The 51,863-nt window shown below is 47.9% G+C and overlaps 1 protein-coding gene across 1 annotated transcript; it reads right to left on the bottom strand.

The window, feature by feature from the left end:
• Positions 1 to 9,276: 9,276 nt before the first annotated feature.
• AHCY (adenosylhomocysteinase) lies at positions 9,277 to 33,843 on the bottom strand. Its single transcript, XM_069033811.1, has 10 exons — positions 33,736 to 33,843; positions 31,895 to 32,085; positions 29,151 to 29,226; positions 27,228 to 27,380; positions 22,460 to 22,572; positions 19,585 to 19,792; positions 18,688 to 18,775; positions 17,660 to 17,777; positions 13,226 to 13,420; positions 9,277 to 10,266 (listed from the first exon to the last, which is right to left on the bottom strand). Exons 1-10 carry the CDS (start codon positions 33,761 to 33,763, stop codon positions 10,135 to 10,137), a joined length of 1,302 nt encoding a protein of 433 aa, XP_068889912.1. The 5' UTR covers positions 33,764 to 33,843; the 3' UTR covers positions 9,277 to 10,134.
• Positions 33,844 to 51,863: the final 18,020 nt, after the last annotated feature.

Below are 51,863 nucleotides of genomic sequence, written 5' to 3'. Positions count from 1 at the left end.
CATTCTATGGCCAGAAGTAGCTCTATAAACATGCTAAACAGACCAATTCAGCACTTGTCCACATCCAGTGACCTATTTAATTCCATGACACGGCTCTGAGTTGCACATTCAGGCCTGGAAAAGAAAATAATTAACAATGGATTCCCCTAATGAAAGCAGGAACAATTTTTTTCTGTCTATCCCCAAGCTCTAACCTGCTGCCCTCCGGGACAGTGCTTCCCTCACAGTGATCTCCAGAACCCAGCAGGAAACACATGGGATGGCCTGCTGTGGTTACTGCACTCCAAAATCCCAGTTACCCCTGTAATACCTGCAACAGATTTGCCACAGGCACCTCATTTCCAAAACCAAGAGTATCGCTATCCCGGGCTCTGCAGCTGCTGCGATCCCTCCAAAGCGTCTCCAGGATCAGCCGCGCAGCCCCACACGCGGGCGCGCACAAACGCGGGCAGCTTCAGCACACGGGCAAAGAGGCGACGAGGCAGGAAGGAGCTGGGCACAGATTGCCACAGGAGCAGCTCGTTGCTTCCACACCGTGAAGGATTCCAGGGGCAGAAGCCGGGAACAAGGGAGAGCCCAGGTTTAAGTGCGGGGCCGGGCGAGCACCGGGAGCCAGCGCTGGGAGGGCCCGGGGGCGGCGCGGGCGGGCCCGGGAATGGGAACCCATGGGGAGCTCTGGGGGAGCGGCGAGGGCAGAGGCCAAGGGGGGAACCTGGAGCGGAGAACTTCCCAGGACAGGACCCGTGTAAGGTAGCGAGGGGTGGAGCGGCCACAGCCAGCCCCGAACGCAGAGCTGGGGTAGATGACCGGGACAGAACAAAGCGTTCTGGGAGAGGCTTCTCTTGTCACCCTGACCCGACAAAGCCTCTGGTACTAGGGACTGTCCTACCGAGCACTCGCTCTGCCCCTTGTCCCACAGGCCAACTGGCCACCACACAAGAATGCACAGCAAGCAGCTGCTCATTGCCAATCTGAAATACAATCTTACTTTTTTGTAGTACATTTAATAGTTGGAAAGAAATAATTGCTTCCTGGGCCAGATGCAAACCACTTGAAGCACCATGTGCTTTTCTAACTGTGGGGATGAGAAAGCCACCACTCACTTTTGACAAACTCCGGCCAAAGGCAATGAGTGAAGCCCCCCAGCCTTATAAAGGCAACATTTGGCAGGTCACAATGCAGTCATAAAACCACAACTGGGGACATCACAGGTGGGCACACACACAGGCAGTGCTGAATCTTGGCACTCTGTGAACAATTCTTTCTCTATCTGTACAACCTCCCGTTTCAGCTTTCATTTTGCCGGTGTCCAGATTCCAACAGGTATTTTTCAAAGGCATCAGCAGCTCCTGGGATAGCACAAGAACAGGAATACAGACAACAGTGCCACAGTGCATTTCCCTGCTCTTAAAATCACAGAATGATTTGGGTTGGAAGGGACCTTAAAGCCCATCCCATCCACCCCCTGCCATGGGCAGGGACACCTCCCACTATCCCAGGCTGCTCCAAGCCCTGTCCAACCTGGCCTTGGACACGTCCAGGGATCCAGGGGCAGCCACAGCTTCTCTGGGCACTCTGTGCCAGGGCCTCCCCACCCTCAGCATAAAATCAAAAATCTTCTATCTAATTTAAATCTACATTCTTTGAGTTTACAACCACCACCCCTTCTCCTGCCACAACAGGCCCTGCTAAAAAGTCGGACCCCATCTTTCATATAGGCCTCCTTCAAGTATTAAAAGGCTACAATTAGGTCCCCCATGAGCCTTCTCTTCTCCAGGTGAACACCCCCAGCTCTCCCAGCCTGCCCTCAGAGCAGAGAGGCTCCTGCCCTTGGAGCATCTTTGTGGCCTCCTCTGGACTCTCTCCAGCAGTTCCATGTCCTTGTCCCGTTGTGGCCCCCAGAGCTGGAGGCAGCCCTGCAGGTGGGGTGTGCTGAGAGGGGAGGAGAGAGGCAGCGTCCCCTCACTGCCCTGCTGCCCACGCTGTGGGCTGAGCCTGGCACACAGGGGGTTTCTGGGCTGCCCAGTGCATGTGGCCACTCACAATGATAGCTCTTAGACCTGTAAGATGGAGTTTCACAGCTAGAAAGGGGTTTGATGGGATATTCTTCCCCTTCACCAGCAAATTACCCCTGATCTGGGGACAAAGACACCCCAATGTCAGTCTGGCATGATGGGCTAGTTTAAGTTTTTCTTGTCCTTCAGAATGAGAGTATTTTCTGCCTCTCGCACAGTCACCTCAAGGAGGGCTGGAAGAGGGAAATGAAATCCTGCCCCTTTCCCAACTTCCACAAGAGTCCCAGTGCCCAGTGCTGTCTCGCCACACCAGGAGCACCCATGCAAGGCTGGCAGATGTGACATGGGACCTGTAGGACACCATTCCCACCTGGAGGAGCAGCACCAGGCCAGGGACACGTGGGGCTGCCTGAAAGACAATCACCCACTCTCAAAGTGCCCCTCTGAAATCCGTGGGGCCTGCAGATTACCTTCTGAGGTAATACAAAGATTTTATTGTCAAACTTCTCATATGATATGCAGATGGCAAACATATGGTCAAGTCCCTCTCCCAGAAGAAGAAGGAGGCTTTAGTCATTTGTGAAAAAAAGGGTTTTTTCAGTGAAATGAGAAACTATTTCAATTGCTGCATGGCATATGCACACATCTTTCCATCCAGGAAACCCTTTGAGATTAAACCCTGCCTGAAATATGGGAGCCCTAAAATGACTCTAATATTAGTGTCATAGCACAATTCACATGTGGCTTTCATTTAATACAGATAAAGGCAGGAAAAGACTAAATTGCAGAGTCCCTAGTGATCCACTGCAGATCCCTCTGAATCTGTGGACACCATCCATTGACTTTAATATACTCTAATATGCTTTAATAACACCTTCATCACTCACTCTCTACATTTTAGCTGATCTATTAGATTTACCTAACAGTGTTCTTGTGGTACCCTTACTATTTTGGGCAGTTTCCTCAGCTAAAATGTCATTTGGGATCTCATATGGGCTCCCCTTCACCCACACAGCTGTCTCCAATAGATGAACAACAGTATTATGTGATTACAACAGTAACAGCCAGAAGTCAACCATGAGCATACACAGCCTCACTCTTCCTTGTGTTCCATAACAAATAAGAGTAGCACTTAAAAAAAACCAAAATATATATATATATACACACATAGATTCATTAAAAAATGGTCTTTCACTTGTTGGTGAAAGACATCAAATCTTAGAGTCTTCTAAATGGAAATAGGAGCATTCAAAGTAATTCTATGGCCAGGGATCCCTCCCACTCTGAAAAGACCTCAGAAATATCTGACAGAGCCAGACCACTTTAAACACAAAGGTTTTAGTATTTCAGAGATGTAGTTTCTATAAAGCTAGGATTCAATTCATACTAATTTCTCAATTTGGGAAGCAATATTTAGAGCACTAAATGAGCAGAGCAGATGGTTTTCTGCCCTGTATTCCCTTCAACATCTTCCATCACTGCTCCTTTCTTCTAAGTCTGGAGTGTGGTCAGAGACGCTGACATTTATCTCCAAAATGGCATCTGAGTGGCAGGTCAGACCCCCAAAAGGGTCAAAAGGATTCTGCAACCAGTTGTTAATAAAATACACATAGGAAATGAGTTTTGGAGAGGAGGAAGAACAGGACCACCAAGTGTTTGTTCTTAGCGGAAACAAGTCAATAAAAAAGCAGATACTGACGGTAAGCCCTGGCTCAACCCAACAACTTGTATTCAGTTATTAAGCATTTAAGGTGCCTGAACCTCTGCAGTTTGTTGAGTTTAAATCCAAACTGCTGCATCAGGGAGAAGGACCACATACCTGTGACTGTGGCCCTTTAAATATACCCTCACAGAAATGATTTTCCAGTTAATGAAACAAAAACCAGGGTACTACAGAAAAGTACCAGGTTTGCTGAAAAGTGTCTCTGGACTCCACAGATGCAACAAGTAGTGAAAACTTTACTACAAACTTTCTAAATATCCCAAAGAATTTGATCTTTCTGCTGTGCAGTTTCAGGGAAATAGACAAAAAGTTGGGATGTGCTCATCCCATAAAAAGGATGCTGCAGAACCTTAAACCCATTTATTTTATCCCACTCACTTCTGGAAGTATTTTTTCACAGGGTTGGATTCTTTTTTCTTATTATTCTGCCAGTCTTTTGTTTGTTTTTGCTTTCCCTAAGCTGGCGTGCAAACCACAGGCATGAAGGGTTAGAGATTTTTAAAAGAGAAGAAAAATAATTGTAATTGTTGCTTGCTACAGTGGTGCAAAGCTCCAGCGGCAAACAATGCTACTGCAAACCCTGCTGAGCCTTCACAGGCACATTTACTACATCTGATTTGTCTTAGCAAAAAGCCCCACGGGCTGAAAAACCCACATTTAGCTTCTGAGAAGCTTCATATCATCTGCAGGAAGAACTGCTGCTATGAAGACAAACTCAGTCGTGAATCACGGAGTCATCAGTGCAGCATCCGTTCCGCCATCCCTTGTTCTCCTCTGCACTGATGTGTATTTCCCACGGCAACCTGTGCAACCTCCATCAATCTCCATTTCACACAACTCCAGCCTTGCAAAAAAATAAAGAGCAGGGCCTAGGAAGACTGTATTGCAAGCTTAAAAATCCCGGAATCTGGCATTTCTGGTTGAGATAAAAGGAGAAAAAATGTACAGCCTCTCTTATTTCTTCTGACTCAACAGTGGAGGGAAAATGGGGGGCAGGAGGTGCCTTATTTAGAAGAGAAGAATATTTTCACTGGTAACAGTAAGGAAACCATTAACAGAACATTAATCTGAAAGACATTTGAGGAAATATTTTATTACTTTTGGCCAAATCAGAGCTGTCTGAACACCAGGAGTATAATCCTTCATTATTAATTTCATTTGATCACCAAGTGCCATCAATTTCCAGGGACGGATTTCCCAGGATGACAACCTGAAGCTGGACAAAGCATTAAATGAAAAACTTTCCCAGGGTGGAACCAGGCCTGGTTTAGCACTACTTTACTACCAAGGGTTTTTTCCTGATCAAGTAGAAAGAAACAGTAGGAAAAGATCTGCTAAATTAATAGCCAGGAACAGCTTAATTTAAGGAACAGCTGTTAATTACAGTGGGCTTACTATTTCCCAGTTCTCAGGCAGTGGTTGCTGGTATGGAGAAGATAAGGGATGGGAGGAAGCTGCAAACCTGAGCCAGTTCCTGTTGTATGAAAGAGAGCACACGCCAGCTCTCCTCATCCCTCACACACTGTTCTTGCTTTCCCAAACTGCACCTCCTTTGGGCACACATGGACATCTCACTTCTTGCATTTTTGCCCCTCAGAATGAGCCTGCAAACAAGGCTGGGGGAAGAGGCTGCTGAACTGGAGGCAAGGCTGCTTTAGGACTTTGTCCATTTGCTCAGCCTGGTTGGGACGGGGCCCTGAGGCTGCTCCGGGCGAGCCTCTCAGCGCACCTTCCACAGGGAACAAACGCATTGTTCTGAGCACCCACCCCCTGCTCACCCGGACACCAGACCTGCTGAGCAGCACAAATCTGAGACTACATCTCACCTTTGCTCCCCCTTCCCCCTGCCAGCCCTCCCTGTGCACTCTGTGCTCGCAGAGACCCAGCTCCCCCTCTCCAGGATCCCTTGTGCCAGATCCAAGGGGCCCGTGGCTCACATCTTGCCCCAGTGCTGGGACATCTTCTGTGCAGAAGTGAGAAAAGCTGGAAAAGCCTGTCACTGTCCTCTGACTCACCAGCCAGATGTGGGATGGCAGAGGAGCCCATTTGGGGGGTTCTGGTGCTGGGGAGGGGACACTCCCCAGCCTGGGTACCTACAGACACCAGGCTCTCCTCCGTGCTATTCTTCATTCATTGGCTGTTGGGCTTTTGATGGGACACCTTTCCTTCTCGGACCAGGGTAGAAGAGCAGAGGAGGCTGCTCTTCTGCTAAGTTCTTTATTTCATAGTCTTACAGCTTTCTTGAAGGCAGAGTTCAAGGGGGTTACATGATAAGGCCAAGCAGCAACAGCAAACAGCAGGCAGAAAACAGCTTCTTCTTCTAGTTTCTCTATATTTTTCTTACAGAAGTGTGGATTATATTTGTTAACTGACCAATAAGATTAACACACGATTCTAGTTTTCCTTTTCTTAACCTAGCCTGGTCTAACAGTTGTAAGCCTTACACAAGTGTTACATAGGTATTACACAAATTTGCATATACGGTTTCTATCAGCTCTTATTGTTTATGTAAACACTCCATCTAAAAAAAGTGAACAGTATAATTCTATCTATATTTTGTCTAAAGTAAAGAATTCTGTGAAAAGGTAACACTGGTGCAGCAAGAACTGTGTTTAAGGTCTCTGCTGCAGCTTTTCAATGTTTAAGGCACTTAGCATATATTTCTACTAAAAGTTTAAAAATCTATATTTCTATTTCACTTTGGTGTGGCTTCATGTACTTCAGCTTATCCAAAAGTTTTAATTCAACCCCTGTGCTTTGGCTTTCCTCTGGGCCTGAGTCCAGAGAATCTTTCACTCCAACAATTAGCTCCTGCTAAAGCCATTGTAAAGCAGCCACAATGGGGCTGGCAATCTGTGTTTAGGCAATCTAGATGCTCAGCCTCAGGCTAGAGTGAACTCTGAATTAATTGCATATGGATTAAAAACAAAGAGAAAAGAGCAAAAAATTAGTTGTGACTGATTTAGTGAAACAGAGTGACATCAGAAGTGCTCTTGCCAATAAAGAGCAAGCAAGCAATAAGGCTGAGTGACTTCAGTCTTACTAAGGTTGGAAAAGACCTTTAAGACCATTAGAATCCCACCGTTCCCCCAGAACCTCCAAGTTTAACACTAACCCATGTCCCCAAGAGCCACATCCACGCAGCTTTCCAATCCCTTGAGGGATGGGGACTCCACCACTGCCCTGCTCAGGCTGTGCCAATGCTTGGCCACCCTTTCCATGAAGAAATTTTCCCCAATATCCAATATGACCCTCCCCAGTACAACTTGAGGCCGTTCCCTCTCCTCCTGTCCCTGTTCCCTGGGAGCAGAGCCCGACCCCCCCGGCTGCCCCCTCCTGTCAGGGACTTGTGCAGAGCCACAAGGTCCCCCCTGAGCCTCCTTTTCTCCAGGCTGAGCCCCTTTCCCAGCTCCCTCAGCCGCTCCTGGGGCTCCAGCCCCTTCCCAGCTCCCTTCCCTTCCCTGGACATGCTCCAGCCCCTCAGTGTCTTTCTTGTGAGGGGCCCAACACTGCCCCCAGATTCGAGGTGGGGCCTCAGCAGTGCCCAGCACAAGGGGCAGTCACTGCCCTGGTCCTGCTGGACACACCAGTGCTGGGACAGCCCAGGTGCCCTTGGCCTCCTTGCCCACCTGGGCACACTTGTGCTGTGATGTGGATTGTGTACATGTTACGAAAGCGGCAGGGAGTAAAAATGTGATACGGCAACATGTATTTTTTAAAGGAAATCAGCTGCTACACCAAAGGTCAGGTTTCAAAGTCTTCTATTCATCCTGGAAAGCTTCTGAAATGGAAGAGAAGTCTGTGTATTTTACTGTAAAGACTATTCAAAATTGCCTTTGAGAAAGAGTTCAAAGAGCTCATACTACAGTGAGAACACAGTGAGTCTAAGATGACCCCACTGAGGCTGAACAGCTGTACCCAGAGAATGTGAAGTGCACAAAAAAAGGCTGAACAAAAAGATTCAGCATGCTCCTGTTGCAGTTCCAGTTCCCAAACCACTCTGCTGACAGGTACTGGGTACAGCACTGCTGCAGACCAAACCACAACTGCACTGGAGGGACTGGGAAGGAGGCACAGAAATTCTGCCAGTGGTTTTATTAGGGCCTGAGTTTGATCTAGTCCTCTTCAACAACAGCAAAAAATAAAGACCTAATAAATATATTCCAGATATAAATTCTGCATTTTATCAAATCAAACCATCAAAATCCCACATTGCTCACTTGTTCACACTAGGGGATTTTCAGCAGCAAATCAGATTTTCATTAGTTTAGTTAATGCAAATGCTGTGCTAGGAAGTCACTGGACAGTTCTTGTTATCACAGTGGTACTTTAGTGCCCTGGCCCAGGGCCTTGCAAAGCAGATGAGATGTTTCAGACCTGGTCATGCTGCTGGCATCTGGACACTTCCCTGATTTGTCTATGGAATCATGAATGTAGTGAAGATGGAACTAGCCCCTTCCAGAGGTGCAGAGAAATAAAAGGAAGCAGCCAGCACAGGCTGTAACACAGGAAATTCCAGTTAAATGTACAGAAAAATACTTCCACCAAAGAGTGGTCACATGCTGGGAGAGACGCCTAAGGAGGTGATGTGATCTGTCCCAAGACAACTGAAACTCTCCTGGGCAAGGTCATCTCAGCAGGGCCCTGGTATGAGAACAGGGATGAACCAGAGTCCTCCAGGTGGCCCCTCCTAACTGAATTCCAGGCACCCATGATCCAAGAGCAGAATTACAGCCCTGCACTTCAGCACCGCAGATTTCAGCTCTGAAATGGGTTGAGAAGCCAAAGCCCAAGTAGTGGAAACTAAGGAATAAGGACACCTTAATAATAAGTAGTCCTTATTTTCCTACTGCATTTGTTCTACCACAGATTTTCCACCATGGTTACTCCATGCCACAAGCACAAGGTGCCCATCCTCTACATTTAGATGTGTACTGCAGCTGCTGCATGTCTCTTTAAAGGATAATCACCATTACTGATTATGGAATCATTTATGGTGCCTCTGTGGGACCCAAATTCAGTTCAAATTGGTGCTTTTTAGAGGCCAATGCAAAACAAAACCATGAAAAAAGTTACACTCAGCAACACCTTCTTTACTCATCTCTTTTGTTTCCTCCTCCAACAGTTCACACTCCACACCATCTGTTCCAACCGCTCACAGAGATTTGGGCACAAATCTGAGAACTTCAAGCACTTTGTAACATCATTCCAAACCTTTCATCTTCTTACATCCAGAAACAAAGGTGGTCTCCAGTACAATGCTGGCTGAAGAGGACGGTGGCAAGAGAGACCATCCATGACACATGGAGATAATTCTGTATGGGCAGAGTGACTTTCCTGTATGATGCAGCCCCTTCAAGCATTTCCTGAGGAGCAGCTTTTCCCAGCCCCAGCACATGATGCAGAGTTGCCCCAGCACTGGCTTTTGCCTGGAGGACACCCCACATGGGTACATTAAGTATTTTCAGTAGCTTAAGGATCACACAAAGGTAAACAAACCCATGGTAAACCCCAAAACATCTCACTGCACAAAACAAATCAGGCCACAGTCAGATCTTTAATAAAAGCACTTGAAGTCATCAGTGACAAACATGATACAGCAGACATGACAACTCGGAGAAATCAAGTTGGGGGTAGCAGTGTGCTGCTGGTGTCTGCAAAGGATTGAACAAGGACCCTAAACCCAACCATCCCCTCACAGTGGCTCCTCAGCTGTTCACAACACATTTTCAGGCTGCTAAAAGTCTCTCTTGCCTCACCCCTCCTCAAGCTGGTACGGCACAAGCACAAAATGGTCTTTGTTCTGACCAAAACCAATGGAGTAAATTAACCTAGGAAAAAACTCCAGCTCTTATCTCTAGGTAGGAGGCTAAGTTGATTTTACAGCACAGAGACCAAGCAACCCACATCCCCCCTATTTCCTCCAGTTTCACAATATGCACTTTTACCAGGGCACTGTTGTGGAAAGGGGCCTGACACTGCCAGTCTCCTAATGGGATTCACCTGATTGGAGCAGGACATGGCAAAAGCATCTCCCTGCAGAAACCATTCCCCACCTCACTGGTGAGCCTGGTCAAAGCTGTCAGCCACTTGTATGGCAAGACTACACATTCTCATTTAGCCACCTTCTGTCCTGCTCCCCTTATTGGAGCATTAGAAACCAACAAAAGGTGCATGGGATCCTTTTCACTGTGACAATAGCTAAGTAACCAATTCTAATTCCAGGAGTCAGTGATCTTCTTCCACTGACAGGGCCCTGAAGGTTCCCTGGTAAGAGGAGGGGCTGTGCAGCACTGAGAGGAAAATGGCAAAAGGCTTGTCCTCAGAAGCCCAGCACACACAAGAGCTTTGGAAGGTTGTATCCCTGCACTTTGGTCTTTGGGTAGTGCCACCTGCTCAGTATCTGTAGTGGTCTGGCTTGAAGGGCCCATCTCTGGACAAACCCAGGTATTTGGCCTGTTTGTCACTCAGCTTCGTCAGCTTCACACTCAGCTTGTCCAGATGGGCAGCAGCCACAGCTTCATCCAGCTGGAAAACAAAACATTGAGACAAGAATATTAAGAGAACAGAGCCCTATTAGTTCAGGACATCACAGTCCAGAGGGAGAAATGAGTATGTGGAAACCAACAGCAGCCCCAAGGGGGACTTACACTGACACAGCTTTGCTCCTGCCAACATCCCTCACCTGTCTGAGCACAGACCTGCCCTCAGATGGAAGTGTTTTTGAGGAAGACAAGTTAAGTTTAAGTGAGACAAAATTTTATACAATCAAACCCATTTCCATCTCATTTACACATTCACATCCATCCAGCAAGCAAAGAACAGAGATCAAACTCTTCAGAGATAAGAACATCCAGTTTACTAGGATGATTAAGCCCCAGTTTCCCCTACAAAGACACCTGGACATATTGCACTGTCATCCTACAAGTCCTAACACTGGAAAAAAAATCCTGTCCTTTCCAGATATCCCATTTTAGGGGCACATGAATAATGAAATTTATTCCAGAATCTCCAATTCAGCAAGACTACTTGTATCTGCTGGCACTGTCTTCATGAAGAATAAAACCAAGGTGGGCTGTAGGACACAAGCTCAGAAAGGTTGATATAATGTCTCTATCCCAGAGGTGTCAGGCAGGTGTATACACTCAAGAAACTGGAGAATGTATAAAGTTAGAAGGCAGTTAAGTGCTCCAGGAGCTTGGTACAGGAGAGTCAGAAAACAAACAGGAGGATGGTGAACGAGCTGCTGTGTCAGAGGGGGATGTACAGGCACAGGGGATATTCAGAGGTAGAAAGGACAGCACAAGCAGGGATCAAGGACAAGTTTGACCATTTGTAATTCCTGCAAAAAACAGGCAATCATTGCTACAGAAACAAATACAAGGTAAGTCTAAATCCCAGCAACATAGCAAAGACTGGCAATATTTCTCTCACATTAGTTAAGTAGACATGAAAGGCTGCAATATAACTGAAGGGCAGTAAATCAACTAAACAATCAAGGGCCAAACCTGCAGCTTGTGGGAACCAGCAGGGCCTAAATGATTCAAAAACCAGTCCTGGATCTCCCCCTCCAAGGGACTGTGGTAACAAAGCCACTACTCTGAAGTAATCCCATGAACCAGGTAAAAAGCTCCATGTGCACAGACTGTAACTCACTGCAGCTCAGCCTGCTCACAGTAACCACTGCAGAACTGCCAGCATCTCTTGGGAACCAGCAGAGCCAAAGGTGACAAGAGAAAATTAGAAACCTAAGAGGAAATGGTTGAATAATGTGGAAGTGAACAATGAAATCCACCAAAGAGTCAGGTAAACCATGAAAGAAAGAAAACCTAAGGGAACACCTGTGTTTAGAAGGGAAACAAGTATTTAAGCCTAGTACATCCTGTCTGGATGCCATGAAACAAATAAAGGAGGGTCAGAAATTGGATTCATATCTTGTTGATTAGACTGACATACAAAGCTCTCATAGGTGTATTTCCAGTGAATTTAAGGCAGATTCCACCCACTTGAAAAGGAACTGAGTCCCTGACAAGGTTTTCAGACTGCAGCAGGGATCAGTTGTTTCACAGCTGCTTCAGCTTGGGGACTTCAAGACTCAGATAGAAGAGACACAAATTTAGATGAAGGTAAGCAGACATTCTCATCTTAAAACCGAAGCTGAGTGGGCAGGACAGATTTGGTGTCAAGAACACGGAGACAAGAGTTTTCCTAGATTTCCAGGAACACACACTGCAGAAATATGTGCTCATTTGTAATGGTTGAGCAAAGCAATATTCCTGCAGTCAAAGAAAGTTCTGTGTAAGGTACTTGGTAATTGTTAAGTTATACATTTGGACCTCAAAGCAATTGCACAGAACAAGGAAAGGCACTAGCCCAGAACATTATCAGAGAAAGTTCTTTGTTGGTTCTGAGAAGGAGACTGCTTTATTCTTTGAATCAAGCCCGCTGGGCGGCACAGAGTCAAGAGTGTTTTGTCACAGTGGATGAACCTGAGATCACTGCCATATGCTCCCCTAACAGGCAACTTCACGTTTAACTGCTCTGGGCATTACTTTTCATTTCCAGTTCAAGTATGCTTACTAAAAATTGTTATTCAGTGAGAGGCTGAAACCACATTTAATCAACAACACTGGGCTATCATTTTCCCAAGAACTGTCAACAAGACTGTTCCTTTGAAGACAATTATGTGGCAGTTTCCTGATCAACTCCTACACTGCATTTCTGGTATGCTTTGCGTGATCCTTAACTGATGAGTTTGGAAACTTAAGTCCTTCAGAAAACACCTCATTACATACACATTCTACTTCCTAAATGGAAAGTATTTTCACATTTGCTCTCACTCCTGGTTGTGTTCCAAAGGCAGTGTGATTTAACTCCAGCATCTTTTTCCATGAGGCATCTCAAATTCTCAGTCTTGTTTTGGAAAATTAAAACCAGGTTAGTTTTCTAAAAGGAATTTGCAAGCTGTGACACAATCCAGAGATTTCCAAGAACAAAGAATGCAGAGATAAATTTAAAGGGAAATCCAAGGAAATCTGTCATTTATACTTTGTGAAGTTACTAGAACCAGATTGTGATAACCCTCTCTCAGGTGCAAATGGGATCAGGACTCTTATCACCCACAGTAAAAGGGATTCAGTTTCACTCCAGCTTCAACTCTGCCCACTACGTTTTGCTGCTGGACAAGCTTGTGGAAGGAACAAGCTGATGGGGAGAAGCTTTCCAACTACCCTGAGGCAGCACAGGGCTTCCCAGCACCAAAGAGAAGTCAAAAAGTGCCTGGATGTCCTATCACAGGACAGGCAAGTCCCAGTTTTGCACACAAAAGAACAGCCCATTCATACCCAGCACATCCAAAGCCAAACATCCTCTGAAGGACAGAACCACTTTGCAACAAAAACCTTCATCAGGAAATGAGTTCAAGCCCAAACAAAGCCACACCCGAAGCTGGCTTCCTTACCAGCACCTTTGCGTGGCTGTCACTCACCTTCTTTGGCAGGAAGTGGACCCCCACAGCGTATTTGTCACTGTGGGTCCAGAGCTCGATCTGTGCCAGCACCTGGTTGGTGAAGGAGTTGCTCATGACGAAGCTGGGGTGGCCCATGGCACAGCCCAGGTTGACCAGGCGGCCCTCGGCCAGCAGGATGATGTGGCGGCCATTGCGCAGGGTGTAGCGATCCACCTGTGGGAGCAGCGGTGCCACAGCCACGTCAGGCACAAACCTGGGGGGCTTGGGGGCCTCCCTCCCTCTCAGCAATCCAGCACTGCAGCACTTTAATTGTACCAGAGACCCCTCCCTCAATCCCAGCCAGTGTTTGCAAAGCTTGCAGCAACCCTGTGCTTCACAGCACACCCATCTTGGCATCTGCTTCGTATTTAACCAGCTCCCCAATTTATTTAACCAGCTCCCCAGTTCTCCTGGCTTTTCCACGTGCGTGCAGTCCCAGCCAGCTGTGGTGGGAACATGCTGCTTGCAGTAAACCCCAGTTCATCTATGCTCAGTGGTCACAACTGGTGTGGGGAGACAGGGAAGAGGGAACAGCTCTGCATGCAGCAGTCCAGAGCCTTGGCATCTAACACAGCATAACAGCCAGAGCCCTCAGCCTGCTGAAGGTCCCCTGGAGTTGGTCCCACCTCTGCAAGGTCAATACATTCAATAAAAAGCTGTCCTGGCTCCTGGTGTACCCTCCTTTGCTCTTGGGGGACCACACATAAGATCCTCCCTGAGCTACCCCAAGGACAGCAGGACTTTGCACACAAAATCCAGGCTCAAATGGTCCTCAGCTCTGAGAGTCCCACACAGCTCAGGAGACAGATAATGTCACTGTCCCACATAGCTCAGGAGATAATGTCACTTAGCATGTGCCCCAACTGCCTGGGCCAAACTGGACTCCTGCAATGTAAAACTCAACCCTGCTTCTCCTTTCCACCTCTCACTAGCTCCTCTCTGCCCTGCCTTTACCTTGGAGGGGGTTACAATATTAAACCAATTAATGAAACACCAATATGGCCCACAAGTCACAAGAACATTCAGTATTAACTGGTATTTATTGCTCATGTCATACCAGGCATTTGGGAGTAGAGCAGTTTGGAAATACTTAAAACATAATCAGCAACACACTTTAACAAAACCTAATGCTTCAGACCATTTATCTTCTGCTAACACAGCACCTGTGACAGACCTAAAAGGGTCCCTCTCCACAGCTGTATTTAAACTTTAGAAGCCAGAAGTTATTTAATATTAAGTAAAATGCATCCTTTTCAATTTTGTTCTTAAAGTTTTGGCCTGTAAGTTAAAAGCCACATGGGATGAAGCTTTAAGTGTAACAATACCATCTTCTGAATAAACATCCTTGTGCAGGACTTTAGCAGAGATGTCAAGAGCAAACCCATCCAAACCATTTTTTTCTTTAACAGGTATTTTGCCTTCAGAGCAGGTCTGTGCCTCCACCTGCCTGCCTCAGCTATGCTTCAATCACAGCACCATTTTCTGCTTCTTGAGATCACATGACAGATTATTGTGATTTCAGCACAACACATGCAGGCAGTAACCACCTCAAAGGGCAGCCCTAAAGCAGTCAGTCTCACTTTCTCCTGCCCAAAAGCACTCAGCAGGTGGGGTGAGAACAATCCCCACTGAGCAGCTGCAGCTATCATTTTGGATGCAAATTCTCCATTGTGGACCACCAGTGACATGCTCCATCCACCCAAAAAAACACCATATGGGCCATCAGGAGATTATGGGAGGAAGCAACAAAACAAAGAAGGAACCAGATGGGAAGCAGAACATGAAAAATCCCGAGAAAAGCTACAATATTACTTACAACAAACATTACATTTACAGATTGAACTACTAAACGATAGCTGAGCAGTTAAAGTAGCATTTCAGTTTTGAAGTCTGAATTGGGCAGTTTAGGTGTCAAAATCTTATATCCTTATATAATAGCCACACAACTTGCCCCTGGACAGCTCCTGGCTTGTGCACAGAACCCCACACCTTCAGCAACCTGTGCTAACAGGGTCATTCAACACACAAGGGAACATAGAAAATGTAAAATTAATGCACAAAAATAAATACAAAGTAGTAGTGGTACCAGCAGAGGCTTAAGTCAGTACTGTGGAAACACATATACAGACAGATAAACAGGCTCATTCATAAGCTCAGGAAATTGCTCCAGAAGTAGAATTCAAAGTTACCCAAGCAATAAGCTCCTTTCCACACACACACAAATGCCTCCTCCTTTTTCCCATTGGAATTTACCTGGCTCTGGACTTTCTGGCTGCTTTGCACTTCCCTGCACACTATATGGGAATAATTTATTTATGAGCTGAAGTTCATTGACCTTGACCTTCCCTTCCCCTCTCAAGTTGAGTTTGTGCTGCAGGTCAGTCTCTGATACCCAAACACAGCTGAGCAGGGCTGCAGTGCAAACCCAGAGCAAAAACAACCTGCCAGCTTTTCAGTAATAAGCCTATTTCCTCCTTAACTGTCCTCTGAATGCATCACATGAGCCAGAATGGCACACTAAGATGTTTTTCTTATTGAAGTATTAAACATCTCTTACATCTGCCCAGCACTGGTACTGAAACTTCCATGCTGGACATGGTTTCAATTACTGTGTACCTCCAGCTGAATCCTCTCATCAAGAGACAGATGTCTTCATAGGAAGTCAGGGATTTTTGCTCTTGATACTATATTCCCCTCTCTGGTTCAGTACACAGAAAAGAAGCTGCCAGGTTTTAGTAAAAATTGGAATATTCAGAACATTAGATTTCTTCAGCATTAATCCATATGGACGACCCTGACCCCAATTCCATTCTTTTCAAAAGGTAATTTAATTTTTTTTTTTATACCAGAAACTTGTTACAGTTTTCACACCTGGGACTACACTGCACCTTACTGCACTCTCATCAATGCCAGACTGGCTCCTCAAAGCAAAGCATACAAAAAGGGATTTACTGCCTCTGTGCAGGTAGTTTGTGTGGTGCCAATTGAACATTCAACAGTGTTTACTCTTCAAGCAGTCCAAGGTTTAGTTTTAAAATGACCTGAGCTACCAGAAAGCAGGCAGGTACCTGGGGGCTCCTCTAGGACAAGAGCTGCTGAGCACAGGCAGCTCCACTACAGCCATGGGCAAAGTGAGAACTTGAGGGTATAACTTCAGACCTGGTTAAGGCCATGCAAAGTGCCCCAACATACCCCTCAAAACTGCCTAGTAAGACTTTGATGGGGGTGACCAATAAGCCACAGGGGAGTTATGAAAACTGGAAGGACAGATGGAGCTCTGAGAGTTATGTTTGGGTGTGGTGTTATTAAAAAGTACAAAACCTGTCCCAGAATTCTGCTATCAGCAAGAACACTCCCTCTTCAAAGATAGTCAGAAGTGCCACACCAAGTCAGGTAAAGTCTGGTTTGATTTATGTGATGTTCGCCTTCAATGCTGGTGCCACAAAACAGTTTTGATCTAGTTCAGTTTTGTTCCTCTGCTTTAAGACACACAGTTGAAAAGCTGCAGTTTTCAGATTCTGATTTTCCTTGTGTAGCCACAGACACAGCTTAAAGCAAATGCATGGTGGACATGCAATCTGAGCAAGGATAAAACCTGCCTGGTCTGCCCACACAGGTTTCTAAAATGAAGCCACCAAGTATGGAAGAGAAACTCAAGTTTGGCAGCGCTCCAGATAGGCTTTCCTGAGGTTTCAATCTCAGAGTAGACTACAACAACACACCACACTTTGAAAACAAAGAGGTGTGAATTTTTTCAAACCTTGGCAGAATCCCAAGAGACTTTCCATTGACATTCCCTCAGGACCACAACTATTCTGCTGCCGAGCAGTACATGAGCAAACAGCTTCACAAGAGGAAATTCAGATCAGGCACCAGGCAATCTATGGGCTCTGCTCTTAAGTTTTACGGGGTCTCTAATGGCCTGCTCTGTATTCCTCATCTAACTTGCTTTTTGCAGCTGAAATCTGGCATTGTTTTCAGCTGAGGGCTATCAAAGCAAGCACACTTGCATACCCTCTTGCCCATGCCCCAAACATCAAAGCTGACTTCCCATAAGGAATGGACTTGATGCAATTAATTGTCTACACAACCAGCACTAAGGGTAGGCTCCTATCTCTCAAGGAAGAGGGAACACATGGAGAAAAATGTATCCATACCAGGCACCGCTCCCCAGAGGTCACCCTGAGGGACTTGGGCACTGGCTGGAAACAACTGCTTTGATGCCAACCCAAGAATATCATGTGCAACTTGTTCCAGGTAAGCAGAATCTGCATTCTGATCAGAGCAACAGTGGCTTCCAACAAAGCCAGAAACACCAAAGAACCTGAAGAGAAATAATCTCCTTTCTAGAAATGGACACTGAGTAGCTACTGCTTTTTTCCAGCAGGAGAGCCTGTGCAAAGGCTGCCTCACCTGAGGTTTGACATTCACTGCCTCCACTGCATTGTCATTCAGCCACTTGGCATCAACTTCCACATCAAAATGGCCAATATTACACACTATGGCATCATCCTTCATCTGCTCAAAGTGCCTGCAAAAGAAAAAAAAGTTGTACCAAAAGTTAATCCACAGAGTTTTCTCCCTCAGCAGATGCTCCAATCCACAGCCCTGACAAGTGCCCAGCTCAGTAACTGCATTGACTCTCACAAGGTGTGAGGGGCTGGTAACCCCTCCAGGCATGAGAAGTCTACTGGAAAAAACTTTCAAGCTTCCAGGGAAGGACATTTCCCAAGGATATAAGAGCTTACTGGAGAGAAAGTATTTTCCCAATACAGAAAGTAATAAAATTTTGTTCGATTGGTCAAAACAAATACCTGCAGTTATTTTCCTTCTTACACAGAAGAAATCATTTTCTTCATGACTTTGAAGTTCCCAGCAGATTTACATCTCTAGACATTAATGGCCTGATCTCCTCCCACCTAATCTGATCTTCTATTACAACATGTACAGTCAATGGCAAAGAAAGGAAGGAGTTTGTGTGCAGCTGGGGCTATAAACTGAGATCTAAGCAGCAGTAACCAAACACCGCAGGGCAGCTCATTGAGAGCAGGCTGGTTTCAGCTGCTATATGCATCCACAGATGCAATCACTTTCAACCTCTACCTGCCTCCTCTTCTGTTCACATTTGTTTGGCCTAACACAGAAGTCAGCCCTGAAGCCCTCATTCTCCAAAAGTCAATTTATCCCTCTGCAGCTTTTGCTTCTCCATCATTACATTCCATAAGCCAGGAACAACTGCAATATGGCAACATCCAACAAAACTGAAAGACCAAAGGCTTAATTTCTCACTAGATTCATGCTAAATTCTGACGTCCAGAGATCACTGTGTGCTAACCCTCACCATACTGCTGACACGTTATGGTTGTATTTAAAAAAAGAAACCTGGCTGTACAGGTATGCTTTCACTAAAGCAACTGGCTGCTTTTTCACTAAAGCCATACCTGCCCTGCACAATGTCAGTGCAGCCAGTGGTGGTGACAAAGATGTTGCCCTCTTTGCAGGCCTCCTCCATGGTTGTAACTTCATAACCTAAAAAGAGAAAAGGTTACTTTTCTACACAACTACCAACATTTATTAACAAGTAGGACACAATACTATAAGTAGAAAAGTACAGAGAAAGAATGAGTCAAATGTTTTTGCTAACACCTGGCCTAGGGATGATGCAAGGTAGTGGATACTGGTCTTGCTGAACACCAACAAGGCACAAAACCCATTCATCCCTCACCCTTTCCAAATCTGTGGATCTGTGCATTCAATGTCCAGAGGTATAGTCTGGCACAGGACTCAGACTGGATTCAGGGGGTTGAATTTGCAAAAGTGCCCCCACCACACCTGCAGTTCTTGTCAGGTATGAACAGAAATGGAATAAACTGGTACCAAGAAGCACAGTTACATGAGGCACCCACATAAGAGAAGGAGCACAGCTCCAGAGCATGCCCTGAGCTCAGCTGGAAAAAGAGAGAGCATGGCATTGGCTCTCCAAAAAACAACCTCAAATGTAAGGCCTGGCATTTTTTAGTGTTTTAATTCCAGTGAAGTCTTATCCCATGCTGGAGGTTAGAACTGCACAACTTGAGGACACTCCCTCAGCCTTACCCCACACTATGGTTGGTCTCTGAATCCTTGACTCCAAATACATCTTCAAAGCCTCTAGTAACCAACTCCCTCCCTTACTGCAAGGAAAGAATTCCTACAGTTAAACTGGATTCAACTGTACCTCAGCAGGCACAGGACTGAAACCCACTGAACCTTTCTTGGCCAGATCTCACTTATTGCTCTACACTGACATGCAGAGACCCTGTCAGATGCCTGAATTCCTGCTCTGCTTCAGCTCCCACCTTCCATGGCTGCCTGGAGCGCGTTGATGGGATCGATTTCGGTGATGATGACTCTGGCTCCAAAGCTCCGCAGGGCCTGGGCGCAGCCCTTGCCCACGTCCCCATATCCTGCCACCACTGCCACCTTCCCAGCAATCATGACATCTGTGGCACGCTTGATGCCATCGATGAGGGACTCTCTGCAGCCATAAAGGTTATCAAACTTGCTCTGAGGAAGGAAAGGGAGCAGTTTCAGAACAGAGGAAAGCCACTCAAGTGAAATTTCCTTAGAGAAAGAAAATGGACTTATGTGCAAGTACTACGAGAGTCACCTAAATACTTTAACCACCATGAGGGACAGGAAGAAGAGAACCTGGTTTGCTATTTTTATTTATCCAGTTTCAATCTAGGGAGTTACATCAGACACAGGCTTCAACGTGGTGAGAAGCATTTCATAAATTTCATTGTGTCTACTGACCAGGGCTTGGACTTGTTAAAAACTTGTTAGCAGTAACCTAAATTTATCAAGTGTCTTTCACACCAATGCAGGTCTGAGTTTCTAAACTAAATGTTCACAAGTTCCCTGCTGCTGGTTATCAGACAATACCTGAACCAAGTGCCACAGGAAAGCAAAACACACCAGCAGCACATCATCTTATCTTTGCAAGACATGTCCAGCCTGCAGAGTAGCAAGCTGCCCACATCAACCAGGAGAAACTGGTTCTGGCAGACCCAGAAGATCAAAACTCCCCCATGGGAATTTCTTCCTCCATGAAGAGCTACCCTAACACTGTCAAGACCTCACTATTGCTCAGATTTGGAAAACTCCAGCAAGCAGCCACTCACAATAGTGGTCACTGCAACCAAGAATCCCTGGCTTTCATCTCCTAATGCCCCATCACACAACATCCTCCCACTGTAACGTTATCACGTGACATTAACAGCCAGATTCTCAAATCAAAACCCAGCTAAGTCAGACATTAAATATTACTTCAGCCCTTGAATACCTTCCTAAACTCAGAAACACACCTTGCTGTACTGGTTTTTCTAATATGCCTTCTTCTCCTTGGACCTTTTGTTTTGACCAGGAAGAGGGACAAACAGATTTGATTATTTGGGGAGTTACAGAGCCCAAGAATTTTTTTTAAGTCTGGCTACTAATGTTCTGCTGTGCTCCCCAAGGAGAAGAATCCACCATTCACAGCAAAATTCTGGTCTCAAAGCCTGTGCTGGCTTTCTACAGCCTTAGGGCAGCAACCCTTCTTGCTTTCACTTAACACAGCGCTGTCTGCTACTGGTAATCTTAAGATTAAATTCCCAGAGGCGGCAACCTGGTCTAGTGGAAGGTGCACCCACAACACCTGCAGTTCTTTTAAGTATGAATAGAAATGGGATAAATTGCCCATGGCAGAAATTTGCCAAAGTGTAACAAATTATAATTCAGATCCAGAAGTTCTGACTCAGTGCCTATAAACATTATCAGAGGCATATCTGCCATTAATATTTCAGAAAATTGTGTTACCAATCCTTCAAATTCTAAAGCTAGTGCCAGTTGGTATTCTTCTTTCCTAGTCCTGCAGATTTTCCTTGCAGCATGGAGGAAAGCAGCATCGTCAGATTTGATTCCCCATCACCAAATCCCCCAACTGCAATCAAAGCCTTCCAGGTGTCTGTGTATTCCCATGCAGGCAAGAGAGCAGAGTGCTGGATGCAGACATCTGTCCCACCCAAAATACACTCAAGTGGCAGAAGGGAAGAACAGAACTGGCTGCTGTACCTGCCTCCTCTCTCCAAATGTCAGCACAGGAACCTGGCACCAAGTGGAAATATCAGACTAGGAGAGCAGAATTTGTCAGCTCAGTTGCACATTTTCCCAGAGATCTGTAATTGTGGTTAGTGCAAATCTTGTACTGTATAAATACCAAACAGTACTTGAAAACAAGCACTTGTTTGGCACTAGGATCCCAAATCCCTTCAAGAGGCTTTGTTAGAAACATCTGAACTTCCAAATCTACTAAACAGTATTAATAATTATTATGCAAGAGGCACAAATCTGGGTGAAAAGGATGTAAAGGAACAAACTTCTTCCAACATTAACTGGATTCCAGCCCACTACCTATGAAGTAAATGTCAGGTGCATCTGAGTGAGCAAAAAGGAGACAGCAAACTGCAGAACAGGCAGACCAAACAGGAGAACTGCCAACCCAACAGGATTATGTTTGCATGGGAACTTGAAATAGATTCAGTAACTAGATTTAAAAAACATCAAGATATATAAACCTTTAGTACACCTTTAATTCCCACTAGAATTCATCTGCAGCCAAAAAGCACAAGCACCCTTTAAATATCATTTCACTTCATCCTCAATTCACCGGGGTTTATCTCGGCAGCAGTACCAAAGCTAAGCAAGGGATAAATATCTCCCTCCTGCCCTCTCCTTTGCAACTGCTGCTCACAGAGATCAACCACAGGCTGACCAACCAACCCTAACCAGCACAAGCTCATGCAAGTCACACTTGCTTTTCCAGCTGCTACCTGACACGTACTGGGGGGCTTTAAGCTGCTCAGAATGAGGACAGGCTCCTTGCCACAGGTACTGACTGTGCCCCCGGAGCCACGATCTCCAAAGAGTGTTTTCACCTTTATTATTAAATAGCAGAAGAATGTACATTCTTACATACAAAAAGCTCTCGATGTCCTGACAACGGGGTATTTACAATGGCATGTCCCATTAGAGACATCAAGGGCTCACTTTAAGGATATGGTGGAAATCTCTGTTCCAACCCAGATCAGGAGAAGCTCAGCAAGAGAAGGGATACTTTCATGGGAATGATAACATCCCAACACCAAGCTGGTCAGAGAGCAGAAAAATGCAGAAGGGCTCTGTCTGTATTACCTTGGTGACAGAGTCATTCACATTGATAGCTGGAACTTTCAGGGTCCCGTTGGCCTTCATCTTGTACAGGTTGTGAACCCCAGTGGTTGTCTCTTCTGAAATACCTCTAATTCCTGTGGGGAGAGTAAAAGGATTCACCTTAGCTGGAGTCAGTGCTGTGCAAACCAGGATGTCCAGGTGCTGGGAGCAACTCCTAGAGGCTTAAGTTAAACAAACCCTTGGCAGAGAGCAAGGAAGAGATAAAAACCCTCAAACAACTGCAGAAGCACCAGAGGATGCGCTTCAGAGCCACACACCTCTGCACCCTCCGGTGCTGTACGCCCGGACTCCCTAGCAGGCTGTCGCAGCCCAGCTCCTGGGGGAAGGTAGGCAGGTGCTTTGCCGCAGCCCCTCGGGGTTGGTTTGCCCGGCGGGGACAGGATCGGTGCCAGGATCGGTGCCAGGACCGGTGCCCGGGGCCGGAGCAGCCCCGGCACAAGCGGCGGCACCGCCCCCGGCCGCGCTCCGCGGCGCCGCAGCGCCCTCTGCTGACACCCCGGGGCAGCCCCTCAGCCCGGCCCCCACAGACCGTCCTGAGCCGGGAGGGACCCACAGGATCACCCAGCCCAGCTCCCGGCCCTGCACTGACACCCCAACAACCCCACCCTGGGCATCCCTGGCAGCGCTGTCCAAACGCTCCTGGAGCTCTGGCAGCCTCGGGGCCGTGCCCATTCCCTGGGGAGCCTGGGCAGTGCCCAGCACCCTCTGGGGGAAGAACCTTTCTTTCCCTGATATCCAGCCTGACCCTCCCCTGGCACAGCTCCAGCTGTTCCCTGAGTCCTGTCACTGGTCACAGAGCAGAGATCAGTGTCTTCCCCTTCTCTTCCCCTCACGAGGAAGTTGTAACTGCAATGAGCTCTCCCCTCAGTCTCCTCCAGCTGAACAGACCAAGTGCCCTCAAGCCACTCCTCATATGGCATCCCCTCAAGGCCCTTCATGATCCTCATGATCTCCTTTGGACACTCTCTAACAGTTTAATATCTTTCTTATATTGCAGTGACCAAATCCACACACAGTATGCAAGGTGAAGCTGCCCCAGCCCAGAGCAGAGCAGAACAATCCACTCCCCGGCCTGGCCAGCAACACTGCGCCCAATGCCCCCAGGACACGGTGGGCCCTCCTGGCTCTCAGGACACTGCTCACCCACAGATGCCAAGTCAAGTCCAAACCTGTCCTCACTGCTCAAAAAACCCAGTGTGAGCTAGTCCAAGCCCAGGTAAAGCCTGAGACTGAGCCATGAGACCCTTCTGTTGCTCCCCAGACCACTCTGTGGCACATAAAGGAAATTGGACCAACAGCATTAGAAGAGAAGAACTTCATTAACCTGGAGAACAGAGGGCTCCAGAGAAAGCTCACTGCAGCCTTTCTGTACTTGAAGGGGCCTTATAAGATGGGGACACACTGCGTTTAGCATGGCCTGTTGCAACAGACAAGGGGGGATGGTTTTAAACTGAAAGAGGGTGATTCAGACTAGCTATAAGGCAGCTTTTTTTTTTTTTTTTTTTTTTTACAATGAGGGTTGCATAGGCTGCCCTGACGAGCGCTGCATGTCCCATTCCTGGGAACATTCAAGGGGCTCTGAGCAACCCGAGTTGAAGGTGTCCTGCCCATTGCAGGCAGGTTGGACTAGATGGCCTTTAAAAGGTCCCTCCCAAAGCAAACCATTCTGTGATTCTATGATTAGGCTGACTGATCCCCATCACTTGTGTCTCACCACAGAGTCCTCCATAGCCCCACTCCCCTGATGGTCACCTGCTGAGGGAATGCATTCAGGCTTTGGCATATTTAGGGCTTGCTAGGAGGGCAGAGGACAGTTTAAAGTTCACAGTGCAGCCTCATGCACAGCGAAACGGAGGATCTGTAGACAGTCTCCAAAAAGCATCAGTTTCCAGAGCAACTGCCTGGATCAAGGATAGTCATCCCCTTGTGAAGGAAAGCTTTTGGAGGTTGCGGCAGGAACCTCCAGTTCAAACCTGCCCTCTCCCTTCTGGTGTATCTGGCAAGCAGGAGACAGTCCTCATCCTTCAAAGGCTCTAAAGATGACAGTCCTGGGGTTAACAGATTATCCTTCCACAGCACTAAGCAGACCTCACATCCTGTATGCCAACAACTTCCCCTCCCTGGAGGCACCCAAGCACTGCTCCAGGTGCCATCTACAGCTGGTCTAAACCACTCTGCAGCTGCCCCAAGTGCTGCCTACACCACTCATGGTCAATGCCTGAGTGACTGGGGAGCAGAGAAGGGCCTGCAGCAAGGACAAGGTTGAATTAAACTGAGACAGCCCTGCTAAACTCTCAGACCTGCTTTGCTCCCCTGTATTTCCAACCTGAGCAATGAGCAAGTCTGATGAATGAAATCACAAACAAGACAATCTTCCCCACACAGGTCTTTGGCACAGATGCCAGAGAGCTCCCTTGCACAGATGCCTTTCCCCTTTGGTCAGTTCTCATTTTCCCCCTTCCTACTTTTATTTATCTTGGTATTAAGGGCATTTGGCTTAATGGAATAAGCCAACAGTACAAAGGCCATTCTGCCCTCTAACTGCAGGCATACTTCAGGAGAGGGGAAGCTTACTTAACAGTTCCACACATATTTAACACATCTCCTAGTTGAAGGAATCCTACTTTCAACTGTTAGCTGCACACTAGGACTGAACTATTTAAATTAGAAGCAGCTGAAGCATGGAAGACAATTCCCTCTAAAATTAGCCCAGAAAACTTATTCCAGCCCTTAATTGTCAAATTGAATTTGGCACTTTCAGCTGCCTCGTGCCAAAATGTCTCCTGTGCTCACAATCCACACACTGTGCATGCTCTGCCAATGTCACTCTTGTTCCACCTCCACAGAGGTCAGATACCTCCACAAGCCCTTAGGATATATTAGCCTCTGTTAGCTATAAGATACCAAAACTGGATACTACACTGCTTCATATAAGCAAAGGGCTAAGCACAAAGCTCAGATAAATGAGATCAAGACTCTACTCTGTGGGTCCGTTCTGGAAGTTTTGCTGTTTCCAAGGAGCAAGGGACTGGAAAGTAGAACAGATCAAGTTTGCTCCCCTCTACAGAGATTGGTCTTAATTTACTGAACTGCTGCAAGGAGGTTTTCAACTACAGCCAGTGCAGACAGCCACACATTTTGGGAAGGGAAAAGTTGACAGGTATTGCATCCTCCCTGGACTCTTTAAAACTCAGAGGAAGAGCCATTCCTATGAATTTAGGAAGCAGATCCAGGCAGTAGGATGTTTTTCAGAGGCAGACTACAGATGGATGCCAAGACATGAGACAGTGCAAGAGCCATTGTCCTACTGCACTGTATTATGCCAGTCCCTCCCACACCAGGAGCACAAGACAAGCAAGAGGGTGGAAAGGGCTGGAGAGAAGAAATAAGGACAACAGGAGGGCTGGAAGTGAAAGGGGCTCAGCTCAAAGACCCTGGGAACAAGGATGCTAACCAAGGTGTGCACAGCAGGGAAACAACCCTGCAAAACAGAGAATGAACATGGAAAATACTTTCTTTGGCCTCTGAAAACACAAGGAAGACAGAGAGGGATGACCAATTGTGGTATTTCTTGGCATCAAACATGGGAAAAGCAAGAGGTCATGAATATCACACAGAGGCAACCCAGGAAGCACAAGACCTTTGACGGAAGAGAGGCTGAGCAAAGACCAATGAAAACCTCTCATTACAGTTTAAATAACACAAAGATGTTGAGTGTTGGATTATGAGTGACATCAGGCTGAGGACAAAGGACAAAGTGAAGCCTGTCACAGAGAGTTTCCCTATTCCTGGTGCCCCTACCTGCAGCAACACATGGATGAGGAGCAGAGCCCCAGACTCCCCTCACACAGCCCCACTCACCGCCTGCCACCTTCAGATTTTTTTCCTCCTATCTTCCTACTAAAGCAGAGCACAAGTCAGAGGAGAGCTGATCCAGCAGGCTTCAACAGCTACCACACCTCTATGAAAGCACCACCACACCCCACTGTATTACCTTCCAATTTCCTTCACATCCCAAACTAAACGTGCCCTTCAACAACCCTGGGCACCCACATCTTGCTGCAGCAGAGCTGATGGACACTGGCAGGGCTAAGAAGAGTCTGTCATACTCACCAGGCACAGATCACCCTGGTCCTGCCAAATTCCCTTCACATAAACCTTTTACATAAACACATGCTAGCAACACCACACTGATCAGTTTTACTAACTTGTACTGAAGGTAAACCAAAGCAAGAGTGCCAACCCTCACTCCATCAGCATCTTCACTGACAAACAGAATGAGTATTTAAGGTAGAAAACTGTTCCTTTTCCAAGGAAGGCTACAGGTGGTCATGACTTCATTCAGAACTGCACTAAGAAGATGGGTAAGAAACGCATTAATGGAAAATTGTTAACTGCAAGCAGACATTGAGCAGTTCTAGAACACAGCCCACTTCCAGGAAGCTTTTGGCATGACAGCAGAACCAGTGGTCATTCTCAGGTAATGGGCACAGTAAAGGATGGCCATGACAAGACACTGCAGCTTATGGGCTACAGAGCAGAGGTGGAAACAGCTCCTCCAGGTAACAGATTCTGGTCTTGAACTGTAAGGAATTCTCACAGCCTGTTTGCACATGCCTGTCCCTCATCCCCCACCCTGTTTTACACCAGCAGGGAATTCCTGCAGAAAACATCCCCCCCAACAGTCCCCTAAGCAGAACTGTGCCTGTGAAAATAAAACATGAGTCACCTTTCAGCAGCTGTGGGTATTTGGTATGAACTAGGTTGGTAAGATCTCCACCATCATCCAGAATCATGTTGAGGGGCTGCCCATCCTTGAAGTACAGGGTCTGCTCGATGCACCACAAGTATTCCTCATCTGTCTCCCCTTTCCAGGCAAACACTGCATGGGAGCAAACACACACCATTAGCCAGTTTCTTACTCAGCATGTAGTGAAGCAGCCAAAGGAAGATTTCATCAGCAGCTCCCAGTAGCAGCTGACAGACAGATGATTATCTGTGCCTGTAGGCAAGCAAAGACATTTGCACTGAAAAACAGACCTCAGAATAATCACTGTTCCAAGACACAAACATGGTCAAAATGTTGAGACTTCATGGCTCTCATTCTTCTTCCATGTTAAAAAGAAGACAAAGCAAACTAAAGCAGACTCACATCCACAACACCCCACTCATTAGAAACAGCCACTAGACATATTGATACAGACAAATGAAAACACAACTACAGCATTTTCTAGCACAGCAGAAAAGAGGGACCAGACTTCAGCATGAGCTAAGCAGCAGAATATAAACTCTTCAGCAACTCTGAGTTTAAATTCTAATCTCTAGCCCAGCACTAAAATCCAAGCTGAGGTGCTTTAACTGCTCTAATTAGGGTGTATTTCTGTGTCAGTACAGCCCCAGCAACAGGCTGCCACCACTGGCATGTTGCAGTCACCAGGATTTGTGTCTTTCCAGGCATCTGTACTGCCTTCATGAGATACTCAATCCTCAGAGGTACTCAGCCACTCAAACACATAGTGGGCACATTATTTACACGCTCCAACATTTGGCTAAATTGTCATGTTTTCACTGTTTATACAGAAAACTAACCTTGAGCCATGAAGAGCCAATCATGCAATTACCTATTCTGGAGGAAAGTGTGTCAGGATCTCATATTGAAGCCAAAGGACCAGCATTCCTCTGGGATCTCATAAATTTAGTATGAGAAGTACAATATTAAGAAAAAGAGCAAGTTCCAAAAATGAGGATACCAAGGACAAAGGTCAAACACTTTGACAAACACTCAACCTGTAAATGGCTCTTCAGTTGAGTTTTGGGTGTTGAAAGCAGTGAGGAAGACAACTCAACAACTATAAAGAATCCCACATGGCTCTCTGACATCCCACACCAGAGGCAATGCCTGAAGCTGGTAGTGCCAAAGGAGCTGATGAAGGGATCACATTGCTGCCTTAGAATGTGCCACAGCTGAGGAAAGACTTGTGGCAATAGTTAATTGTAATAGAAATGAGAGACCCCTCCCAAAGCAAAGAACCAGGCTGCCAGAAATCAGATTTATCATCTGCCAGCAGCTGGGCTCAGGTAATGCAGTTTCCAGCACAGAGGATTGCATTTCCTTAAGCTGAGTTACACAGCAGACAGTTTCAGGTATTTCTACTGATCTGTGAGGAATTGCTGCTTGTTGGAAGGTGACAGTAACGAGACAGCAGCAATCCTGATACAGCACTTAAGGGATATCAGGCAGGAACACAGCTGGGCTAGTTCTAGCCTAAAAATATCTTGGGTATTGATCCTGCCACTGTGACAGGGCACGTGGCAGTTCCCTTGCCTTTCCCAACCCCTATTTAGCACAGAGCTTGCTGGAAAGCACCAAACACCTCCAGCTACACACACCTATACACCACTCCATTTAATCACCCAGCGCTGATGAGCTGGGTAACACAGAGCCCAACAGCAGCCTTTGCTGGGAGTCCTGTACACAGGCTGATGCAATACAGTCTGAATCAAATGTCCTGGTTTGTAACAATCACTGCTTCTGACAGGCTGTTTCTATCCTCAAGCTTGTTCAGAAGAGCTTAATGTGTACACAGTTTGATTTAGCAGGAACAGGCAGTACAGCCCAACTCAGAGCCAAACCAGAACATGGAAAACTTACCAGGGATACCAGCTTTTGCAATAGCAGCTGCAGCGTGGTCCTGCGTGGAGAAAATGTTGCAGCTTGACCATTGTACCTGGAAAACAACCAAGTTTTGTTTGCTGAACAAAGTTCTGAGATATCAGACACTCTCTACCAAACACGGGAGTTAAAAAGGGAGCAAGAGCAGAAAGAAATGAGTGCAGATTCCTGCCTTTTTCAGTAGCTCTGCAAAGATAAGTTGAAAACTGGGTGTCTGACTAAGGGAAAATAATGTCACATGGAGACAAGGTGAATGAGCTTTAGCTGTGCCATATATTCAGCCATCTCACAAGCACTTCTCCCCAACAGCCAGAGCATACTCCAGATCTTCAGGGGTGCCCAACAGCATGGGTTTGGGAAATTTTGGTCAAATAAAGGTCAGATTTTCAGAACAGCCCCATAAAAAGTGTCTACTGAAGGTACAGACATGCAGCAACACACCTGCTGGCACTCACAAGAGTCAGAAATACAGCTGAAACATTACACTCAATCCAGGCATTCTCTAAGATTATGCTCACCCACCTCCCACTCTGTGCTCCAGTCATGGAAGCTTTTCCAGCTGAGCTAAGTGTTTTCCTCAGATTTCATAACTAGGTTCAGGCACCTAGAAAAGCAACAGCATGTTGCTGAGTTGCACTGAAAAGGATCTGCACACCTACTGCAGCTCACAGCACCACATCACAGCCACACACCCTCTGCTCCCCACAGGGCTGACTGGCAGCTATTTGCATATTCACTGGTTACAGAGCTTGAGGAGAGAGGGCAACAAGGCACAACCATCCAGCCTGCTTTCAGATACTCATCCCACTTGATCAAGAAGTGACATTTTGAAGTAAAGGCTGCAGTTGGAAGCAGCCTACACAACCAACACTTGTCATGAAAGCACACCTGGAAGGAGCACAGGAAAACAGAATCCATAACCTAAAGCTGTACCTCCTCACCTGGGTTTTTTCAAGTTTCTCCCATACCAGTACAGATGACATCAAAAGGTGTCATGACATTCAAAGTATACAGAACACCTATATATTGTTTACACTTCAGACTTGATACAGATTTGTCATAGTGACATAGAACCTAGATTAACTGGCACACCTGATGGGCTCAGACCCTAGTATTTACATCACTGGTTATGGGAAGGATTGGTTTTTGTTACAAATTTAGAACTTACGCTCTGAAGCACAGAGTATTTACTCTATCCTTGTTATCCCAGCCAAAAAAGGGACACTAACGTTACTATGCTGCAGTGAGCTACATTCTCATTACATGGGATATGATTTCATCGGTTTCATTCCTCCCTCCTTGGCTCCAAAGTTCTGACAGAACAGATGAACAGGGCTGAATCCAAACTCAAATTAAAGCTTCAACTAATCCACAGGCATCAGACAAGGAGTTAACACAGCAGCACACGCCTTCAAAGCTACAACCACAACATTCTTAGAGGAACCAAGTCTCTGCAGGTACCTCCCTGAATGACTCAGATGAGTCCCATATAACACTGATCTGGGGTTGTGCTCAGCTTAAAGCAGCTTGGCAATGTTAAATAAGCACACAGCTGCCTCCTAGGCCAGCCATACTGGGATACAGCAACCAACAGGAGCAGCAAGGAGCTTCCCAAATTTCAGTGGCTACTGGTTTCCTTTAAATCCTGTGGAGGGACAAGAGTTCCACATAGAGTGGCTGGAACAAAGCCAGGACTGGACCTCCACATCAAAGCTCTCCTTCAGCACTGCAGCATTTGCAGCCACAGGGCAGCTCTGAACAGGCTGGGGAACGCCTGCACAGCAGCATGTACCTTGCCCAGGCTGAGCTGGCACACTGTCCACACCTACCTCCTCCTCTTTTTGAGGAAATGCCTTCACTGCTACAGAGGAAAACTTCCCCTCTTCCAGCACCTTTCAATCAGCATGACACTGCTCAGTTCTTACCTGTTCCCAGAGAGAGATCCCATATAGGGCACCTCTGGGCAGCCTGAATTCAGGCAGCTAAACTGCAGGAAGAAGGAACTTCAGATCATATGCATACTTAACAATCCAGCCAAGTTCCAGTCAGCTCCCTGCTCTGCACACAAGCAATGCAGATTGTGCTCAGATACCTGGCTCTCCTCATGCCCTGAACACTCAGTTGTGATGTCTGGACTTCATTCAGCAAGTCAGGCATGGGACACAAGGCAGTAAATGGCTTCTAATTATCTCAGACTTTAATATGGATGAGAGTAACTGGCCAGCCCTTGGTCCCTGAGCCACATTGCATCCCTGTTGTTTTCCTGCACAGCTCAAAAGCCAGCACAAGCCCTCAGAAAGCTTCATTAGATTTTGCTGACTTTACCAGGGCATAGTGGGATTTTTAATACAGGCTAATCTGTGCTGGAGGCAGTCCCTAGAGCTGCAGCATGAGCAGCCACAGCATTGCAGGTCCAAGCACAGCCCGGCTGTGTGGGAGCAGCTGTGGGCACTGCCCAGGGCACTGCACACAGGGCACAACAGGCACTCAAAGCTGCAGCTTGTCCACAGGGAACACACACACCCCACACCCCAGAATTGCTCAGGGCAGGCAACAAGCTTCTTGGTCAAAGAGAGAAGACATAATCCATCCACGTGGAGATTGCAGCCTCTTCCAAAGAGTACAGACATTTGCCAGGATTCTGTACGGTGTTACATAAGCAGGAGCAGTGACCTGGCAGAGCGTTACCCAAGAGCTGAGAGAGAAACTCAGAGCCATGTTACCTCAGCCCCCAGCACGATGAGGGTCTCTATGAGCACTGCTGTCTGCACAGTCATATGGAGGCAGCCAGCAATGCGGGCACCTTTCAGGGGCTTGGATGCAGAGTACATCTCCCTCATCTTCATCAGCCCTGGCATCTCATTCTCCGCAATCTCAATGGCCTTGCGACCCCAGTCTGCAAGGCTGATGTCAGCTGCAAGAGAAGCAGGACAGGTGTCAGAGTTTGAATAGCTGAGACCTTGGTATCTGTTCACACACTTGTGGGTAGGCACTGGCTGCAACAGCTGAACTGAACACCCAGCAACAGCTGGGAGTCAGAGCTGCAGGAAAACCAGACCCTATTAAACCAGTTACTCCCTGGTTCTTTGCTATGGTTCACAGGCTTTCAAATGAGTTTAGACAAACCTAAAAGCCCCTCTGCAAAAAGCATGCTACTGCAAGAGGGTATAAATCAACTGTGATCGAGTGCACAGATATCCTGAAGCTCATTAATTCAGTAAGCCACAGCCTTAAGCACTTCTTACAGACACTGCCTGAGCATCCAACACTTCCTACAGGGACTGACTTCCACAGTATTGACCTGCATGTGGGGAGGGGTTGGCTGTAGGGCAGTGGCTTCCCACACACAGAATGCTCTCTAAGAGTGCACCAGGAGCTGAGCGCTCAGCTCCCCCTCCTCACAGCAAAGCTGCAGGTCCTTGGATCCACACACATTATTTTAAGTGACCATAATTATCTTAGTTACCAGTCTACTTCTATCTTTTTAAAAAGGATCTATAGCAGAGAAGTCCAGCAAAAAATGAGCAAGAGAGGCTTCTGACAGGCTCACTGCACTCACCATGGATGTCCAACCCCTGCCTTAAAACCACTAGGGTCAAGCAGGTAATGCCCAGGTGCACCAACTCTACAGCACCAGCCAACACAGTGTTCCTCTTACTCGGTTTGCTCTTTGAGAGATTTCAGAAGTTCACTATTCCATTTAGGCCATAGTCGGATGCTTTTTTGTCACCTACCTCGTGAACACAGACTGTTTAAAGCACTAAGGAACACCAGGACTCGGAGTTAGACTGCCAGGTTTAATACAGACACGCTAATTGCATTTTGCTGCAGAATGAAGCCTGAGGCCACTGATGCTATTGCACATGCTAGGGCTGACTGGAGCACAGTCTGTACACCACCGGCACTGAAAACTGCCTGAAAACAGGCAAGGAAAGGACCATGGAAACAAATACATCAAGAGGAGGAGGTTTAATCTTACCCCTCTTAAGGACTTGGTAGCCTTTACCAGGGCTGCTTTAAAAATATCCTGCAGTATTTTAGGTTCAGAGCCTCCAGGGTAAATTATTTATGAATCTGAGCCTTACAGACTAATGTTCGTTTCTTTGAAAGGAACCTCCCAGGAACACCCAACTCTCTATAAAAACTGGGATTCTTTGTGAAATTTCAGGTCTGTAGAAATACCCGCCAAAACCTTCACGGCACATGAGTCGAAGGTCCCAGGATGGGAAATACTTTCACCTTCGGAGCGAAGCCTGTTCCCGCCAAGGGCTCTGAGCGGCGGGGGAGGGACGCGGCAGGCGAGGCGGGCCGGGCCGGGAGAGCGGCACAACCGCGAGTGGGAACCCAGCGGTGCAACATCCCCGAGCCCCCGTCCCCCGCGGCGGCGTCCCCGGCGCACGGGGGCTCAGGCCCGGCTCCTCCGTGGGCAGGACCCGCCGTCCTTCCCCCACGGCCGCGTTCAGCGCGGCGCCGCGGCCGCCGAGGCCGCGCTCCCGGCACCGCACTCGCCCCAGCCCGGGGGAGGCGCCGAGCCCCGCGGGGCCGGCCCAGAGCTCGCACTCACCCACTTTGTAGGGCAGCCGGTCCGACATGGTGGTGCTGCGGGGCCAGCGGACAGGAGGAGGTAGAAGCGGCGCCGGGCGCGCTTTAAGTAGAGGCGGCACCGCCTGCGTGAGGCGGGGTCGGGCTGCGCTCAGGCGCTGGGCCTGGCCGGCGCTTCCTCTGGGCCGGCTGCGTGCCCGCCTTTTGTGTGGGCAGCGACCATGGAGTCCCCGCGGCTGGGCTGTCCCCAGAACCTGCCCCGTCCACAGAACCTGCCCCGTCCCCAGAACCTGCCCCCCACTACCGCTTCTGCCGCAGCTTCAGCCCCGTGCCCGAGCAGGCTCTGGCGGCCGCTGCATCCACCGCTACCGGTGCCAGCACAGGAGCCGGTGTATAACTATCTGCAGGGAGGGCTCAGAGCATGGACCAGGCTCTGCTCCGTGGGGCCCAGCAATGGGATAAGAGGCAACGGGCAGAAAGTGATGCACAGGAAGTTCCACCTCAACATGAGGAAGAACTTTATTTTGCAAGTGACCACTCACTGGAACAGATTGCCCAGAGAGGCTGTGGAGTCTCCTTCACTGGAGATACTCCACATCGGTGCTCTGGGATGACTCTGTTTGACCCAGGACGTGGGACCAGAAAGCACACTGTGGTCCCTTCCAGCCTCACCCATTATGGAATTCTGTAACCCAGAGCCACATGAAGCTGCAGCAGATCCCAGAGCAGTGCCAGGAGCAGCCCTGATTCCCGATGCCCAGCCTGGCCATGTGGGCGCTGAGCAGGCAGCACTCCCTGTCTCACGTTCCCGAGAGGATCCGACAGTTGCTCAGTGTGAGGTGTTACCCTGGGGCACGCAGACCCCTCACTGCAGCGGGGCCCAGGGCACTGGGCAGGATACAACTGGTGAGGTGCAAGGCAGAGCTGGGGCCAAGGCATGAGCAGCTCTATCAGCTTGGACCTTGGACTCGGCTGCAGCCAAGTTCCCCTCCCCAGGCCGCAGTCCTCTGCCAGGTGCTGGGCAGGGCTGCTGGCCCCTGGGCACAGCCAATGCCTGCCACACACGCAGGAGGCACAGCCCCGCTTCGGCCTTGCCTGTAGGTCACACACACATTTTCTTCTGTTCTAACATCTGCAATATGTTTTTCATAAGCCTCAGTCATGAACTGGGATGAACTTTTCAGCCACACTGATATACCCATCTCCTTTAATACATGAAATACATAAGAGTGAGGATTTCCTCATAATTACACAGAAATTGAATTGTTTTGCAAAGTTTGAAATACTTCTCAGTGCAGTTTATCCTGAGACCCCAGTTCTCAGTCCACCCTGTAAAAGAGGGTAATTATTTGTTAGGTGAGCAGCAACGGATCTTCAGTGACTGTCCTACAATGAACAGGCCACAGAAAGACAGAAATCCCAGTAAGACACCTGCACAGACAATCAGTACACGTGGAAATGGCAGGATTTCTGTATAATACTCAAGAGTGCTGCAGGTGCACTGGCACACCTGATACCATACCAAGGAGTTCTGTAAGTCAAAAAGTGTCCAGTGCAGGCTTCATTCCTTTGATTTTATCCCTCTGCACCAGAGCACATTTAGCTCCTCCCCAGGGATAACACAAAATTCCCTGCTGTTGCCCATGAAGCTGCAGCCCCTCCAGGGCTCATCCCTGTCCCCAGCTCTGGGGTCCTGAGCACAGGAAGCACCTGGAGCTGCTGCAGGGAGTGCAGAGGAGGCCCCGGAGATGCTGCGAGGGCTGGAGCCCCTCTGCTCTGAGGAAAGGCTGAGACAGCTGGGGTTGCTCAGCCGGGAGGAGGGAAGGCCCCGGGGAGGCCTCACTGCGGCCGAGCGGGACTGGGAGGCGTCCTGGGGAAAGATGGGGACAAAGTGTTCAGCAGGGCCTGTGGCGAGAGGAGAAGGGGGCATGGCTGGAAACTGGAGGAGCTCAATTTGGCTTTGATCTGAGGAAGATGTTTTTTCCAATGAGGGTGGTTAGGCCCTGGCACAGGCTGTGCAGAGATGCTATGAATGCCCCATCCATGGGAACCTGGCTGAAGGCCAGGCTGAATGGGGCCCTGAGCATCTCCCTCAAGACGAAGGTTGCTCAGATTGGATTGAGATGATCTTTAGGAACTCATCCAAGCCACATCATTCAAGGACTGGTTCATTCTGTGATAGCAGCCCCCAATGCAGAGTGGCCCTGGAACTCCTGCCACATCACAGCTCCCAGATTCATCATGTCAAGCACAACATCACCATTCCCCTGGAGCCAGCAGAGCCTTCAGTCTGCTTGGAAACCACCCTTCACCCTGGTCACACCAGACTGTCCTCAGCTGCTGCCGGCTATTGGCATTAGTCCTGAATTTTTCCTGCTGCCTGGATCTCAGCACCAATCCCAGAAGGATGTACACTCCTGTCCCAGTGAAGGTACAGAGCCATTCCAGGGAGGTGGACACTCCCTGACTGCCCAGGTGGGTTGGAGCCCTGTGGGGATGGTGTGGAACAGGAACCCCACTGTGAGGTTGTGCTCCCTCATGCAGGCTGCCAGAGAGACCATAGAAGAGATGGAAGTGGATATGGAGATGGATGGAGAGGAGATGATGGAGGTTGATTTGGAAGATTATGTGCAGAAGATGGAGGTGGATTTTGGATAGTATATGAAAGAGATGGAGGTGGATTTGGAGGAAGAAGAGATAGAGGTGGATATGGAAGCGGAAAAGGAGAATGAAGATATGGTTTTGGGATGAAGACCGACCCCAGCAGCAGGACAGGCAGGTGCTCCCCATGCCCTGCCCACAGGCAGAGTGGGTGCCCTGCTGCCAGGCCGGGGCTGGGCTGGGTGGCCCTGCTCAGGGACAAGGTGCCCCAGGGGGGCCCTGGATTCTGGCGGCACAAGCAGCACCCCCAGCCTGCCCTGCGCTTGCTTAGGGCCACGCCAGCCCCATCCCAGTGCCTGGAGCCCGGCTCCCAGCCCCAGCTGGGCTCAGTGCTGGCGGCAGAGTCCCACTCTGCCAGTGTGTGCCAGCCTGGGGGCACCAGGGAACAGCTCTCAGGGCAGGAGTAGCCGTGCTGTTTCTTTCTCTTCCAGGACTGACAGGGAAGACAGACACTGACCTGTCTGCATATATGTTTTTGAAATTGTTGGGTTCTTCTGTAAATATGTGTGTTAGATTCCAGTTGTTCTGTAGAACCCCTATATTGTAAATACATTTGTAAGTTTGGTCTTTTTGTATAGGTGCTTTATTCTGTAAATACGTTTGTTAGGTTACTGTTTTTAGTAACCTAACAAAACAGGTTACTAAATAGATAGGTCCTTTATATGTAGATGCTTTTTATAGATTGTTGTTGTTATAATGATTCTTGTATTGGAAATACATTCTGTAGTTCATTGTTTTTTCTGTTCTTCTGTAAATAAATTGTCCTTGTTTGTCACACCCCAGCTCTCTTTGCAATTCCTTTGGGCACAGGCAGCATTTGCAGAGTTGTGGTTTCCACTTGCTCCGGGTTCCCAGGGCTGGAGGTCCCTGGGGGTGCTGGCATGGCTGCCCCGGGGCTGGGGGTCCCTGTGCACGGGGGGTTCCCACTGACACCGCTCCCGGCACTGGGCACTGCTCGTGCTCCTGGGCTGCTGCAGAGCGGTGTCCCCAAGAGCAAAGCTGTCACCAGCAGAGAGGGGGCTCTGACAGGAGCGGCCCCTGCAGCAGTGCCACCAAAGCAGGCAGGAAACCTTCTGCCCCCCTTCCTGCTGGAGGCACCGGGACTCCTGGGCCGAGAGCCGGCATCGGGCCACAGGGATGTGAAATCCCCGGGTATGCGCTGAAGGCCGTGACAGCCCTGGGAATTGCTGCAGCCAGGACCTGGGGAGCAGCTTTTGCAGCTGCAGGAGCTGATGTTTAAGGCTTGGAGCCTCCAAAGGTTCCGGGCTTTGCTTCCCCCCCTGCTTTGCATTGCTCTGTGCCCGGATTGTCCAAGAGACAAAAGCCAAGCGAGGGCATCTTCGCCCTGCCCGGATTCCTGCTGCTGGCAGCGGCCACTGGCCCCTGTGCCCGGCTCGGGTGACGCCTGGAGGGGAGGGGGCAGCGCAGGCTGTGCTGGGCAGGGGGCGGGGGCTTTGGGCCCCGTGGGTGCCGGTGCCTGGAGGTGGCTGCAGCGTCGGTGTGGGGAGCGCTGGGGGCTGGCACAGAGTCCCGGCGGGATGCGATGCTGCCCGGGGCAGGGCTGCGGTTGCCGGGGCGGGGGTACGGATGCCGGACATGGGGTTGTCCCCGGGGTCTCGTGCCTTTTTTTGCCTGAAGACACGGGCCAGTCTTAACTGTCACCTTTCAGAGCTGCCTCTGTCGCTGCCTCAGCTCGGGACAGAGCACTGCAGGTTGCCTGGGTTGGCTCCAGCTTTTCTCATTATCTGGGGATTTTTTTTTTCTGCCACAGCGAATCGGTTTAATGAACTCCCTCACGCTGGTGTTCTGACAAAAGACCTGGTAGGAAAACGATGTAAGCAGAGTACTCAGGTTCCCCTGTTTGGGCAAGGTGTCCTCCCCAGCACACGGCACACGGACAAACACCGAGCTGTCCCCTCCTAGTGCACCAGGTCCCAGCTCAGCCAGCCGGCTGCATCCCCTTCCTGACGGATGCCTGGTGTCCTGGCAGACACGGGAGGGTGACAGAGGAATTGCTCCTGTCCTCTAGGCAGTCCCAGCTTGCAGGGGGCTGGAGCTGGTGCCCCGCCCATGTGGGACTGGACAGCAGAGCCGAGGTGCAGGGCAGGGCCGGAGGGTGTTTGGGATGCAGGATGCTCCGTGCTGGGAGCTGGCAGAGCCTGGGAAGCCAGCTGGGACTCGGGGTGCTGCCTGCGGCTGGTCCCTGCCTTGCCCCAGTGTCAGGTGTCAGGGTATGCATCGCTTCCAAGATTTACCTTTCAGGTATAAGAAACTGCTTGAAAGAAGTCACAGCAGAAGGTAGGTGGCAAGTGTGGCACAGAGCCTTATCCATCCCTTGGGGAAGTTTTTGTTTTGGAGAGGTTCCTGTGGCATTTGCTAAGACTTGGGCTCCTGCTATTTTATTTGGTGAGTTTGTACCTACAAAACAGAGACTTCAACTGTGAATTCAGCTGTGTTGGGACTTACAGATGTGCTTAGGAGGACACAGAACCTGCCAGGCTGTGGGTGCCCTCCCTGTCCAGAGCAGCACCTACAGCAGCTTTTGGGGATTCTGGTAGAGTCTAGCCCTCCCATAATCAACAGCCACATATAAAAACAGGTGGGGTGCCTGTTCTGGTGCTCCCCCACCACACAGAGGGACATAACCCAGCCTGTCCTAGTCCCCAGACAGCTGGAGCACTGCCCTCCCTGCTCAGCCTGGCACTTCAGGCAGGAAGCTCACTGGAAGCAGCTGAAAAACAGCTTCTTCAGGGCCACCACACTGTTTACCAAAGGTAAGGAAGGTGCTCAGGGAAGGGATAAAGCCTTGGCAGGCTGGATACTTGTCGTGGTTTGACACTGGCCAAATGCCAGGCACCCACAAAAGCCATTCACTCCCCCTTTCTTGCTCTCAGCTGGGCAGAGTAGAGGGAAAAAAAATTAACTAAGGGCTCATGAGTTGAGATGAGGACTGGGAGAAAACACTCTAAGGGCAAAACAGGTTCAAATTTAAGGGTATAAAGTAAATTTATGGTTAACAGAGTCAAAGGAGGATAATGAGAAGTACAATAAGCCTTTAAAACACCTTTTTCCTCCCAGCCCCTCCCTCCTTCCCACCAACAGCACAAGGAAACAGGGCGTGGGGGGTTTGGTCAGTTTAGCACTAGAGATCTTCTTCTGTCTGCTCAGGGAGAGAAGTCTTTCCTCTGCTATGCTGTGGGGTCCCTCCCATGGGAGACAATTCTCCATTAACTTCTCCAGCGTGGGTCCACTCTCATGAGCAGCAGTCCTGCCAAAACTGCTGCAACGTGGGTCCCTCCCACAGGCAAACAATCTTCCCAAAACTGCTGCGATGTGGGTCACTCGTCCACGGGGTGCAGTCCTCTAAGGATAAGCTGCTCTAGTTTGGAAGCAGGGCCCTCTCTCTCCATTCGGGACTCCCACTGGATCACAGCTTTCTCTGGTATCCACTCACTCCGCCGTGAGCACTTCTCCCACGGGCTCCGAGGGATCTCTGCACCCCCCGTGGATCCCCATGGACTGCAGAGGGACAACGTGCTTCACCATGGTCCTCACCACAGCCTGTGGAGGAATCTCGGCTCTGGCACCTGGAGCACCTCCTCCCCTCTTTTTCCACTGCCCTTGGTGCCACCACGTTGTTCTCCCTCATATGTCCTCCCTTCCTCCTCTTCTCTATATAGAAGAAAAGCTGCTGCCCGTAGGTACCATTGCCAGCAAGTTCCACCAATTCAAAGATTCTTGCAGCACCCCACAGCGCCGAGAGGTTGATCTCATCTAGGTTCTGCATCAGGCAATCGTTCTCCCTGTTTCCGCTGCCAGCCAGGCAGCCCTGCTGCCACTCCGTGGGCAGCGGTGGCCACCACGGCGCTGGCGCTATTTAACGCTCTCCTCCTGCAGGGCGCCAGGAAGGAGAAGCCACTGCCAGCCCTGTCCTTCTGCCCGCGGAGCAGCTGGCTAGGGGTGGCCAGGCAGGCAGGGCTCGCCATGGGCCGCACCGAGATGGTGGCCGCTGTGGTGCATCGCCACGCTGCGCCAGGATGGCCACGACAGCAGCGGCTCTTCGCCACCCCTGGAAAAAACTGCCCTTGGGCTGTTTTGATTTTCTTCTTAAATTGTCGTCACCGAGGCGCTAATTGGGCCAGCAGCATGTACATTTTCAGAGCCATCAGGGATTGGCTCTGTCAGACATGGTGGAAGCTTCCAGCAGCTTCTCACAGAAGCCACTTCTGTGGCACTTCCCCGCTACCAAAGAACCAGGCTGTGCCCAATGAATACAGTAGTGCTCTGGATAAATGCGGCGTGGGGTCATCCTGCATGGAGCTGACCCTGCTGTGTGGGGATGGGGGGGGTGGTGTCACTGTGCTCTTCCTGAGAGAGTCTTCTCTGGGGCTGTGGTTTTTAGCACCATTTCTGCTGGGGTTTTTCTCTGTCTTGTTCTAGCTCTGGATCTGAAAGAGAAAATAAAATCCAAATTGCTGTCTACAGGGGAAGCAGCCAGGGGCGTCTTCAGTGAGAGGCTCCTGGTTTATTCCCACAGAACTGTGGGTTATCATTGCCTGTCTTATTTTTCTTTGGTGCTCCCCAACAGCCTCTTTCCACTGAACAGCTTCTACTTGTTCAGGCAGTACCCAGCAGAAAAATGGGGATGGTTCTAATGAGAACACAGTGGATCACTCCTCCTGCCCTGCCCATACCTCAGTTAAAGGTATGCAATGGTTTGTGGGAACTCTTGTCCTTCTCCATGTTTTGTGCTCCCATTTGCCCTTGACTTCACTTGGAGAAAGCCTGGAGAAAGTGATGAATGAGACATGGTGGGCCTTTGTTTGCAGCCTGTGTGGGACACTGTGGATGTCTGGTGCTGAAGGCACAGATCTGACTGTGTGGAAAATTTGGGAATTTGTAGATATAGGGCAGAGGATTTGGGAAAAAATTATAAATTCTAGAAAAATTATGAATGCTGGACTCTTCTGCACTCTTCCATGGCTACTGGAAGGAAACCTGTTTACTTTGATGACTTTTTCTACCAGATCAACTCTCCAAGTTTTTTTATTTGGGCACTGAAAATAAATGGGCATTTTTAGCACTGCTCTTTGACGTGCAAGGGATGATTTCTATCCTGCCACAGATTGACGGGACTGCACTGGACTATTTTCTTTGAGGACATGGTGAAACCCCAGCTGAAGAATAATCACAGTTGCATGACTTCTTCTCTTGCACACACCTGGATTCCTGAGTAATTTCTTTGTTACATGTAAATCCCTTTCCTAAGTTCATAAAGGTCAAAAATATTTGGGGGGAGAGGGAGTGTTGTCAAGTTAGCAGGACAAAAGGGATTTAGAGCAACTCTTCTGCTTTAAAGCTTTCCCCAAGGTACCTGTGAGCAGCTCTGTGGGTAGAAGTCAGTAATTCCAGAGTATTAAAGTTTGTTGTAGAGCCAACAGCACAGCAGGAGTTATTTCTCCTGGCTCTTGCTCATCAGCCCAGTCTCCTCTTGTCTCCTTTATGGCTCAGAGCACTGTTAGTTTTGTAGCTTCAGTACAAGCATGGAAGTATCTGGAACAGAGAAATGTTTGCAAGTATTTTCTGGGTATGTTAGAAAAACACAACAATAGTATTGGGCAGTCCAAGGTAGTCTGTGTTTTAGGGATGCTGCTGGAGCTCTGTGCCCTGCCTGGCTGCACAGGTAGCTGTAACTAGAGGGGTAGGTGCTCTACAGTGTGAGCAGGGGATCTGGGGCCCTGCCAGCTCCACAGATCCCACCGGATGCATTACAGGCAGTGGAAAAACTTCTACAGCAAAGGATCATTTTGCCAACAGTGGTGTTGGGTCCTGCTCTCCTTTGGCATTCATATATTCTCTTACTTTCACAATCACACAATGTTTTATTAAATGAGGACAGATCAGCTCCACTTGGTGTGAAGGTGCTCCAGTGAAACAACATTCTCAGTGGTTTCTGGGTGCATGAGGAGTGCTTAAGGAGAAGCCACTCTAGCTGCATGGTTCATCTTGACCCTCTGATTTAAAAGATTAATACCTCTCAGCACACAGTGTTTTATTACATTTTTATGTAAGTATTTCATGCCTTGACTGCTCCTATACACCCTGGTCCATTCATTATTGCTGTCACTGGTGAATTTGGGACACCAGGTGGCACAAGACAGTCATGAAAGGGAGAGAATAGGATGTAGTGAAAAAGAAGAAGGATCAGGAAAAAGAGGAGTACAAAACCCTTTTACCCAAAAGAGTCTATGACACAGTAACAGGATGTTTCTCATGTTATATATCACGTGACTGTTTTATTTACTGTAGGAGTTCAAGTAGGGAAGTTCTGGGATGCAAATTTACGTATTTCACAGTCACTGAAAAGCTGTGGAACTCAGGGCGAAAAGCCCCACTGCTTAAAAATTAAGAATATGACATGTCTTCAGAAATGTATTTAAAAAATCAACTGGGTTTACTGGCGTGGCTAGGAAGTGCTGTAGATGTCAAGACCAAGAGGAAAACATCAGTCTGAGCCTCTGTAATGCAGATGATATTGACACAAGTGCCCCATACAAAGCCAGTTAGTGGCTTGATTGGGATGATTTATATGTTATAAACATTATGAGAAGGATTTTCTGCAATCTGATTTTTTTACTATAAAAAGAATGATTTGTTTAACAGGATTTTCACTTGACAGGACACTGGGAGGATCTGTATGAGTGTGAATTCGAAACACACAGAAAATGAGGCTGTTGCTCACAGGACTTCATTTGTCACAGCCAGTGGAAGATGGGCACCAAAGAGTGGCAAGGATGGTCTGACAAATAATGCAGTGCTCTGTGAGCATGTAGAACAGAGTTCTATCCACCCACAGCACATCATCCCCTTTGGTGCTGCCTCAGCCCTTAGGACAGGCTTTGCAGTGATCCTTAATTTCATACCCATTTTCTAGATGTCCATGACAAGCGTTCTCTGCTCTTTCCTATTTTTTGATTGGTGTTCTGCCAGGCTGCAGGGACCAAAGTCCAGAGTACATCACTGACCTTAGTAAATGCAGCACGATGCCAAATACTCTGACAAAGCACTCCCTACATGTCTCAAAGTGGTACCCACTGAGAAAAAAAACCACTTACTGTCATATTCTGTACCTCAGGTTGCCCTTGCCATGCAAACTGCAATTATTTCACCCTTCCACAAACTCAGATGCACATTTGCAAACACAAATTCAGTTCTGCCTTTTAGGCACTACAATATTGTGGTGGTGGCCTTCAGGAGACCCTGGTTAGGAAACCAGTGTTGTTCTACTCTGCACAGTGGTTTGGTGAGGAGTGAAGAAGAATCCCCATGGTGAATGATGCAGATGGAAGAGTTGTGTTGTAATGCTAGGTTTATTTTAGCAAGCTGCAGCTTTCCCTGGGAGCTCAGCGGGGCTTCTTAGGGCAGGGCAGCCATTCTGTCCTCCTGTAGTCCTTTTCGGACGGCTCCGCAGTTTTACTCAGGCCCGCTATCAGCTCTACAACACAGTGACGGCGAAGGAGGCAAGAAGGGTCCTCCACGAGGGCTTTAGAGGATCTTTAATCTTACATCCTGTCCCAGAAACCCCCAGAGGCAGAGAGACCTCGTGAGGCGGGCGCAGGGGGGTTTTGTCAGATCGCAGGGGTGGTGCATGGGTGGAGTTGGGGTACAGGAACCGATAGGGAGAACCCGAGGGAGTGGCCAGGGCTAGGGCAAGGGAAAGTGAGGGGGGGAAGATACGGGATAGGAAAAGCAATGGGTAAACAGATCACCACAGAGGTGTATAACTGCTGTTCCAGCCAGCACAGCCTTTCTGTGCAGAGGAGTGTTTGATGCATCCAGTTTGCATGGAGTGTTTGATGGTCCAGTTAGATCACACCATGGTAAATGTCACATAGTGCCTAATGAAGACACCAGTGATGCCATCATGGGTGTCTTCTAAGCAAAGTGCTTTGTTCTGTAGTCTCACACTTGTGAGGGCCCCAGCCAGCAGTACAGAATGGCTGGGATCCAGTTCAGTTAATACTGTCTCCATCCACAGAAATGTTTATATTACTGTAGCAAGCATTTCCATTATGAGGATTATACCATTTGTCCCAGTGACATTAATTTTAACACATTCCAGTTTTACTGCAGCTGACTTTCTCCTACTCTGTCCTCAGTAAAGGCTTCTACGCTGTGCCAGGTGCTGATGCTGTAATGGTACCATCCCTTCCCACCACGAACTGCCCAATAGGGGGCAGAGAGAGCCTTTGTTTGGCTTCCCTGCGAACAAGGACGAACAACATTCAAGAGCTGGGTATGATCTGGTGCCTTTTGGGAGGAGCGCAGTTAGTTCAAGGGTTAAAAGATGGCTGTGTTTTTGTTTCAAGAACACTAGAAATTATTTACTCATGAACATGCTGTTTGTACACCCAGTGCAGGCAGAAGCTGAAACAAGACCCAGAAGATAACAAATGAACTGGTGTGAAGGGAAGCTTGGACTAATTTTATTACCTCTTGCCTCTTATTTGTCTTATACCCTCAATGAGAGGAAAACTAGAACATTTTGTTCCTTATGGGAACATTTGTCCATGAGGCCAGCCTGTTACACAAGAGGCTGGTTCAGTCCCTGAGAGCCCCAGGCTCTGGGTTGGTGGTAAGTCAAGTGCATCATCTTCTCCTCCCTCTCCACTCATAGCAAGCATGCGCAGAACATCAACTGAAGACCAAACCCTGGGCCTCGCAGAGCAAGTTTAACCGAGTAAATTCTCCCTTAATCCAGCCTGGGAAATCATGAGCACTGCACCTGGTATGTTAATGGCACGTGATGGGACTGGTACAGCAACCTTCCTGCCCCTGCTGTTACTCACCCTCAGGTTGCAATTCAGTGCCCAGTTACCCACTGCACACTGAGCCTAAGAAAGGCTGGATAAAAGAAATCGAGTGAATGAGCAAGATTTCTGCTCAGCCAGGGATCTTCTAAACCTGGATTGTCAGTCCAAGACAAGAGGCTTTGTTCAGAGTTCACAAGTGTAAATGCTGCAGCTCCAAGGGACAGAGGGACATAGTGAAATACACAACTCCACCTCTCACTCTTCAGAATCGATAGCTTGTGTGGGGTTTTAATTTTTAGTGAAGGACATTCAGGTATCCTGTTATGAGGTGCTACATAAGGTAAGGAAGGTACAGACCCCTAAAGCTGATAAAGACTATTAAAGAGTTATTAATGGAAACCAGTTCATTAGCTTTATTTGGCTTTGGATCAAGCTCCAAGTATTTAAATCATACCTCCTCCCTCTGTATTAGTTTTGACATTACATGGCTTTTTATCAGCACCTGTTTTGCTCTGAAACACAAGCTGATTTATACCAGAGCAATTTGCAAGAAGGCAAACCACTCAGGAGATCAGTCAACCTTTCAGATGTAGATAATTCACAACTGTATAAATGAGGGAGGTGATCAGGGTGGAATGGGAATAAAGCTGGGTCTAAACAAAAAGTTCTGTCTCTATTAACATCTGCATGTCAAATCCTCTTCTCAAAGAGCCTGGCAGAAGCAGGCATCCAACTCACACTGACACCAACCATCTGCTCCCATCCTGAGTCGTCAATGTATCATCCAGAGGGCAAAGCTCTAACTGGGATCCAAGTGGTGCCTGTGGACACCCTGCAGACCTGCTGTGGTGCCTCACCACGGGCCCAGCTGATCCTGCTTGCAAGGCCTGTGTGGACACAAGAGCTGGACAGAGCCATCAGTTAAGCACTGCCTGGTGTGTTTTACCTTTTCCACTGCCAAAATCTCATGTCTGCTTCTGAAAACCCCCCAGCACATTTACACGTGCTCTTCATGACAATGTTCTTCACTCCCAGGGAAAAATAATCTTCAGCCTTTTGCGTGGGGAAGAGAGGCACAATTTTCCCAGTAGCTTCTCCTTCCTTTAAAACATCTACATATCTTGGTTGTGTCATTTCCGTTCTCAAGACACCTAATCACTCCCTCCCACTTCTCTGATTACGCACTGTAGAGCAGTTGAGTAATAAAACACCTAATTAAATAGCCACATGCCTTTGTTATATCCTTTAATTAGATTACTTGGGAATAATAATAGTTTCTTGCCAACCTGAAGGGTTCATTAATTCTCTGCAGATAACAGGAAGTAATCTATCTTTTCCTACTGGTATTTTTCTAAATCCTAAATCAAACGAATCAATTCTGATTTTAAAGTCAATTAGAAATAGATACACTCTGACACTACACCATTATCTTCATGAGTGAAATGATTTCAGACTCTCCCTACAAGGCAGCTCAACAAAATTTCTCCTTCTAAGGATGACAATTTCAAGACAAGTAGTCAGATCTTAAAATATAAAGCACTACCTGGAATAATTACCCAATGAACAAAATGCTCCAGAAGAATAAGAAGATTGACTTTATAGTACTTACAAAGTGCTTTAACACCAGTAAAAAGAAATTATGTGAAAACAAAGAACTCGTGCATTTATAAATCACCAACTTTACACAGCCTTAAGTCAGACAGCAGCATTAAGCCACAGTTAAAGATTGACAATTGCTTAGGTGCTAATGGGTGCTGATGACACCTGATGACTATTCCATAGTCATTGTGTGATATTTGCTCGGGGCTGTGTCTATCCCAAAACAGATAAACATCCACACTACCAAAACTGCCTCCATGGAGAGATGGTCACTGTGGTCTCCCCAGTACCAGGACCAGCTTCATATGGTCGAGTTATATTGTGATAGGGACTGAGGTCCTGCCGGAAGGTGGACAAAACCCTTAGGAAACTCAGCAAAGACAACTGCGGGTGATCAAAGATAGTTCTGGGTCTGGGAGGGATGTCAGAGACTGAAATATTTTAGTCTATGACTTAAACATTTTCATGGAGGACTTTTACAACTGTGTTACAAAAGCTGCAGACAAGACTACCGCACCCTGGATGGGGCCCTGACTGAGGCCTTACACCGCTCACTGCTGAAGTAACAGCTCAGGGCTGGGGACATTCACAAAGCACAGGCTTAACACCTCCAAGGTGGAGACCCCAGCCCCAGGGCTATCAGCTGCCAGGCTGGCACAGACCCTCGAACCGAAGGGCGGGGGGAGGAGAGGCTTTGGGTATCCTGGAAAAGCCTCTGGTCAGAGGCGCGGTGACTCCCGTCCTCCACTGTGCAGAGGGGCCCAGCCGAGGGGCCCTCACCGCGGGGGGGGAGCTCATCCACAGCAGGAGGGGTGACACGGCCCATCACAGGGCCCCCCTCAGCGGGCTCCCCAGAGCCTGCACAGAGCTCCAGAGATGGTGCAGCAGCCCCTCAGTGCTGCCAGGGACGGCGCCGAGCCGGCCCTGCAAGGCAGACGCGCGGGGCTGGCAGGCGGCCCCCGGCGGGCATTAACCCGCGGCCCTCGGCGCTCTGCGGCTGAGGCGGCGCGGCCACGGCGGCCACGGGGGACCCTCAGCACCAGCAGGGCAGATGGAGGGGAGCAGCGAGGCGTCACTGGGGCCCTCGGATGGGTGATGTGCTTCCATCCAACCCCTGTCACCTCTCCCTGCCTCCCCACCCCCACACACTCCTTTTTATATCTCTTTCTTTCTTTTCTCTTTCCTTCTCTTTGCCTCTTTTACTATTAAATAAAATACATCAATTTTTTGGCATCAACATCTAATCTCGTTTTGGTTTTAATCTCGTTTCTGGGAATATTTTGAACCTTCTAAGTTCCTTCCGGTTTATGCACAGAGACTTAGCTTGCTTTGCTTTTCTGGGTTTAAACCGGATTGTAACAAGGGAGTAACCCAAATCCAGCAGGACATGGGGTGCTGCCTTGAAAGCAATTTGGTGGAAGAGGTGCTGCCATCCTGGTACGTTGAGTTGGACCCCAACCGAGTGTTCTGTGACTAAAAAGAGCATCAGGACTGTGTCACTCAGAGTGCAGCCAGCGGGGTGAGGAACCTCACCCTTTACTCTGCAGCGATAAAAACCCATCTGTGAGTGCTGGGACCACTCCGAGCTCCCTGGTGCCTGTCCTATACAGGTACTGATGTACCAGGGTCCAGAGGAGGCCACCAAGTTATCAGGGATGGAGCACAGGACACAGGAGGAGCTGCTGAGAGAGCTGGATCAGTTCAGCCTGGAGAACGTGAAGGGGCACCTTACTGCTGCCTGCAACTGCCTGATGGGAAGGTGTGAAGAGGATGAGCTGTACTCTTTGCAGAGCTGCACAGCCACAGGATGAGGGGTAAAAAGGAAAAGCTTCTGTAAGTGAAATTCCAAATATATATAAGGAAATAAAATGGACTATGTGGGTCATCAAACACTTGATCAGGGCACAGAGGGGCCGTGAGATCTCCAATGTTGAAGGTATTTACCTCTTACCTATCCAGCATTATCTAAGTTGGTTCTGGTTCAAGCATGGGGTGAACCTAGAGGCCTTCCTCTAGGAAGTTCCTTCCTTCCAGAGGTTCCTTCCTATCTGAATTATTTTGTATTTAAGTGATTCTGTCAGGATTTTTGTGTGCTTCACTAAAAAAAAATACTAAAAAACCATTAAAACTTGTCAAGGAGCTAAGAAACCCAGCCTTGCTTCCAAGTCTGATAAGAGACTTGCTGTGCAACCTTTAGGAAATTATGTAGTATTAGAAAGAGGTTTGTCATGTATGAGGTCAATGGAGTTGGTTGAGAGTGGATAAAGGGAGGGAATGAAGGCAGGGTCTGTTTCAAGAGAGGGGATCCCATACTCTAGGGATAGCAGAATAATAAGTGTTCAGTGCTTCTGTTACAGTCTTGTCCCAGCCCTTTAGCTGAGGGAGCCCAGGGCCCAGAGGTATCAGACAGCAATCTCCACTTGCAGACTTCTGCTCAAAAATCAAACAGAATCCCAGTATTTTAATGATCTTGCAGGATTTTTTTATTACCACACTAAAGATTCAAACATGAAAATCATTTGCACCACTCTGCCACACGGACCCTAATCCTCAGTGGCTTCCCAGTCAGCTCCCAGCACCAACAGCGCTCACTAAGTCTGACAGTTCTGGCTGTTACAACAGGATAAGATTTCATTAGGGATGTGAATATTATTACTTATGGTAGCCCAATCAAGAATAAATGCTACACATATTTTGCCACAAGCACCAATCTCTGTCCCACAGACCAGTCTGGATCAGACTGAGAAATAAAGGAAAAATACTACAAAAATTATTAAATATTACCTGTCAGAAATTATCTCCAGAAGCACAGCTTCACCATATCAAACCCAGCAAATCTGGAAAGCTACAAAGCATTTGGTTTTCCTGAAAAGCCTTTGCACAAGATCATCCTGCACTATAGTGGGAAACTTTCCTATCTGTTGGGGTTTGTACTCATCAAAAGAAAATTATGACAGGGAATAGCAAGAAAATTCCATCCTGCCTGAGTATCTTGTAGTTATAAAAAGCACAGGGGAAAAAAGACAATAATCAAGCATCCTCCTTCTTTCCCCAAAGGTAAAATCTTGGACACACAGTTTTTCTGCCACTCAATTACATTAATCTTTGCTTGCCACGTATTCTGTGTTAATTATTTATTTGTTTTTCCAGTTCACTGACAAGCCATGATTTTCACCAGGGAAAATGACATCTGAAAGAACGTGAATGTGGGGATTGCTCTGCATTCCTCTTGTCCTGGCAAGCACAAACTGATCAGTACTCTGTGCACTTGGAATACATTCTTTTTCTCATGAATTTTACAGAGCATATGGAACCAGTGGAACTTGACTGGAGGCATCAGAAGCTGAAAAACAAAGAGATTAGGGCTGCTGAGGCAGAAAAACAAGCACTTGGTCCGAAATGCCAGTTGGAAAAAGGAGGGAAAAAACAGTAACACAGAGGACAAGTGATGTGATGTTCTTAGAAAGAGACATTGAGTGTTATTCACATCTGCTTAAGCAGCCTTTACCTACCAAAAACCAGTAAGACAAAAAGAGACTGCAAATGGCCACACTGACCTAGGGATAGGTATATGCACATCTGCTGGATTCCAAGGAGCTACAGGGATGTGTCCTTGGGCAGCATCCGGCTTCTTCCTGCAAACACTCAAGTCTGCTAAAGGTAAAATTAATCCAGGCAGCTGGGGAGAAGGGTACAGTGCAATGCTCCTACCCTTGGGAATCAAACCACAGGTGATCTGCAAAACCAGACAGTGTTATGTGCCAGCTGGGAGACAACAAATCCACTGCAAAGTCCTTCTCCTTCCACATCCAGCTGTGCAGATGGGGAACCCCCCACCAGAGGTTCACTGGCCAGGACAGGAACTAGACAAGAGACAACTGTTTATGAAGGTGATGCATGAGACAGAAATCTCTGATAAGCAAGGCTTGTAGAACTCATTTTTATCATTACTTTGAATATACCATTAGCCATGGAACTGTAAATGTATGTATATGTGATCAAATATCTCTAAAGGAACATAAAGATTTAAAGGTGCATAGAAAAGGTTTAGAGAAAACAAAAAACACTCCAGACCTTATTTCAGCTGATCAATTTGTTTGTCCTTATACTGGGCTGTAAACTTGGCTCCAAAGTTGCTTCCCAGGGATTCCCACCTCTCTGACAAAGCTGCACACTCCTGACTTTTCCATACTCAGCCTCTGGCTGAGCAGCATGCATTGTTCTGTGCTGGAATTAAAGTGATTTCTGTGCCTGAAGTGATGTGTACATGTACCTTGGTCAGTTGGAACCACAGATGGCTGACTGGCATCAAAACATGCATGTTGGTCTGTCGGGGAAACAGTTGGAGCTCTTTTCTTGCTTAGGCATTATCAATAGATATCACTTAATTGTGGCTGTGAGATCTTGTTGGAGTTTATGTGTGGAAGGCAAGATGTATTTTCACGTCCCTACCAGCTGTAAGAAAATGCTAAACTTTGCACTTGCAACGTATGTCATTTTCCTGAAGAATTATTGAGGATATTCTCCTACTCTCTGAAAATTGGGGAGTCTTTCCTCTGATTTCAGAGTGTGGACTCTCTTGTTCCTCACTGTCAAAAGAGAAGGTATATTGTAATTTCTATGCATTTACTTATACAGTAGTACATTCAGGTTAAGAAAAAATACACTTGAAACAAGAAAGGTTTTATGTAAAGGCTAAATAATATCAATGGCCTAAGTACCTGCAGCAGATACTTTAAAATCACAAAACCTTTATTGTGCATCCCAAAGCCCAGAGTGACAGCAGTGATGTCCCAGCTGCTTGACTGTTGTAGACTCAGCTTACCCAGGACGTCCCTTTGTGCTCCCAGAGATTTCCTGTTACTGATGTCACTGCAGTAGCGTGGGGCCAGGGACGGCCGTGGGCTCCTCAAGGTGTTCTTGTACCAGCCGAGCCCTCAGAGGTGCTTTGATGATCAAAGATTTTTACTGTAGTGTGTGTATACATACACACACACATACATATATACTGTTTACAGAATCACAGATTCATGGAATTATTTGGGCTGGAAGGGACCTTAAAGATCATTCAGTTCCA

This window comes from Aphelocoma coerulescens, chromosome 20 (genome assembly GCF_041296385.1).
Source record: "Aphelocoma coerulescens isolate FSJ_1873_10779 chromosome 20, UR_Acoe_1.0, whole genome shotgun sequence".
Classification (NCBI taxonomy): domain Eukaryota; kingdom Metazoa; phylum Chordata; class Aves; order Passeriformes; family Corvidae; genus Aphelocoma; species Aphelocoma coerulescens.
Note: the sequence above shows the minus strand (reverse complement) of the source record. Positions and strands in the feature narration are given on the sequence as shown.

Excerpts from the sequence above, each read along its gene's own strand:
- AHCY (XM_069033811.1), bottom strand. The coding sequence starts at position 33,763 with ATGTCGGACCGGCTGCCCTACAAAGTGG. Across the intron at positions 13,421-17,659 it reads CAGTGAATGTCAAACCTCAG|GTGGATCGCTACACCCTGCG; the intron begins GTGAGGCAGCCT and ends CTGCTCCCACAG. Across the intron at positions 10,267-13,225 it reads TCCACTTCCTGCCAAAGAAG|CTGGATGAAGCTGTGGCTGC; the intron begins GTGAGTGACAGC and ends TTTGTTTTCCAG.